At 39.4% G+C, this 72,089-nt stretch overlaps 4 protein-coding genes across 4 annotated transcripts; 1 reads left to right on the plus strand and 3 right to left on the minus strand.

The window, feature by feature from the left end:
- Positions 1 to 17,337: 17,337 nt before the first annotated feature.
- Positions 17,338 to 24,887, plus strand: siae (sialic acid acetylesterase). Its single transcript, XM_085370732.1, has 10 exons — positions 17,338 to 17,479; positions 17,760 to 17,921; positions 18,182 to 18,336; positions 18,534 to 18,672; positions 18,933 to 19,101; positions 19,236 to 19,318; positions 19,397 to 19,530; positions 19,724 to 19,878; positions 22,057 to 22,243; positions 23,467 to 24,887. The coding sequence occupies exons 1-10, from the start codon at positions 17,425 to 17,427 to the stop codon at positions 23,728 to 23,730; spliced, it is 1,503 nt and encodes a 500-aa protein (XP_085226858.1). The 5' UTR covers positions 17,338 to 17,424; the 3' UTR covers positions 23,731 to 24,887.
- Positions 24,888 to 33,740: 8,853 nt separating this feature from the next.
- Positions 33,741 to 41,486, minus strand: tbrg1 (transforming growth factor beta regulator 1). The gene is made up of 15 exons (XM_085370276.1): positions 41,187 to 41,486; positions 40,907 to 41,044; positions 40,177 to 40,234; positions 39,988 to 40,070; positions 39,720 to 39,756; positions 39,302 to 39,364; positions 37,936 to 38,172; positions 36,851 to 36,921; positions 36,521 to 36,762; positions 36,293 to 36,429; positions 36,012 to 36,158; positions 35,779 to 35,876; positions 35,524 to 35,634; positions 34,251 to 34,393; positions 33,741 to 33,958 (listed from the first exon to the last, which is right to left on the minus strand). Exons 2-15 carry the CDS (start codon positions 41,023 to 41,025, stop codon positions 33,870 to 33,872), a joined length of 1,635 nt encoding a protein of 544 aa, XP_085226402.1. The 5' UTR covers positions 41,026 to 41,044; positions 41,187 to 41,486; the 3' UTR covers positions 33,741 to 33,869.
- Positions 41,487 to 49,940: 8,454 nt separating this feature from the next.
- mmp20a (matrix metallopeptidase 20a (enamelysin)) lies at positions 49,941 to 54,179 on the minus strand. Its single transcript, XM_085370278.1, is given in 10 exon segments — positions 49,941 to 50,041; positions 50,503 to 50,606; positions 51,018 to 51,196; positions 51,398 to 51,521; positions 51,603 to 51,720; positions 51,841 to 52,002; positions 52,150 to 52,275; positions 52,360 to 52,508; positions 53,238 to 53,488; positions 54,069 to 54,179. Coding segments are annotated over 10 exon segments (1,425 nt in total).
- A 559-nt stretch (positions 54,180 to 54,738) lies between these two features.
- Positions 54,739 to 60,878, minus strand: mmp20b (matrix metallopeptidase 20b (enamelysin)). Its single transcript, XM_085370277.1, has 10 exons — positions 60,744 to 60,878; positions 59,719 to 59,957; positions 58,737 to 58,885; positions 58,312 to 58,437; positions 58,058 to 58,216; positions 57,794 to 57,956; positions 57,514 to 57,647; positions 55,997 to 56,153; positions 55,333 to 55,436; positions 54,739 to 54,839 (listed from the first exon to the last, which is right to left on the minus strand). The coding sequence occupies exons 1-10, from the start codon at positions 60,876 to 60,878 to the stop codon at positions 54,739 to 54,741; spliced, it is 1,467 nt and encodes a 488-aa protein (XP_085226403.1).
- Positions 60,879 to 72,089: the final 11,211 nt, after the last annotated feature.

The following is a 72,089-nucleotide window of genomic DNA, read 5'->3' on the forward strand; positions in this document are numbered from 1 at the left end:
ATGATTGTAGTGAATGTACGTTCTAGACACGTTAATAGAGATGGATGAAACTTACTATATAAACTGCCCAGGGTACCAGGATTATCAGCATCTATATAGCTTTTGGGGATTATTTCTATAACACTCCAGTCCTTACAAATTCTATCCATTATGTTGGATAATTGATCTCTGAACAATATGCAACATTACATTTATGTTATGTTATGTACCTTATAGGTATGTTGTTGAGATTACATGTACGTTGCCTGCATGCGGTTGTTTGTACTGTAAATACATTTCCTGAACAGTTTTTTAGTGCAGAGGCACTTTGGGCTCACTGGAACATGTTCAAACACTGAAGCTCACAATTCCTTCAAATATATGTACCTTACAAAGAAGATAAAGTATAAGTATATGTGGCTATTTTTAATGTCTTTAATATTTTTAACAGCCAGAATAACATCATAAATGAACATACACATTCCTGTCTTCATACATGAGCAAAGCAAAGACATCCTGCTGGCCTGGCATTATCCATTTGTACTTTTTAAGATTTAAGCTCTGCCGCCAGAAGTCGAGAACTGTCGTTACGCAATCAAGTTTGGATTAAAATGCAACTCCTTGAGTCGCTCTTCTCTTCCCTAAAGCTGTGATATTTAATCTGTGAACACAGGGTCGATGGAAATGGTGTCTGTTAAAGTCAGTTGATGAAAATCTTTATTATTGGCCCAGACACAAACATTACTGTGATTCTGAGTTAGGTTTTCACACTTTTGGAAGCAATTTGCCTCAGTCATTTTCCCGAAGACATCTAAACACAAGCACACAGGGTGCTTGTTACTTATCTGTGTTATTTTTTGTGGCCAAGTTACACATGAAACTCTTTTTAAAATATCTGATTAAAAATACAGTTTTAAGAACGACACTTGATTCATTTTTCTTTCTTCTACTCCAAACTGCACTTGGCCTTCCTCTGTTTTGGATCCAGTAACTGACAAACCAGTCCAGGCCTTTTGGACTCCTGTGATCAAGTCCCTGTGAGAATGTGCCAAGTTGGGTATGAAGGAAGGGGAGTTTTGGCAGATATTTGGAGGATGTGTTAATTTTAACAGCACTGATTACCTAATTTAGTACTTAATTGTTATTTAACTGCTATTTCCTGCAGCTCCTCCTTCTGTTTGAGGTCATGGATATTAATAAGCCACAGTGGCTACACTGCCAGGAGCCCCTAATATTATGATTATAGCCTGGTACAGGATTTGAATTGTCATTTTTAAGGTTGCAGATTCTAATTACTTGTCTGTACTTTGCTTTTCTTCAGTTTGGCCAATTTATTCTGTCCTATGCATGTTGTGAAGGAAAGATAAAAAGAAACTGAAATGTCGAACTGTTTTGTTGCTCTTTTATTTCCACTTCCACTCCTAAACCATCCCTCATAATCATTACTTCAATATCTTTAAAAAAGTTGATTTATTCTTGTTTTGTTACTGCCTTTAAACTGTTCCTCTTTTGTTGAGACATTGCTGGTCAGTTAAAAGTAGATGATGCAACACAGTGTCATAATTAAATGTTTGGACCCTAAAGAACAAACCCAGACACCTACGGCAGGTTTAAGAAGTTATTTACAGGAATTATTGCACAGACAAACAGCAGGACTTGTAAACAGGCAATTGTGCAGTGAAGTGTCTCTTTACAAGCGTGAGGCAAGGAGCTTTGCTGGAGAGGAAACGGGTTAGTTTCAGCAAGACATGAGTGTTTTTAGGACGATCTTGAACGTGGATCTTTGGTCTCAGTTAATTATATCTTACATTAAGCAGCGGAGGGACACTGGTGAGCTGGAAGAAGGAGAGTGGGTATGCAGGTGTTTTTTTTACCCAGAGGAAGTAACTGTGAGCAGACAAGAAGGCAGGGTTAAACAAAGCACAGCACTAACACAAGGTAAGCACAGAAAGCACCAGTGACCACCACAGAGTCCAAAACTATCTGAGCAGGATTGGGAGCACATGGCGTTCTCTAACTACTCCTCAGGTGTGACAGCCCGGGACAAAAAGTTAGCCCACAACTCCACCTGAAAGAAAAGAGATAGTGAGAGACAAGAAAACACCCTCCAAACTGACCATGACACACAGTTAATGAGCACAGAGTAGTGCTGCAACACAGGAGGCCTTACAAATAAAACGAAGCTAAATCTCACTGTAATTATTTAAATGTATAGATGAAACTTACTATATAAACTGCCTAAGGTACCACGATTATCAACATCTATATAGCTTTTTGAAATAGTTTTTATAACACCCAAATCCTTACAAAATATATTGACTATGTTGGATAGCTGACCTCAGAACAATATGTGATATTACATTTATATTTCATGTACAGTTATGTACCTTATGGGTATGTTGTTGAGATTATATGTACGTTACCTGCATGCAGTTGTTTGTACTGTGAATACATTTCCTGAACAGTTTTTAGCGCAGAGGCACTTTGGGCTCACTGGAACATAATATTTGTTTGAAAACAAATATGTACCTTGCAAAGGAGAAAAGGTGTAAATAAATGTGCTTATTATTAATGTCTTTAATATTTATAACAGCCAGAATAACATTATAAATGAACATTCATGTTTGTGTCTTCATACATGAAGCCACATCACAAGTTAGCCAACTTCACCTGAGAGAAAAGAGATAGCAAGAGGAAAGAGGGAGAGAGGAAAACACCTCGCAGACTGACCATGACACACAGTTAATAAGAAAAAAAAACAACTTTCTCTACGTTGGACTGTTCATTAGGTCAAAGTCAGCAATGCTGAAAGGCCAATTTAATGTTGGCCATAGTGTTGAGGGTTGGGGGCAGCAGGTCCACACATACTTATAAAACTACTAAGTGGAGGTTTTTGCAGAATTTTGTCTGTGACCATTATTCACACACTGACACATTTTAACAGCACAGCAGCTCCTCTAAACTGTACTTAAAAGCTAAATCGATATCCTCAAAAGAGACTTCCTCATTGTGTGTCTCTATATGACAGCCAGGTCTGCATTAACCTAATATAATCCTGTACCGCCCCCAATATAAGGAATGATCTTACTTCATGTTGTTCCTGTATAACAACTGTATAACTCCCATCACCAGCTAACTTATGCAAAAGTCCAAGTAAGAAAATAAGAAATCTGATGCATATAGGAGTATCTGGCCATTATTATGAAAATGGCCTTTAATAGCCTTCAATTTCACACACTTAAAGGAGTTCCTGTAGCGATAGCAAGATCTCAGGAGGTTAACTGAACAAGAAAAACATGATGCTCTCTACAGAATAAATAAATGCAAGATTATTTTTAAAACATTAGAGCACATTCTCTTCCACTGATTGTTAAAAATCACATTTACAGTATAGGTGTAACATCCATTCTCCAGCAGAGTTCGTTTTGACATAAATGGGGCAAGCCAGTGTCCGATGTATTCTTATTTAGGTGTTGGCAAGTGTGAAAATGTAAAAATACAATACAGTGCAGGCTGGAGAGATGATCCTCGGGCTCCTCTCATGCACCTAATAGCAGCTGAGTGACTTAAAGGGAGGCTGTAATTTCAGGGATTTATCACATGATGGATGAGAGCTGATGTGTTAAGAGACCTATGAGGGTCCTAGACAGCAGTCATAAATCTTGGTTCATGCATGAAACCCCAAACATATTTGCATCTCTCATTTCACCACATGAAATTAGCTGTAAAATGTGATGGAACAGAGCAGAGACCATTCCACGGCTCACTAGAGGACGGATAGCCATTTTCAACCCAATTTATGCTATCTAATTTGAGTACCGGCTTGGTGAAGTGAAGTGGTAATATTGAAGCATTACTCATACGGAAATGCACTGTCACATCACTTTGATGCCGTGTGCCTCTGCTTGTACATGGGCATGATAAGTAGGCTAAATTACATACCTGGAGGTGCAGATGATGACACATTATTTAAATATGTCTTATGTGCTGTTGTGTACATCTGCACTGATATGTGTTATGTGTTGCACTTAGTTAATTGGTATCTGGGGAAAAGCGTGTGGGCTATAATTAGTAAAGTGGATGGTAACATGTGTTCTTCTGAATATAGGTAGCAACCATAATGGGGATTTTTTTCCCCTTGTCTATCTCATGCTGATTGCCTAACTGACATATAATATTACTTAGCAACTGCAGCACAGATGCTTTCTATACGTGCTGACATGCCATCTCTAAGTTATTGTGAAATAAGATTTGTTGGGACATGATGCAAAGCTCTAAAATGTCTGTGTTTTCAGGACTCTTAAATCCTTTGTAGATAATATGATAGTGGCTTTTGAGAAAGACCCTATTTCTGTTGAAAGGATATTGGGAAAATTGTTGTTTTGTTAATTGCTACCAAAAACAAGCAATTAATCTCCAGATCTCAGTGAGTCAGACAGCGATTCATTACTGAAGCATTAAAAATCGCTTTGCATTTTAAAAACTTAGCTTAAAAGTGTTCTACACAGAAAAAGTGATAATAAAAAAGCTGCATAGAGGAACAATGACAAGAATGTGTTTTCTAAAGAAGAGGTGATGTAACACAGTGGGGAACATGAATTTGTCACAGTTCTTGGAAATGCTTTCCTGTGATTAAATTCAACATGAGTCCATAGTTTTTTTCAAAGATATTAATCAAATAAATGAAGCTGTCAGATCTTATTTGCAACATATGATTTATCCCAGTGTAGGAAGATTGTGTTGTGTGTAACTGTCAGGGTTTTGCCTGCTTTCACAATTTTACTGAACTGAGCTCAAGAAGCAGGAATAACAAAGGATGTATGGGGGCAAATATTCAGGCTGGGATAACACTCAGAAGAAAAGAAAATTATTTTTGGAACTGTTTTGTAGAGTTCTTGTTACTTAGGGCTCCACTGCAGGCTTGTTTCCAATGGCACGCTGATGGTGGGTCAGGCAGGTATTCAGGTAAGTATTTGGCATGATTTCCAATGGGTTACTAAAGGCAGACAGAAACTCAAAAAAGCAGGTGAGTAAATGAAGCAGTGCAAGAGGTCTGGGCTTAACTCTGTCTGTGACCCAGCATTTTGAGTTCATTGTGTGTTTTTTGGAGTTCTTCTTATTTATGTTGTTGCCATTATTAGTTGTGATTTAGTTGAGTTTTATTCTAGTTCAGGTTCTATTTCTCCTTCTGTGAGTCCGTTCTTGTCTTCTGTGTTAGTCTACATCTCGTCATGTTTACTGTTTATTTTGAAAGTCTTGTTTCCAAGTTCCGTGTGTTTTGCTTTACTTCCCCTGTGTTGTCATGCTGTTCATTTGTGTCAGCTGTTTCCTCATGTGTTTCCACTTCCCCTGATCACCTCCTGTGAATATTTAGTCTGTCTGTTTTCATTCAGTAGTTGTCAGGTTGCCTCTGTATTTTCCTTCCACGCTACGTCAGGTTAATGGATTTTCACAATTCTGTTCAGTTCATGTTCATGTTTTCACTTCATAGTTCCCTGCATGTACCTGTTCAGAATTAGCCACAGACATCACAGTTATCCTAGTTAGTTTACTCTCCCATGTTCACTTTGCTTTATTTTTACATTCTTGTTATCAGCCCTAATAAAGGCTTGTTCTTGGTTTAAAGCTCAGGACTTCTCCCGTGGTTTGCATTTGGGTCGGTTCGATTAATACACTGGCGTACCCTGCCAGGACAGCCACATGGGTAAAAGAGCAGGTTTGGGAACTGTCAGTGACTCTTGATGGAGAACAGGTGTGCCTGCAGGAGACTTTTCACCACTGGACGAGAGCCACGCCTACATTCACACAAAAGGGGGAGAAAAAGAGAAAGGAGGACACGGGGAACCATGGGAATAACAAAATTGCTTAAATAAAGTAGAATTTTTTTAGAAATACAACATGACAAACGATAAAATTTACACAAAACAGAGAAGTTTAGTTAAACAGAAATACCCCAATAAGTACTACAAATAAAGAAAGTAACAACAAAAAGCCATGTGAAATCTGAAGATGTCTCTATAGCATAAAATAGCTCAATAAATTGAACAAAGGGCAATAATCTTGTCTTGTTTTCAGTTATGATTTAAATATTTTGCATATCATTGCATTTTTTCTACTTTTTTTGGAAATTGGCTTATAAATATTTTTATATATTGTTGGATTTTATGTGTTAGACAAATGTGCTTTTAGAAACTGAAGCACTTTTCTCTCTCAGACGACTCCAAATCTGCATGGTCTACATTATAAATACCAATTTTGCTGAAAAAGTAACGTCGGTTTCCACTTTGAACTCAAATAAAACCAGACAAGTGACGGGAAGAGTTTATTTTCATATCAATGTTTATGACAGCAGACGAGGCGTGTGAATACAAAAATGTGACTGCTAACGGAACAACAGGATTATGCGGCATAGTTTACATATTTTAGGTACAACATGCCGTCAGCTACACCCTGAGTCAGTTCAGAAATTTAATTCTCTTTCTGCTTCCTTTGCAGCACATCCAAAGTGTCATATCTTCTGTTGCACAGCTGCTCTCAGACGGCTGTGGAATTTGACAGTTGTGACAATTTGACAGTTGCAAGCCTGTGAAACTTAAATTGATAAAATGATAAAAAAACAAAACAAAATAAGAACCAAAAAAAATGCTGTGCAGTATTCATCTCACAGTTTGAATTACGGGAAATGCCCGTACAGATTGAATGGTCGCCACATCATAACAACCTCGTGTAGCCAGCGTGACCTGAACATTTCACATCTTTGCTTTATGCCCCAACCAACAGCGTTCCCATTCTCCTGCCTATAACCATCACCTATCTCTGGCTAGTACTGACTTTTTGTTTTAAATAACATGCCAACAGGACGCGGTGTGTTCATCTGTCTTTGCTGAAGCCAAAGGTGTAAACTCCTTCAGTAAATAAACACCTGGCTGGTAAGCTGTTGGGTAATTAATGTCACACCTGCTTTCATTTTTCATGCTGTTGTTTTATTGTGTAGATGTTAATTACCATGGCATTCATGAGGATTCACCTCACAGCACCGCACTGTGTATCTGAGGAGGAAACTTTTTAATTACCTGACAAAATGTTTTTTATTTGTTTTTACATTTTTTAAACAGGAAATAACTGTATAAAGTGAGATCTTTGGTTTGGGATTGTTTTGTTTTGTTCGTGTTATTTTTAATGGTTATTATGCAACTGACAGCATTATGTGGGCTCGGAAGTGATCCAGTTTCCATGTTTGGACAGTTTGTCTGTGTTTGAGGAGATGAGTCACTCTGAGAAATTATGCAAGCGTGGTTAATTGTTTTGTTGTTTATTTTTGATTTGTGGGTTTTTAAGCTCCAGGCATCCTTTACAATACATTTTTCACTGGTTCAAGTTCATTAAAAATAACTTGATAGACCATTTCTTCATTCACCATGTGTATGTTTGAATTTATTAAGTTTGATTCATAGATTTTGTCCTGTAAAAAGTTTTCCCAGGTGCTCCCATTTATTTTGGTATTAACAAAAGTGAAAGTGGACAGTATATCCTTATTGGCTCCGTCACTAGTCAGTTAACATAAAACTAATGTAGGACTATTAGTGGAAATCAACCAGAAAATCTAGTAACATCATGTTCTGAAATCGGACAAGATGGCACTACGTACGCACTTAAAAACTGTACTTTAAAACACTTATTTTGAACATCCAGCTTCGCAGACAATGTTAGATCTGTGACATTTAAAGTGTGTAACTATTAGCAGAATAACATACTTGAAAATAAATATAAAACAAAAGGAAAACTCGTGTCAGTATCCTTTTTTCAGTCCTGTGAGATGTGTGGCATTTTTGGATGACTATTTCTGCTACATTTGTGTCCATTTGCGTATTATTGCTGCAGACTGTTCTCGCATGCCAGTTTTTTGCAGTTTTTCAACACACTTAATATAACAGGAATGAAAGGACAGGACTATCTTAGGCCATTAGCACCCTCAAGTACCCTGCCCAGGGAGTTCAAGAAGGCTGGGTGCTCTGAACCATCAATCAGTGCAGACGACAGTCAGGACCTGTTCCCCAACACGAATGTGCACTGAACAAGCCCTCTCATCCACCAGGAGAAACCCGAGCATACAGGCAACAAGCTGAGGAGGATGCCAGAGACCAAGCCATGCATTGAGGTGAGCCTGACTATATCTAGCCAGTACCTCTCAAACTCACACACTAACTCTGGCTCCTTCCCCACTAGAGAGGTTAGCATTTCATGTCCCAGTTGCTAGGCCCCGGTAACCCTATCCTGGGCAGGGTGAACTGTCTCCCTGATCTTATATTCATAGGGGTCTTTTGAAGCACTCTTTGTCTGTTCCCTCACCCAGGACCTATTTGCCATGGGAGACCCTATCAGGAGGCAAAAGCCCCCCAGACAACATAGCCTCTGCGATCCCTGGGACACACAAGCTCCACCACCATGACCATTAAATAACCAGGAAGTGAAACTGCTGAGAATAACAATCACTTTTGCAAGAGTGTCCTGGGCAAACATAAGCAACATTAACATATGTTTTTCAGTGTAACAAAACAGTAAAACTTGTTGGTGTGTGTAGCTGGGAACTTGGACTTTGCCTCCTACTGTGGAGACCACATGGTGCTGCAGAGAGAGCTGTGCTGTGGGGATATCGAGGGTGCACAGGTTACCATCTCTTTGTCAGGATTATAAAAACAGCAAGCCTCACTGGTCATTGTGACAAATGGTGAGAACAGCACGTTGTTGTCAAAGACGGGATTTATCCTGACATCTGTACTGAATTCAAACTAAGTGAACCTGGCAGCAGCAGATATAGCGGGTACCTCACTTTTTTTAGGGCTTCTGTTATGTAAATGTAGTCGCCGACCTAGTAGCAGTAACAGCATGTTGTGCCTCAGATTCAGTCTCTGAATTTGTCTTGATCATGTTTCATAAATGCTACAATGTTACACACATAGCTAAAGGTTTTTGTGTACTGGTACGGTCTATTTTCTATAGTTCACGTGTCATGACTCTTTTTAAAGGCATTTGATGAGTGACCCTTGACCCCATTGCTGCCAATGGCCCATACAGTGTGACAGCAAAAGTTCAAAACAGTAGAGCTACTTTTACAGATGTGCTGTTTGGAGACATCTGGCTGTGTGGAAGGCAGAGCAACATGTGCTTTAAGGTAAGCCAAGTGAACAACACACCATATCGATAAAGGTTTATTTTAGGCAAGCAGCATCGTGATGCAGTGGTCGATGCTGTCGCCTCAGTGGAGGTGCTAGCCCTTTCTGTGTGTCATTTGTATTTGCTCTCTGTGCCAGTTTGGGTTTCCTCTCAGTGCTTTGCTTTCTTTCCACAGTAAAGACATTCTTGTTAGGTTGACCGGTCATTCTACATTGGTCATAAGTGTGGGTGTGGGAGTGCATTGTTGTCTGTTCTCTGTGCTGGCATTCGGGTTGTGCCTCTTACCTGCTGTCCGCTTCCTCTTTGCCAAAGTGCAAAACCAAAATATTTCATGCTTAAAAGGTATTTATTCATGTGATGAAACATATTTATTTATTAATTTACTCACTTTGCACCCAATTTTTAATGCATCAGAGGAGCTGGCTCTTCTCACTGAGTACTCTCATGTGAGCTATGTTACAGCAGTCTTGACAGCGAGTTAATGCATCTGGCTGAAGTGGAGATTCCCTGGTCTGCGCCCACCACCTGTAAGATGAGGATTTTTTTTTTAATGTGTCTTTTGTCCTCTTGATATCAGTTCTAGATTAGGCACTGGAATAGACATCTGTGCTGTTTCTCAGATACAATGGCAGAATTAGATCTGCACATTGGTGGAAAAGAGGTGAGTGATGCTTAAAACCTGATTCGAGGAAATTACCTTCCTTTTTTTAAAACCTGATATGTACTTTATGATGAAATTATTAGAAGAACAACCAGCGCAGATTACCGCTTTTAACTAAGGACATCATGACCACTTTTGGGGAAAACGTTGTGTATGTGATAATGAGGTTGGTAACTTTTAAATGTTAAATCCAGTGGATCAAAAAGCCTGCAACCCTCAGATTTAAGGCACTTGATGGCTGATCATCTGTACTCACTCACTCACTAGTAACAGACAAAAGTGTTTCTAAGGTGGTGGATGGAAATTGGGATAAAAAAAAATCCAAATCATGATGTACAACAATCGGGTTCTTTATATTGCTGCAAGAGTATATTTGGAGAAATGGGCTCCAGTTCTACTTGTTGAAAAGCATCTATTCTTGCATTCAAGCTTCTTCAGAGTAAAGTGTTTCTGCTTTTGTTCTCATATAGTGCCAAAACACAAGCTGTCCCTGGCATAACTCTAGCATCAACAGATTTCTTAATGTACCAGAACTGAAAAGATCAACAGAGAAACCGATTTCTGGAGGCTTTTCTTCAATAAAAAGTATGCACATGTTGTGACCTGCTTTTGCTGTTAGACTTTTTTATTTTCTTCTGTTATCTTACCAACTGGGACATCACAATGAATTAATAATTAAATAAAATAACAACAGTTAGATTACATGGTTTTTTCTGTTTCAGGATCCATCCCTGAGACAAACAGAGTGTAGCCTATAGACTGACACTGGATGCCTGAGCTGGTGGCTTATAAGAAAAAGGACATGGTCTTTCTTGAAACTTACCCTAAAGAAACTGTTTCATTGTACATCAACATTACCTATGGCTAGGCGGTCTCTGTTACTCCCTCTAAAGACATTTTAGGGCCAGCACCGATATAGTGTTGATGTTAGCATTTACACTAACTGCTGGGTTGACAGTGCAGCAAGACACTGAACCTTAAATTGGCACCCTGCAATACCAGGCCTGCCCCCAAGGGTGTGCAGATTATCTGCATGTTAATGAGATACACTTTGCAGAGCAAAGTTAAATCACTTATTTTATTATTTGCTATTATTTTTGTGGGTTGTCCAAGTTTTACGTGTAACAATCTTTAGAATCTTTAACTCCTAAGACAAAGTCATACCTTTTCTCTTCTCTTGTGTTTTTAATGAGGGCTTTTGATTAGAAATTTGGGCTCTGTGTAGCTTAAGTCTCTCTAGCACTAGTCAGATTTTACCGGCACTTCCTTTTATCATCAATCACTCTTCATCGAAAAGAGGCGTCTGGAAAATCTACTAACCCTGAAAATGTCAGAAGACATTTGTCTCTACGGTCAGTTGGGATAATTGGACATGATGTTGACTGGCGACCTCTCCAGGGTTTGTAATAGGCTCAGAGCAGCTTGTCTGTTCATTTTGTAATTCCATTTGGTGAAAACACCATGAATAAAATAATAATAAACATTTATTTATTGTTTATTACATTGAATCTGACCTTTTACTTTAAAAATAGTTTGGGTAAGTTACTTTATATTAGTAACTTAGTTACATTACTAGTTACTTCCATCAAAAGTAACTCAGTTACTTCAAGTTACTCGTTACTTTCAAAGTAACTAGTTACCAGGGAAAGTAACTTTGGTTTTACTCAGAATTCTCTTGTTAATGTGTTTCTTCCATAACTTTGCCAGTCTTCTAGCTTGCTTACTTGCCACAAGTGCACTGTGCCACCTACCAAAGGAAAAAATAATGTGCATATTTCCACGAGAGAAATCCTACGCCTGGACCGTCATTGACCGCCGCATGATTCTAGCCTACGTCACAGCGTCATGTGCGCTTTTTACATCCAACACAAAAATTGCAGTCGTGGTGCTTTCGATTGTACTCAGAACTCAGAAATTCTGCCTTCCGAATAGGAAGATGTAGGTAACACCAGACTGCAGATGAGCTGCATACAGGGCTGGACTGGGGCAAAAAATCGTCCCGGGCATTTTGACTAGAGACCGGCCCACCATTATAGCAAAAATCATAAAGCCTTTGAATGAAAACAAACACTGTTGTGACAGTGATGTACACTGTCTTGATGGTATATATGCATCAATCTATCAATCGTTTGTTGTAAGACTCAGATAATTATTTATTAAAAGCTAGACATTTGAAATGAGAATAAGAAAGTATTTCCTTGTGCCCCCCTCTCCCTGTTAATGCCCTACATGCCCCCCTGGCAACACTTTGCTAGATCCGCCCCTGCACAGTTACCAGCTGTCAGCGTAAAAAAGGATCCTGGTGTTATTTGTCTCTCAGAAACAGTTCATAACTTCCCTTCAACTCATTTATGTCAGCTAAAAGGTAAACCTGTTTCTCCATCACCTGTTCAGCTCTGATGATTCAGTAAGGACATCTCCTAGTTTCATCTTCATGTTTCCCTCTCACCAGATATACAAACTGATATCATGACCAGCAGCTTTACAGCTGTGGCTCCAGCAAACATCAGCTGATACTAGAAATTAATATTAAATAAATTCTAACAACAGCTGATCAAACGTGCTGCTGTTGTTTAACGCGACATCCGGTGGTTTCCTCTTTCTGGCGCAAAGTGGACGATAAATAAACAAGAGGGAAAAGCTGATCAGCTGATCATTGATCAGTTTCATGATTAAAGTAGCAACAGGAGAGGGAGGGGGAGAGAATGAGGGAAGAAGAGGCAGCTGACAGTGTAAAGACGCAGAATAACTCCAGCTTTGTGTCTTTTTCATTGTAGCTGAAGTCTGGGACTGTGTTTCTTTTCACCTCAATACCAAACGCGTAATATTTTCTCTGAATACGAGACGATTCCGTTTTTTAGGGAACGGTTGGCAACTCTAATAATTAACCGTATGAACAAAATAAAGTTCAACATCATTAACATCATAGAACCCACCCAGATGTATAGAAACTCCATCATGCTAGCTAGCACGCAGTACGAAAAAGTCAGCACAACGAAAATAAACTCCACCTAAACTTGGGTTATATCTGACCCAGATAGACTGCAGGTCATAACTTCTTACCTGAAGTTCAGTTCACCTGACTCGGACCAGCGGCCGCTACGGGTCTCTCCTCCTCCTGCGTCCCCTTTCTCTCATCCACCTGCTGGCCTCCACCACTTGCTAATGTTACTGAATCTGTGGAAGCTCCGCGATAGCCACCACACGAAGTAACGAATAACGTGCCTATCTAAATCCCAGTAACGAGTAACGCGTTCCTGGTTTTGGCATAATAACTAGTTACCGTGCTCGTTACCACAATAATAACGTAGTTACTGTAACGCATTACTTAATAACGCGTTAGTCCTAACACTGGTAATATGAGATCAGTTTTTTTGAGCAATGAAATACAAAGAAATAACCCCTTCAAGGTTTGACAGTTTGCATAAAGAAGGTATATCAGCAACAGAATGCTTTGAAATTTAATTTTGCTTTCTGTGTGAAACCAAAGAAACCCAAAGTAATCATAGTGATTACTCATGATTACACTTCATGAGTATTTATGACAGCAGAGGAGAATGGGCAAACTGAAACTGCTAATGAAGCAAAGGGATTCTGCGCAATATAGTGTATTTCACCTAGTCAATTCAGAAATGTAATTCCCTCTCCATTTCCTTTTAATCAGATCCAAAGGGCCGTATATTTCACAGCCTTTTTATTAGACGCAGTTTCACAGCTGTTCCAACAAGGTTGTCATTCAATTTGACAATTACACTGATTAACAATGGAGCTGGAATGTGATATGCAGGCCTGTTAAACTTAGAGTAAATCAATGAAAACAACATAAAAGTATATGTCTCACTGTTTGGATTAAGAAAAAAGCCCAACTGTGAGACGTACAGCTGCTGCTGAAGTTTTACATTGTGGTAATTTCAGTTTTATGTACTGACACAGATCTTTAAAGCAGTTTGCAATGATTGGACATTAATGGTGGCCTCATCATGTACAGGACGTGGACATTTCACAGTTCTTCCATTACTTTATGCCCCAACCAACAGCTTTCCTATTCTCCTGCCTATAACCATCAGCTATCTTTGGTTATTACTGACATTCAGTTTTAAATAACATGCCAACAGAACGCAGTGTGTTCATTTGTCTTTGCTGAAGCCAAACAGGTAAACTCCTTTGGTAAATAAGCACCTGGCTGGTAAGCTGTTGGATAATTAATGTTGCATCTGCTTTCATTTTTCATGCTGTTGTTTTAGTGTATAGATATTAATTACTGTGGCATTCATAAGGATTCACCTCACAGCAACACACCGTTCTGTGTATCTGAGGAGGATGTTTGAGAAACTTGTGGCACAATAACTGATGATATCTGTTTGTGGTGTGGCATACTATATGACATGACTTTCATGGCATATAGCACACCTTGTGATGGGCTTGTTTCAAGTCATTTTTTGTGCTTTCTTTGCAGAACAGCAATCACTGTGATTTTAGGAGATTCAACCCAATTTCTCTGACTACTGTGTTTCCTTTTTTTAAAAGCATTAATGAGCCAAGGCCCTATTCCTGAAAGCAGATTTAGTGAACAACTCTGACGTGAGGTTTTCTGTTCCAGAAACATGTAGTCAATCTTTCTATGTCCATATATATATATATATATATATATATATATATATATATATATATATATATATATATATGAGTCAGTCTGGTAACTGACTTCCAGGGCAAAGTGTATTACTTTTACTGTTTACTGTCTTGATAACTGATCAGGGATTCAAACCAAAGTAATAAATAAATATGTTTCATCACATGAATAAATACCTTTTAAGCATGAAATATTTTGGTTTTGCACTTTGGCAAAGAGGAAGCGGACAGCAGGTAAGAGGCACAACCCGAATGCCAGCACAGAGAACAGACAACAATGCACTCCCATACCCACACTTATGACCAATGTAGAATGACCGGTCAACCTAACAAGAATGTCTTTACTGTGGAAAGAAAGCAAAGCACTGAGAGGAAACCCAAACTGGCACAGAGAGCAAATACAAATGACACACAGAAAGGGCTAGCACCTCCACTGAGGCGACAGCATCGACCACTGCATCACGATGCTGCTTGCCTAAAATAAACCTTTATCGATATGGTGTGTTGTTCACTTGGCTTACCGTACCTGACTCACCTTAAAGCACATGTTGCTCTGCCTTCCACACAGCCAGATGTCTCCAAACAGCACATCTGTAAAAGTAGCTCTACTGTTTTGAACTTTTGCTGTCACACTGTATGGACCATCGGCAGCAATGGGGTCAAGGGTCACTCATCAAATGCCTTTAAAAAGAGTCATGACACGTGAACTATAGAAAATAGACCGTACCAGTACACAAAAACCTTTAGCTATGTGTGTAACATTGTAGCATTTATGAAACATGATCAAGACAAATTCAGAGACTGAATCTGAGGCACAACATGCTGTTACTGCTACTAGGTCGGCGACTACATTTACATAACAGAAGCCCTAAAAAAAGTGAGGTACCCGCTATATCTGCTGCTGCCAGGTTCACTTAGTTTGAATTCAGTACAGATGTCAGGATAAATCCCGTCTTTGACAACAACGTGCTGTTCTCACCATTTGTCACAATGACCAGTGAGGCTTGCTGTTTTTATAATCCTGACAAAGAGATGGTAACCTGTGCACCCTCGATATCCCCACAGCACAGCTCTCTCTGCAGCACCATGTGGTCTCCACAGTAGGAGGCAAAGTCCAAGTTCCCAGCTACACACACCAACAAGTTTTACTGTTTTGTTACACTGAAAAACATATGTTAATGTTGCTTATGTTTGCCCAGGACACTCTTGCAAAAGTGATTGTTATTCTCAGCAGTTTCACTTCCTGGTTATTTTATGGTCATGGTGGTGGAGCTTGTGTGTCCCAGGGATCGCAGAGGCTATGTTGTCTGGGGGGCTTTTGCCTCCTGATAGGGTCTCCCATGGCAAATAGGTCCTGGGTGAGGGAACAGACAAAGAGTGCTTGTCAGGTCAAATGTGTGATATTTGAATTTGATATTGAATTTCACAGCGGCCTCTACTGTTGTGGTAACAAAGCAATATGGCAGTAGCCCGCACGCTATGCTTTCATATTAAAATATGAAGGTTTTGTGAGTGATTTTGTAAATAGGGGTATTTTTACCCACTCCATGGCATGCTGGTCAGTCACAGGAGCACGTTCAGTGAGAGACTGCACCACTGAACGACACAGGAAATCTTTCCTGCCTGTGGCCATCTCCCTGTACAATGCATCCACTTAACACACTGGTTACTGCTACAACTACACATGTTTCTTTTCCAGCTATTTATTAATGAGTGACTTATGTATATATATATATATATATATATATATATATATATATATATATATATATATATATATATATATGTATATATTGTACTATTCTTAGTTAGCGTATTGTCTGTCTTGTTAATGTTGGTTTATGTTGGTTTATAATGGAGCACTGTAACAAAAAAATAATTTCCCCCAGGGATCAATAAAGTATTCTGATTCTGATTTTAGTCTAGCATGATGAAAATTTCCCTGTCAAGAGGAAATTATTTAAATGCATAATGTAAATGTTTATACTAAAGTTTGCAGCAACTAATTTACTGCAGATTGCACTAAATCTAATGCTTAAAGGAAAAAAGACATATTATGCCCATTGTGGTTGTCACAGTTACTCCTAGTAGTGTTTTATTTATTTTAAATCAGAGGAGACATTAATGGTTTCTGTAAATTTATGTTCAATTTATGACTCCAAAGGGACACAAGTGTGTTTGAAAGAGTTCTACTAGATCAGTGGTTCTTAACCTGGGTTCGATCGAACCCTAGGGGTTCGGTGAGTCGGTCTCAGGGGTTCGGCAGAGCCTTCGCCATGACATGCATGGCTCATTTTGTGCACCAGTAAAAAAATCACATTTTATTTTTCACTAAAGAGGGGTTCATATGAAGCTGGTGGGGTTCGGTACCTCCAACAAGGTTAAGAACCACTGTACTAGATGGAAAATTTTTCAGGGTCATATATCTGGTATTGTCTCTTAGAGCAGGGGTCCCCAATCCCAGTCCACAAGGGCTGGTGTCCTTGCAGGTTTTAGATCTCAGCCTGGGTCAACACACCTGAATCACACGATTAGTTCATTACCAGGCCTCTGGAGAACTTCAAGACATGTTGAGAAGGTAATTTATCCATTTAAATCAGCTGTGATGGATGTCTTAGTATCCGATAAATGTAAAAAAAAAAAAAAAACAACAACAACAACAACAAAAAAAAAACACAAGAAGAGATTAAATAATGTGAATTATTTATCATCATAATTGTTTATCAAATTTGGACAAAATGTTTCGTGGAATAGAGCTCCGGACGTTTCGGAATTACTAAAAACGCGGTTGATTTCTTTGGCTTTTATTTTGAAGGATCACGAGATTTGCGCGTCAGCTGCTGGATGACGTCACGACATCGACGCACAAATACCGAGTCCCGAAACGCAAGTGACGTTTGTATCTGTTACATGGACTTTCGCCAACAAGCGCGTGACTTTTCCCCACAGCTTTCTATTAATCATGTGATCGTGTGATCATGGCTGCTACACTTTGTGTTGTTTTTGCACTTTTAGCTTCTCTTCACACTTGTGGTGAGTGCATTATCTTTACGCTGCATATTGTGGCAGTTTTCGAGTTTCCAGCAAGCCTTGACCTACTTAATGTAAATCTAAACGGACTCAATTTTTTATGTTGTGTTTTTTATTCATCTGCACAAGTTTTATGATTCCTTGAAACTTTAAATAACCAGGAAGTGAAATTGCTGAGACGAACACTATCTTTTGCAAGTGTCCTGGGCTGACATAGGCAGCATTAATCTTGCTTGTTTTTTTTTCAGTGTAATAAAACAATAAAACTTGTTGGTGTGTGTAGATGGGAAGCTGCGTTTTGCCTCCTACTATGGAGACCACATGGTGCTGCAGAAGTCTCCAGAGAGAGCTGTGCTGTGGGGATATGGCCCCGAGGGTGCACAGGTTACCGTCTCCTTGTTAGGTTTATTTAAACGGCAAGCCTCACTGGTCACTGTGACAAACGGTAAGTACAGCACGTTGTTGTCAAAGACGGGATTTATCCTGATGTCTGTACTATATTCAAACTAAGTGAAATTGACGGCAGCAGATATAGCGGGTACCTCACTTTTGTTTTGGGGCTTGTATTCTGTAACTGTGGTCACTGACCTAGTAAAAGTAACAGCATGTTGTGCCTCAGATTCAGTCTATGAATTTGTCTTGATCATGTTTCATAGATGCTACAATGTTACACATAGCTAAAAGTTTTGTTTCTTTTTCTTAAAGGCATTTGGCAAGTGACCCTTGACCCTGTTGCTGCTGGTGGTCCATATAATGTGACAGCAAAAGTTCAGAACGATTCAGCTACTCTTACAGATGTGCTGTTTGGAGACATTTGGATGTGTGGAGGGCAGAGCAACATGTGGTTTAACATGACTCAGGTAAGGTTGTCTGTCTCTGTGCTGACATTCAGGTTTTGCCTTATACCTGGTGTCAGCTGGGACATGCCAAAACCCTCTGCATCTTTGCCCAATTACAAAAGAGCCATCAAACATATAAGGCAAAAAGCAGTTTCTTCTTAAAATGTATTTAATCATTTGTTAAAGCATATCTATTTTGTTTACTCACTCTTCACCAGATTTTCAATGCAACAGAGGAGCTGTCTGTTGTTGCTAAGTATCCTTATGTCAGGCCTTTTATGGTAGCGTTGAACACAAGTGGCATCGAGTTAATGGATCTGATAGAAGTAGAGATTCCCTGGTCTGTGCCCACTGCCAGTAAGATAAGATTTTATTTTCATTTTAAGTATTTATTGAGATATTGGAAAATGTGTTTATACTTAAAGGTTTTGTTTTGGATCATTGAACATTCATATAGTACTTTGCATCTCTCCCTAAATTCAAGCTATGGTTTTATTGTGGTTTCAACATATGACATTAGAATATGGTCTCAGGTCAAATAAATATCAACCATGATGCATATATACCGCTCTTAGCTTGCGTTATACTGGTTGATTAATGAACAGCTGTGTTTCCAGGTGTGGTGGAAGAGTTTTCTGCTGTGTGCTGGCTCTTTGGACGTTACATGTATGAGACCTTGAAGTACCCCATAGGACTGGTGGAGTCCTGTTGGGGTGGCACACCGGTCGAAGTGTGGTCATCTTCAAGAGCCCTGAAACAGTGTCAAGAAGTGCCAGTTGTAGACGGGTAAGGACATAAAGACACATTCTCCAGCTGTCTGACTGAAGTTAAGACAGCAGTTGTTTCTGTGTGTTTAATACCCATCAAACATGGTCTGTACTAACTGCACTGTGCATGTTTTCTCCATGTTGTGATCTCAGACCTAAAAAAAATTCTATTTTGTGGAATTCAATGATCCACCCATTGCTCAATATGACCATCAAAGGGGCCCTCTGGTACCAAGGTAAGACTCCTTATATCACAGGTAGGTTTGGCGTATTCAGTGACTCACATAAACTTCTGGGGTTTATCACATTTTCAGGTGAGGCCAATGCAGAGTATAACCAGGACAAGTACAACTGTTCCTTCCCGGCTATGATTGATGACTGGAGGATGGCATTTCATCAGGGCTCAGGGGGGCAAACAGCTCCTGACTTCCCCTTTGGGTTTGTCCAGGTCTGTTAGGCATTGGTTTAACACTAACAAAGAGTAAACTTGAAACATTTTTGGTGTAGGTGCACCATTACTGTAGCACTGTAGCATCCAACAACACATGGGCTTCTCTTTTCAGTATAAGTGTAACATAGGCCGATTTATAACATTGTTTATTGTGTTGCAATGGTGATGAGTGATTCCTCTACATGTGCAGCTGTCCACTTACATAAAGACCTCCAAAGATGATGGCTTTCCAAACATCCGCTGGCACCAAACAGCAGACTTTGGTTTTGTTCCTAACCTCAGGATGAAGAAAACCTTCATGGCTGTGGCTTTGGATTTACCAGATGCAACTTCGCCATATGGCACGTAAGAACAAGTGAAAGCATAGAATTTTTGTTATATCTAGTGTGTACAGTGGGGGAAATAATTACTGGATCCCATGCAGAATTATTTGGTTTGTTCACTTACAAAGAAATTAAGTCTCCAATTTTTTTGGTAGCTTCATTTTTGTGTAGAGAGACAGAATATCAACCAAAAATCCAGAAAAGGCAGTTTACATAAAAGTTATACATTTTTTGCATATTCTCAAGCTAAACATTAGTACTTTGTGGAAAAACCCTTGTTTCCAAACACACAAGTTTATTTAAATTCAGTCTTATTTATGTAGCGCAAAATCACAAAAGCAGTTGCCTCAAAGCACTTTGTATTGTAAGGTAAAGACAATAATATATAGAAAACCCCACCAATCAGATGATCTGCTATGACAAAGCTCTTGGCGACAGTGGAAAGCAAAAACTCCCGTTTAAATGGAAGAAACCACCGGCAGAACCAGGCTCAGGAAGGGACACAGTCATTGTGGGTAAGGGGAGGTGGACAGGAAAAAAGAGACACTGTGGAAGAGAGTCAGATATTAATAAGAATTGGACATATAATCAAATCAATCCTTATACAACAGTTGGAAGAGCTTGGTCTGCGTAGCCGGCAATAAGTCAGACTGGTCCCGGGTGGGCGTTGGACTCCGCCAGGGCTACCTTCTGTCACAGATTCTGTTCATAATTTTTATATAATTTCTAGGCCAAGGGGCGGAAGGCTTCTGCTTGGGCAGTTTCAGAATCTCGTCTCTGCTTTTTATGAATGATGTGGTTCTGCTGGCTTTATGAGATAGTGACCTCCAGCTCACACTGAAACGGTTTATAGACAAGTGTGAAGCGGCGGAAATGAGAATCAGTGCCTCCAAGTCTGGGGCCATGGTCCTCAGCCGAAAAAGGGTGGAGTGCTCACTCTGGGTTAGGGACCAGTTCCTGCCCCAAGTGGAGGAGTTTGAGTATCTCAGGGTCTTGTTCACGAGTGAGGGGAAAGGGGAGTGGGAGATCGACAGACGGTGCTGCAGTAATGCAGATACTCTACCGCTTTGTCATGTTGAAGAGAGAGCTGAGTGTAAAAGCGCTCTCGATTTACCAGTCGAGCTACATCCCCACCCTCACCTGTGGTCACAGACTTTGGTTAGTGACCGAAAGAACAAGATTGTGGATACAAGCAGCGGAAATGAGCTTTCTCCACTTCTTCATTATTTAACAGACATGTGATGCAGTTCTCTATCCAGTTGAGTATTAGTATGCAACCTAACCCAACAATGTAAACTGTATTTTCATACATAACCATCAACATTTCAGAGGCCGCCTTTAATAGGCAAATTTTTCTCAAAGGTATGTCAGTCACATTGTACTGTCTTAAGATGGACAGACTGTACAACTCTTTTTAGCTAATATTTTTAGCATTCTACCCAACATTCAATAGCCACAAGGAGCTCTCCTCTCGTCAGATGCCAAGTGGGTTTTGGTGTCTTGGCGAAGGACTCTTCTACATGTGGACAGGAGAAGGTGGGGATTAAACCTCAAAACTATAAATAGCCATTGGTCTATCCACTCTACAAGCTGAGGCACACCTGTCACATTTGGGGATGAAAATAGACTAGGTAAAAAAAAAAAAAAAAGGAACATACCCCTCTGATGTCACTGATTGTTTGTGGATGGTGAAAATACCAAAGTCAAGGCTAGCTGTAAATGTTGCAATTTTTGGAGCCAAAAGTGGCAATTTATGGAAAAGAGGATGGAGTTGGTAAGTGGTACTTGACCCTTACCTGATGAGAGGAACATGCCAATTTTACCTCTTGTCTATAAGGTAGGTGTCTAACCTGGTAGTATCAGTTCTAGATTAGGTACTGGAATTAACATGCAGGCTGTTTTTCACTTACAATGGCAGAATTGGTTCTGCATTGGTGGGAAAGAGATGAGTGATGCTTAAAACTCCATTTAAGAAACGTACAATCCAGTGCAGATTACTGAATTTATCTAATGTCATCATAATCACTTATGAGGGAAAGAATTATGTATTTGATGATGGCGTTGATTATTTTTCAGTGGTACGGCTAGTGTAAAGCTAACTCTAAACAGATACAAAGTATTGAGAGTACAAATATTGGATTCTAGTTTATATGACAATCGGATTGTTTATAAAAATACTGATGTGGTTTTTCCGTTTCAGGATCCATCCCAGAGACAAGCAGGATGTAGCCTATAGACTGACACTGGGTGCTAGGGCTGTGGCTTATGAGGAAGAGAACGTTCCCTTCCTCGGACCTTTCCCCAAAGAAATTGCATCCACTCAGATGTACGTCAACATTACCTATGACCAGGCAGTCTCTGTCACATCATCCAAAGACATCTTTGAGGTAAGGGTGGCAGGGATGTAAGCTTGAGTTAGCGCAAATCCTAAAACTTTAGGGTTGACATTTGTATCCCTAGACCCCTTTCAAAAGTGTCCTACAGCAAGATATCCATCCGTCCATCCATTTTGTTCTGCTTATCTGGGGCCAAGTCATGGGGAAAACAACCTAGACAGTTGGCCTCAAGCCACCACCTCCACCTCATCTGGGGGAACACCATTCCCTTCCCACCCCAGGATATGCCCAGCGTGTCCTGGACCTACCCCAGGATATCTGCCTGGTGGAATATATCCATAACACCTCGCCCAGGCAGCGTTCTAATCAGATGCCACCACCTCAGCTGGCTCAATGTGATGTGGAGGAGTCATGGCTTTACTTTGAGTGCTTTCTGAATGACTGAACTGTCTCTCAAACTAAGCCCAGCCACACTTCACTTATTTTTGCCACGTGTATCTGCGATCTTATTCTTTCAGTCATTACTTGGAGCTTGTCGCCATAAGTGAGTGTAGGAATGTAGATCAGCTGGTAAATCAAAAACTTTGCTTTTATACTCAGCTCTTGGTTCACCACAACAGATTAGTACATCCATCAATGCAGAAGCTGTACCAATCTGTCATTTTCCAGTTCCCCTCTCCCTTCAATTGTTAACCAGACCCCAGGATACTTAGACTACTCTACTTGGGGCAGCAACTCATCCTAACTTAATTACAACAAAGCACCTGATCTGGAGTGAGAACACCATCCCTTTTTTTGCTGAGAACCATGGTCTCAGACTTGGAGGTTCCAGTCCAATTTGGAGGCTGCCACCCTATAAAGCTTACGCCTTTTGAAGCCAACAAATTCAAAACCAACAAACTGGGTGAAGTCCAAGAGCCACTGAACTGAATGGCTCATAGCAGTGGGTCAGATACCCCATACTCCTGAACCCTCTCAAACAGGATCCTCTGAGGGACGCTTTCTCCAAATCCACAAAGCACATGTAGACTCGTTGGACCGTTGCACCCTGCATTCCAACACTGTCCCTACTGGTGTGCAGGTTGTGTGTGCATATCAATGAGAAACATTGTAGAATAGTCTGCACAGCCTGGTTAAGTTACTTCTTAGATTATTTACTATTGTAGTTGTACTCTTATAATCATGCACTTAAAGAATATTTAGCTGTAGTCAGTACTTGCTGTGATGACTTCTAAGTCAAAGTCACTTGTTGTTCTCTTGTCTTTTTAATCAAGGTCTGTTGCTCGGATATTTGGGCTCCATGTGGGCCTAAGTCCCTTTGGCTTCAAACTCCTATAGTGGGGTGGGATCTGACCACCATCCAGGTGTCAGCTGCTGTGTGTCAGTCGTCTGAAGTCGCTGCTGTTCGATACGCTTGGAGAGACTGGCCCTGTGAGTTTAAAGCCTGTCCCGTCTACAGCGCCAGTTGGATTTTACCAGCACCTCCTTTCATCATCAATCACTCTTCATGGAAAGGAGGCATTTGGAAAAGCTACTAACCCTGAAACTGTGACAAGACATTTGTCTCTATGGTCAGTTGGGATAACTGGGCACGGTGTTGATTGGCGACCTCTCCAGGGTTTGTAATAGGCTCAGAGCAGCTTGTCTGTTCATTTTGTAATTCCATTTGGTGAAAACACTTTGTCTTCATGAAATTTGATGAATAAAATAATAAAAATCTCCATACCATTTCTTTATTACTTTGAATATGACCTTTTACTTTAAAAATAGTTGTATTTCATTGATCAGACACATAGAACTAATAAAAATAATCCCTTTATAGGTTTCACAGTACAGTGTAATGTATCAGCAACAGAATGGTTTGAAACTGAATTTTACTTTCATTGTCAAACTAAGGAAACATTAAGCAATAATCAGTGATCACTCTCTTCATTTCCAAATGAGCCAATGAGCCGTATATTTCACAGCCTTGTTATTAGACACCCTTTCAAAGCTGCTCCAACAAGGTTGTTCTTCAATTTGACAACTGCATCACTTAACAGTGGAGCTGGAATGTGATATGCAAGCCTACGAAACTTGAATTAAAAACAAAATCCAAGTTCTACAGTATGTCTCACTGTTTGGATTAAGAAAAAAGCCCAACTGTGAGACGTACAGCTGCTACTGAAGTTTTACATTGTGGTAATTTCAGTTTTATGTACTGACACAGATCTTTAAAGCAGTTTGCAATGGTTGGACATTAATGGTGGCCTCTGTCTAACATCATGTACAGGACGTGGACATTTCACAGTTCTTCCATTACTTTATTCCCCAACCAACAGCTTTCCTATTCTCCTGCCTATAACCATCAGCTATCTTGGTTATTACTGACATTCAGTTTTAAATAACATGCCAACAGAACGCAGTGTGTTCATTTGTCTTTGCTGAAGCCAAACAGGTAATCTCCTTTGGTAAATAAGCACCTGGCTGGTAAGCTGTTGGATAATTAATGTTGCATCTGCTTTCATTTTTCATGCTGTTGTTTTAGTGTATAGATGTTAATTACTGTGGCATTCATAAGGATTCACCTCACAGCAACACACCGTTCTGTGTATCTGAGGAGGATGTTTGCAAAACCTTATCTAGCAGCTTGTTTGGTTTGGTGATCACTCGCTGTAGTGGTGTAATAACTGATGGTATCTGATTGTGGTGTGGCAGACATGTTGGAGTGATTGGGTTTCTAAAAAAAAATAAAAAGTGCTTTATAGTTTTGTTTTTCTTAGAGCTCTGGTGTTAATATGCGATCAGGCTTCCGTGTTTACCTTTGTTGGAATTTGAGAAAATGAGTCACTCAAAATAAAACTGCACAAACAATTTTAATTTGCGTGGGATTTTTTAAATTTTTTTTGGGAGGGGGGTGAAGAATCATGTTCTCATTGCTGTATTTGTATATTTCTTTCTTTGTTTCTGAAGTTCTTAACTAATTTTCTGTGCCGTCCTTGCAGAGCAGCAATCACTGTGATGATTTTTAGGTGATTCAGTCAAATTTTCCTGACTACTGTAGTTTTTTGTTGTTTATTTTTGTTACAAGCATTAATGAAAATGTATCAATCGTTATAAAATCAAAAATAAACATTGCACTCTTTTTGTTATCATTTATGCTTTCCCACTGAATCCTTATGTCATGTTTGAGTTTTACATTAACGAATAAAGCATCGTTTCCTGTTTCAGAACAGCTGATTAGGCCATAATTTACATGAATCAGGAAGGATGGAAAAGTGATTTCATCCCGGTCAATTCTGTCATCATCACTGTATAAAATAACATTTTAATTTAAAGTGTATAATTTTATAATAATTCATCTGTAACCTGACAGGGACAAATTCAGGAGACAGAAACTGAAGAAAAAATCTTGAGAAACAAATCAGAGACCGCAAAAGACGGATCTTCCCCCAGATTATGACCATTTCATTGTCTGAATAATTATTCCCTAAAAATTTAGTCTATTGATGTAAAGTAGTGACCTCATATTCTTGTTTTGTTTTGCTCTTTAACATTACTGAAAAAAATGCATCATAAGATTTAGAGAAAAAGTCTGCTTTAATGTTCCCCAGCTTAACCATTTATAATATCATCTAATATCAGCCTTCACTGACAAATAATGGCTTACTTAGGCAGAGATGTTTTACTGAGTTATAGTTTATAGTTCAGCAATAGTTCCAGATTTAACTAAAAAACTACAGGACAAGTTTTCTAAGTCTTTGATGAAAACCTGGAAAAGCTGTTCAGTCAGAAAAATAAATAAGTTAATTAATTGGTTAATACACATTTGTTTGATACATTAAAGTACATGCTGATGTGGCACTAAATCCTTATTTGTATATGTAAGAAATGAGAGGGAATGAGAGTTTATAGCAGTTAGTTTTGGAGCTGCTTCCTCTAAACCAGGGGTCTCAAACTTGTGGTCCGGGGGCCACTAGCGGCCCACGTCACCCCTACTTTCAGCCCATATATTGACGTGAGGAAATATAATGCGATTTGGCCCTTGAAGTTACTTTTTCTGTTAGGGAGGATTTGTTTGTTGTTGAGTGCAGTGTTAAATTAAGTTCTTTAAAAAGCAAAAAATGATTTAATATGAGCAGAGAGTACAAACATGTTGAGGGATTGGCTGTGTTAGTTCAGTGAGAGAGTTGTTTGTGAAAACAATTTTCACTAGCAGTCAAAAACTAATGTGTACACTTATGTCTGCATTTTTATTTTGTCAAATATAAACAAAATCATAGCAGCCAGAAAGAGAGTAACAACTTGTTTATTTGGTAGTTCAATGAAACGCTTCAGTTCAGTGAGAAAAAAAAAATTGCGTTCACATTTGCAGTTTTGTCTTGTTACACAATAATTGAAATTTATCCATCTTCTCCCGCTTTATCCGGGGCCGGGTTGCGGGGGCAGCAGCCTAAGCAGAGAAGCCCAGACCTCCCTCTCCCCAGCCACCTCCTCCAGCTTATCCGGGGGAACACCAAGGTGTTCCCAGGCCAGCCGAGAGACATAATCTCTCCAGCGTGTCCTGGGTCTGCCCCAGGGTAAATTGAAATTTAAAAAAACAAAACACTTCATTTTCGGAAATATTTGAGGGTGTTTTCTTGTTTGTTTGTTTGTTTTTTGTACTACTTAAACACTAAAGAGGCCCTCCAATGAGATGACAGTGCCAGCAGTGGCCCACAGCTCATTTAAGTTTGAGACCCCTGGTCATTACCTTCCTGTATTTCCCTGAGGATAGTAGCTCATACTCTGGAAAAATATATGGGATGGATCACTGGCAATTTTATAAATGTGATGAATCACATTTATTTCATATTTTGACTGGAGAGACTGATACTCTTTCCTAAAATTTAGGAAAGATGTTAGATTTTGTTTTTACTGCAAGTGAGTCAAGCCGGACTGCCATCCCAAATAGCAAACCTTTCAGTGCTGCATTGAAAATGAAGTCTGTTTGTTAATTTCTAACATAAAAATCAACATAAACTTCCCATTTAAAACATGTATCTATATAGATGCCCAAATACCTATATGAGCTAACCTGCTCTGTTGTACAGCCTTAAACACCACTGGGTCATGTACCCATATACCTTTAGGGTCAAATATAATTTCTTTCATTTTGTTCACTATGGAGACCACATGGTGTTGTAGAAGTCTCCAGAGAGAGCTGTGCTGTGAGGATATGGCCCTGAGGCTGCACAGGTTACCGTCTCCTTGTCAGGATTAATGAAACAAATGAAGCAAATCTCACCATTCACTGTGACAAACGGTAAGTACAGCACGTTGTTGACATCTCTACTGATTGGAAACAGAAGTCAAACTAAGTGGACCTGACAGCAGCAGGTATGGTGATACCTCACTTTTGCTTTAGAGCTTCTATTATGTAACTGCTGTGAGGGCATTCAGGCAGTGATTGTAAAGTTTTGAATCAATCAATTGCATTTGGGTAAAAATTTGTATCGCATTGATTTGGTAATTTTACTTGATCGCAGTTCGTGTATTGGTTTGTCTCTTTGTGTTAACCCTAAAACAGACTGGTGACCAGTCCAGGGTGGACCCTGTCTCTGGACCTATAGTAGCTGGCTCCAGCCCCTCCTTCCATGATGTGTTCACAAACATTGAACACTTACATTTTTACCAGTTGCAGCTTGCGATTTCTTAGTAATGTAGTTTGTAGATGCTAAATAAATGAAAACTAAAAGTTTCATGATGCTGCGGTGGGGCCAAAAGACAAGTTAAGCATGTTTGTTTGTCTGTAGCTCATTAGTAAGACGCATTCTGCTTTGCTCACCTGCTCTGCACACACACTAAACATACATTGCACTTTCAGTGTCGCCATAGGGTTGGTCTAAACATCCACAGCACTGTCTGAAAAACTGAAATCAATTTGAAGTTTTACTTCCTGTTCAAATACTGCCTGTCCCACACTCAGCCTGGAGCAATTTTCTCAATCTGGTGCCAAGTATCCTGTTCGATATCTTTTCAGAGGTCCCTTCACCATGTTTTCTTTAGCCTACCTCTTTTTCTTCTCCTCACTTGTGGGCTCCATGTCAGGGCTTGTCTGGTGATCTTGTTGCCCGGTTTCCTCAGTGTATGTCTAATGCATCTTCTACCTGTATAGCTACTTGCTTTGCTTTTCCCCCACAGGTCGTGATTACAGATCTTTGGCCAAAAGGTCTCCAAAATTTTGCTTGGGCAGCTGTTGATGAAGTTCTGCATCTTATTGGTGGCAGCTTTTGTCATCTTCCAATATTCTGTACCATAGAGCAACACTGATTTCATGTTGAGCTGTAGATTCTGGTCTTCAAGTATTCCTGACTTTACAGCATTTAACGGCACAAAAGTGTGAGAAAATCTTCATCTGCATCATGAGTAATTCGACTAATAAGACGTCTCATAATCATCATCTCATACATTTTAATATTTAAAAGTACAAAGTCTAAAATGTAGACATGCTTATTAAGGAAAATACAACTGGAAGAGGGATGAGCAGACTTTTCCATTTTGCAGTGTATGCATATTTTGCCTCACCTCCAAATAAGAGCACACTGTGTTTATGCATTAGAGACTAACATCCTGGCTTTACAGATGATAGCAAACACAATTTTGCACTCTATTGCACATTCAATAAGCACGCATCTTGTCTTATACTGGCCAGGTAAAATAATAACTGAAATCACTAAAATACAACACAACACAACAGATGTGTCTGCATGTGAAACCAACTCTACACTTGAAAAGTGTGGGGAAGAAGGTGTGCGCTATTTACTACAAGTACGACACACAGTTTGACTTGATTACTTTTAAGAAGCTCCTGCTCAAGCATTCAGTGGGTCATTAAAGCATTTCTCATGGTTGTGGCCTGATATGCTGCCAGGACACGGTATGTCTCTGGCATGACTTTAACATCTAAGGACATTTTTTCTCTGACAAAAAGCTAAACAGGGATTTTCCATTTTCCTCTGAACTCTGCTTTTGGTTACTGTTTGATGTGTTGACTTGTTCTTGTGATCTTAGCATGGCACTCTTTCAAAAACATTAAAAAATTTTAGTCCTGCACTGTATTTTTTTTTTCCACAATCCATCCCCGAGATGAGTAGGACGTAGCCTATAGACTGACTCTGTGTCCCAAATCCGAGGTTTATGATGCCCATCATCGGACGTTTCCCCAAAGAAACTGCTACCACTTAAGTATTCAGTATGTTCAGGCAGCCTCTGTCACGTGCTCCAAAAAGGTCTTTGAGGTAGGACTGGCAGCGATATAGGTGTGAGTTAGCATTTCCACTAATTGCAAGTTTAGCAGTTTGAATGAGAAACACATTGCAAAACACTTCAGAGCCTGGAAATCTCTGTGCATTTGTGCTAGTAATAAATAAATGTCACAGGGTGGACTCTGAATCCCTAAGCAATAGTCTCAGTTAGTGCTATCTGGATAATATATGTACCTTGACTGCATTTAACTTCCTTTTTACCGCTGTCACAGCCAGACAGTCACATTCATTTATTCACTTAAGTGTCCCATCATTAAGTGTCTCATCCCACTGGAATGTAAAGTAATGCTATTAGACTAACACTGCTAATGTAATAGATTTGTTTTGGCTAGCTTGGAGTCCAATTCAGATGTCCCCATGAAGAAAATAAAGTATGTGTGCATCTAGGAACGAAATGATTATATCTACTTCAAGGTTTTCTGGATAATTGCTTTTTTTTAATGTATAATTTGCAGATAATTACTGCACTGTGTGAATGTAGAAAAGGATGGCAAATGTTTATTTTAACACACTGTGAATTGAAATTTACAAGACAAGTCATTTTGACTCAAAATCTGCACAAATAAATGTCTGATGTGTTGCGTTCAAATCCAACACTTCTCCTGAAAACAAGAACAAAATACAGAAACATGTTTTGCTAAATGCGAGCATAAACTGGACAAAAAAACTTAACTGTAATGTACCAGTTAAATACCTGGGCAATATGTATCCCATACATGGAAAAGCATAGCAACTACAGGGAGTGCAGAATTATCAGGCAAGTTGTATTTTTGAGGAATAATTTTATTATTGAACAACAACCATGTTCTCAATGAACCCAAAAAACTCATTAATATCAAAGCTGAATGTTTTTGGAAGTAGTTTGTAGTTTGTTTTTAGTTTTAGCTATTTTAGAGGGATATCTGTGTGTGCAGGTGACTATTACTGTGCATAATTATTAGGCAACTTAACAAAAACAAATATATACCCATTTCAATTATTTATTTTTACCAGTGAAACCAATATAACATCTCCACATTCACAAATATACATTTCTGACATTCAAAAACAAAACAAAAACAAATCAGCGACCAATATAGCCACCTTTCTTTGCAAGGACACTCAAAAGCCTGCCATCCATGGATTCTGTCAGTGTTTTGATCTGTTCACCATCAACATTGCGTGCAGCAGCAACCACAGCCTCCCAGACACTGTTCAGAGAGGTGTACTGTTTTCCCTCCTTGTAAATCTCACATTTGATGATGGACCACAGGTTCTCAATGGGGTTCAGATCAGGTGAACAAGGAGGCCATGTCATTAGTTTTTCTTCTTTTATACCCTTTCTTGCCAGCCACGCTGTGGAGTACTTGGACGCGTGTGATGGAGCATTGTCCTGCATGAAAATCATGTTTTTCTTGAAGGATGCAGACTTCTTCCTGTACCACTGCTTGAAGAAGGTGTCTTCCAGAAACTGGCAGTAGGACTGGGAGTTGAGCTTGACTCCATCCTCAACCCAAAAAGGCCCCACAAGCTCATCTTTGATGATGCCAGCCCAAACCAGTACTCCACCTCCACCTTGCTGGCGTCTGAGTCGGACTGGAGCTCTCTGCCCTTTACCAATCCAGCCACGGGCCCATCCATCTGGCCCATCAAGACTCACTCTCATTTCATCAGTCCATAAAACCTTAGAAAAACCAGTCTTGAGATATTTCTTGGCCCAGTCTTGACGTTTCAGCTTGTGTGTCTTGTTCAGTGGTGGTCGTCTTTCAGCCTTTCTTACCTTGGCCATGTCTCTGAGTATTGCACACCTTTTGCTTTTGGGCACTCCAGTGATGTTGCAGCTCTGAAATATGGCCAAACTGGTGGCAAGTGGCATCTTGGCAGCTGCACGCTTGACTTTTCTCAGTTCATGGGCAGTTATTTTGCGCCTTGGTTTTTCCACACGCTTCTTGCGACCCTGTTGACTATTTTGAATGAAACGCTTGATTGTTCGATGATCACGCTTCAGAAGCTTTGCAATTTTGAGACTGCTGCATCCCTCTGCAAGATATCTCACTATTTTTGACTTTTCTGAGCCTGTCAAGTCCTTCTTTTGACCCATTTTGCCAAAGGAAAGGACGTTGCCTAATAATTATGCACACCTGATATAGGGTGTTGATGTCATTAGACCACACCCCTTCTCATTACAGAGATGCACATCACCTAATATGCTTAATTGGTAGTAGGCTTTCGAGCCTATACAGCTTGGAGTAAGAAAACATGCATGAAGAGGATGATGTGGACAAAATACTCATTTGCCTAATAATTCTGCAATCCCTGTATTTTCACATGGTTTTCTGTGCAACTCGCAATTAGTAAGTAACGTTATAGCAATAAAACTGAAACAACTGCTGGAGCTCAGGCTTCAAAATAAAGCACAGCTATTTTTCACATACAGTAGAAAGCCAAGAGGTGTACTTTGAAGGAAGATTAACTTGACCTGAGCTGCAAGTCAGATTTTTCAATGTCACAAAACAGGCTCTTATATTTTGGCTTGATCACCATGGTAACTTGTGTTGCACAGTAAACAAAATCAGTAAATACTTAGTCGTGATTTGGTGCCAATTCTATTTTATACATTTGTATTGCGGCTGACAGAACAGACTATAAAGGTGACAGGTTTTAGTGATAACCACAGACAATATATAAAAAAGTTAATTCAATGTGGCCAAAGTCTGCATGGATTTCACATTATTATGGCAGACCTGTCAGTCCCGAAAGCACTGATGATCACATTGAAAAGTACCAAGTTCAAAGCTTTTCTTGATTTTCTCTAATAATGTGAACCTTTCACTTTAATGCTTATTTACTTGTTGCTTTAATATTTTATTATATGTCACCAGCACACACTCAATTCTTTTTTGAGGGGATAACACTGGTGATTAAAGGTATAATTTCACTGTATTAAAACAAAATTTCAATGTATTTTTCAATTACAACAAAGTATATTTACCTACAAATAAATAAAGTCATAAAGTAACACATAAATAAAGGTATGCACACTACCTATAAAGGGGGGTTCTGAAAAAAAAGAAGAAAAAACAAAAAAATAATTACATTGTGAGTAATTTTCAGTATTGTGCATTTTCATGGTAATTTTACAGAAAAACAGGTCTCCATCTCATGTAAATATTCTGTATTTTTCAGGATGCAGGCTACATCACGGAAAATAAAACATCTTTATCTAATAATCATTATGCTGATGTGTATGATGTATTCATCTGTCCTTTTATTTTACCAATAGTAACGGTATAATAAAGTGTTCTCTCTTACCAACTTACAAGAAAAAATAAATGTCTTCAAATTTTGCAGTTCTATGAAACCTTGTAATGTTGGAGCCAACTCTCATTTTTCCCTTCACAATGACATTTCAAACATAACTTTGAAAAGGAAAAAAACACAGTGTCCTTTCCTGTAAAATATCTGGAATTTAGGTCCATGATATAACCTGCACCACAAAAAGTACAGTGTGTTTACAACGTAAGACGGTGAATTATTGCAAAACTAACAAGAAATTACACACTAATTAAACTACTTATGCAGTACTTCAATATTTACTGTATAATTTGTGTTGCTGTTCCTGTAAAACACCTGAAGTTATGCAATACTTAAAATTACTCATGTACTCATGTATTACCAAAAATTACTTTTATTACTTAAATTTACTTACTTATGTAAAAACCTGACTTGTTCCCACCTTACCTAACTTTACACTTTAACGTTGTAAATATAATGACATTGTAAGATCAAATAAAATACTTTGAAATTCTATTTAATTACTGGGGACTTGTGACTCATGTTGTAGTGTGCCTAATTATAAAATGTTACTTTTTTATTTGGGGGCTCAAGAGTTGGCAGTTCGTCTTGTAGGAAGGTTGCCGGTTCGAGCCCCGGCTCGGACAGTCTCGGTCGTTGTGTCCTTGGGCAAGACACTTCACCCGTTGCCTACTGGTGGTGGTCAGAGGGCCCGGTGGCGCCAGTGTTCGGCAGCCTCGCCTCTATCAGTGCGCCCCAGGGCAGCTGTGGCTACAATGTAGCTTGCCATCACCAGTGTGTGAATGTGTGTGTGAATGGGTGGATGACTGAATGTAGTGTAAAGCACTTTGGGGTCCTTAGGGACTAAGTAAAGCGCTACAAACACAGGCCATTTACCATTTGGCAAAACACAATCAATCAATTGAATCAACATGAAAACACCGACTTTTATTGAAGTTTAAACAGAGCCTAACTAACAAAAAGCCACATTGGAAAGAAAGCCCAGGCCCCCTGGTGGAGGGAAAAAAAAAAAGCTCCATCTTGTAATTTACAAGGAATATTTACAACAACTAAGCTCAGGTATGGCCTTGATTTCAGAGGTGCTCCGGCACAGAGCATCAGGAGCTGAAATATGAGGTCGAAGCCTTCATGGTGGGGGAGGTGAGGTGATGCTGATGAGATAAACTAGGAGACTGTGGTGTCTGTCCTGAGGGAAGATGGAGATAGAGAAGTCATCGTCATTGTCACGCTGAGTAATCATCATGTCAGCGCTGGCAAAACAAACAAAACTGCTTTAAAATCCAAGGTGTAACATCTGTGATGAATAACAAACACACTCCAGCAGAGCAAAGTACAGCTGAGTCATCTGCTTTGTTCAGACAGCAGCTGTTGACACAGTTTTTGATTTGTGTCCCAACCAATGACGACCCCCCCCCCCCAACCAACCTGTGACTCACTGTACAGTAAACCCATCTGTCACTTTAATGGAAAGTACATGCCTGTGATATGCTCTGTCTTGATGTTCTCAAAGCCGTGGTGCCTCTGGAACGCTTCAAAGTTGATTGAGGCGTCATCCTCTGATAGGCTGTGAGGGACCTGGCCATCGCCGGGGCGACACACCTCAAAACGGATCCATCTGTAGCTAAATAAACAATTTTAAAAAACAAAAACAAAACATAAATACTATAAAGACATTTTTAAGATGTCTATAATGCAAGTGAGCTAAACCTAGAAAAGCTGAATATATCAAGCTGAGAATCCATTGTTAGGGAGCAGATATCAGTGTTGGGAAGGTTACTTTTAAAATGTATTCCATTACAGAATACAGAATACATGCCCCAAAATGTATTCTGTAACGTATTCCGTTACGTTACTCAATGACAGTAACGTATTCTGAATACTTTGGATTACTTAATATATTATCAGGCTTTTTACAACAACGTGAATGTACTATTGCTGTGTGATTTATTACTATTACTGAAGGTCCGCGACTCCGAACTGTAGTAAAGGGACCTCTGACTAATACGGCGGGGTCCCTGTTGGCTCGTAGCCAAAAACTAGCTTTACTTTGTTGTGTGGGTCAACTTTGCTAGCAGAGACAGAGAGAGGCGTTGAAAGGCTGCTCCAACGGAACTTATTGTTTTCGGAGGAAAACACGAACACGGTGTACAGTCGAGTCTTAATAGCTTACTTACAACTGGGCTCGTCAGGCTCTCTTCTAGGCTGAAGTGGTTATTATTATATTTACATGCTTCCAGCTCCCGTTTTTCCTCGATGACAACTCGTACCTTTCCACTCCCCTTTTTCTCCCTCCTCGCGCTCACAGACCCATAAGGTGTATGGCAGTCCATTCTCCCTGCAGCACGGACTACACTGCCCATGATGCTACATTCTTTAGAGCTATGCTTGTAGCATTCTGCCTGTTAGCTTAGCACAACAACAACAACAACGAAAAGGCGCTCTCTCACCCAGGAAACACACAGTCACAGAGAGAGAGAGCGTCGCCCTGTAACCATGGCAACCGTAACGCTGCCGCCTGGAACAACAGAACATAGCTGTCAAACAAACCCAAACAGTCCTGACCCGCGACAATATGAAACAGGGAAGTACCGCAGTGTAATCCATTTATTTCAACAAAGTAACTGTATTCTGAATACCACCTTTTTAAACGGTAACTGTAACGGAATACAGTTACTCATATTTTGTATTTTAAATACGTAACGGCGGTACATGTATTCCGTTACTCCCCAACACTGGCAGATATGCACTTACTTGCTACACTTGCGAGCTCCGGGACAACTCTGGATGAGATTCTGGATGGTGGGATGAGAGAAGCCAAAGAAGTCTGCTCCTGATGGAACAATCGACACCATGGACTTGGAACTAAGAAGAATGTGCAGAAGGATTTATTTTAACTGAAGGTGACCAAAACTAATTCAAGTTGTACAAGCAGGTTAAGTGACTGGAAGACAAAAGCTTTGTCATGTTTGCTCATTTGTTCAGAATGTGGCGGTGAAGTTGTGCTACCTCACAGACGCGATGGCCTTCAGTAGATTGGCATGGCACGTCAGGGCGGAGGAGGCCACGATCGCATTCTGAGGGTCCTCTTCAGGCACGATCTCAAACTGGAGATGGAGGGTGTTTGGAAAAAATAATTGTTTAAAGTAACAAATCTTAATCTTAGTGTCGTGTGTTCACCTAAAAGTAAACCGAATTTATATAAACATGTATCAAAACTTGCATGCGAGATGAGAACTGACCTGTGGGCCTGTTCCCCCGTCCTTGATTTGGCAGGTGTAGAGGCACTGCTGCTCGGGGTTTTTCATGCTGGCAAAGATGCGCGTGCTGCAGAAGCCCACTGGGTAGATGGCACACTCGTCATGAAACAGCATTCTGTCTGTGATGATCTGGAGAGCAGACAAGAAGGATTCAGTCATCAGTATTTTGAGAGGCTTGACTGTGTCCTCTAAAGCTCACTTTATGCTAAAGATTGGAACTTTAAAACCTCAGCTCAGAGGTGTACTGTCACTGAGACACTGACCTCGCCCAGACTGTAGACTGTCAAACCTCCCAGTACTATGGGAAAGACAGGACGGCCAGAAGAGTCAAGAGGGATGGGTTGCACCACCTTCCGTGAGCCATCTGCGAGTTTTCTCTTCTTGGACATCTTCTTTGGAACTAAAAGCCCAATTTCAACACAATTTAGTTGTATACAGCAACACAAGGATGTCATTTTCTGTCTTAATAAATATTTGATCGTAACACTCACGTTCATCCTTTCCATTCTCCCTCCCCCGCTCCTTCCTTTCCTTTTTGGGTTTTTTAAGTGCTCCTTCTTCGCCTGTTGGCACTGTTGATGACACACTGTGAGTAGTGGACAGACCTGAAGCCCCAGAAGGACCTGAGGACAATGCCACTGGTGGTAAAGGTAGATGAGCGCTTGAGCTGGGTGTGGGCAGTAGCTCCCCCTCTGACAGAGACTGGTATTGCAACAAGGATTTTAGTAAGAACCTGAAAATAAAAAAATGAATGAATACCATGTGCCATTAGAGCAAAAGCACATCATTCCGCATGTCACACAGCAGTCACCTGTACTCACCTCCGCTCCTCCTTTGCTCTCAGAAACTTTTCTTCTATGTGAGCAACTTCATCACAGAGAGCTGCATTTTCCTGTTGGCAAAATTACACCTCGGTGTGGTCAGATTGGATAACATACTTTTCATGTCCTAGTCTACACTTAGACACTTTTGGGGTATCTAATAAATTTGGACCCCCTTTATCTTTCAGAGCAGCATTAATTCTCCATAACAGAATCAACAAGGTACAGGAAACATTAGAGATTTTGGTTCATATTGACAAGACAGCATTACACAGTTATCCATGACGTGAATATCCTGTTCTACCACACTGAGGACTGAGGTGACTGAGAAGGTCATCGTCTCATGACTCACCATCATGTTCAAGAAACCAGTTTGAGACAATCTATGCTTTCTTTTGACATGAAACACCATATTGCTGGAAGAAGCCATCAGAAGATGGACACACTGATCACGAGCGCCCAAAAGTGTGCCAGAAAAAAGCCCTCATCCCACATACCGCACACCTCTTACACCACCAGAAGCCCGAACTGTTGAGACAAGGCAGGATGGATCCATGATTTCATGTCGTTTATGTGAAATTCTGACCGTACCATCCATAGAAAGACATCAAGACTCATCAGACTACGCAATGTTTTTCCAAACTGTAGTGCCAATTTGTTTTTCTTATTCACAGTAGAGGAATGCTCTTCTGGAGACCTTGGTTGTAACAAGGAATGCAGATTTCTTTTTTTTGTTCTAACTGAGTTAGTGCCTTCCTTTCTGCTTGAAGCAGTTTGCTCATTCTCCTCTGACCTCAACAAAGCACTTTCATGTTGAGAACTGCTGCTCATTGGACATTTTACTTTTTTGCACCATTCTTTGTAAAACTCAGCAGTTTCTAAAAGACTCCAACACCAACAACTAAATCAGATTCAATTAAAAATGGATGTCTCGATCATATCTACATGCCTAAATGCACTCAGTTGTTGCCATGTGATTGGCTGATTTGCATTATTAGGTAATCAGGTGTACCTACTAAAGTGGCTGGTGAGTTTATATGCATGATGTAAGACTGTTTATTTTTATGGAAACATCATTTACTTACAAATATCATGGCACGAGCAGCTTTGCGCAGCCGGAGGTACTTGAGCCTATACTTTTCATTCTGGTTCTTTCGTGGACCCCTCTTCCCCTTGGCCTTATGCTCAGAGGAGGTAGTGGGAGATGGGAAGGTGGGTGCTGAGACTCCTGACCCAGAACCAGAGATGGTATTCTGCTGCGGCGAGCTGAGGAAAGACTGGGCGGTGAAAGCCTGCAGGGCCTGTTGCCGCTCCTCATCAGTCTGCAAGGGGTCAGAGATGTAGGGGAGACAAAGACAGAGGATTGTTCATTTGTAGCACGAGTTCCTGAGTGTTAAGTCTAATTGTTGAATGTTTGTCATTATGCTTCTTAAATTTGTAAGATCTTAGTTCAATCTATAGGGTCAAGACATTCCTTTGTCCCTGACCACCTCTCCAGCCACTCTATGCTGGGGGAGAATTTTTACACATCCCTTGTGAAGATTGTTTGATGTTTGGTAAGCTTCCTGCCCTTTGTATGGCTTCACTGTGTTATGCATGGTGAACCATACATTGGGTGTGGGGGGGTTACTCTCTATATGACCAGGATGTTGTTAGAAACAGCAGGAGGAAACACACACACACACACACTCACTCACTCAAACACACACACACACACACACATTCTCACATGCATACAGATGTTTACACATACACACACATAGTGCCTTGTCTTAGAACCATTTGGGGGGTTTTATGGTGCGCGTTGCTTTGCTGTGATGTGTATTGTGTGAACTGTTTTCCCAATAAAAGGCAGCAAGCGGAGGCCGTCGTTGGGGTCATTGTGGTAGGATTCAGAGTGCTTTCTGAGACACCGGCTGGGGCCTCCCTTGCTAGCAAATCAAAGATGTTCATCTTGTTTTGGTCGTTAACGAGAAAACGTTTCTGAACCAGCGGGGCTTGTGGAAACACAGAGCCAACACTGAGCCTAATGCTTGTGCTTTCCTCAGAATGATGAAATGTACACAAAAAACAAAACAAAACACAGATGCAGCTTCCACTAAAAGTGCTTTTTGACAAATAACAAAAGTTCAACCAAACAAAAGATGCACAAGAAATTAAAACAAAACTGAACTCCCTGTCTCAGCTTATTTCACTCAGACACAGGCTTAATGCAAAAATGCTAGTTGTAATAATGTGAACTTTTAATTCTGTATATATGATTTTTTTCAATTACTTAGAACAGTTTTGTGTATCCCTCTACACTTCTGGGTCCGGCTCTTTTGTGAAAAGAAAGGCTTCCATATTTATCCATAACCAACAGCAGGGCATACAAAGCAATGCAAATTTGCAGCACCTTATAATATATTTAGGTTTGGTATAACAGTGCCATTAGTATCTCAGATGACTCACCAGCAGAGCAAAGACTCCGTTTCTGTTTTCAATCCTCTTGAATCTCCTGCTGCCTTTTTGTGTCTGAAACATAATGCGAGACTGAGGCCAAATGCACGGGGCAGGAAAGGCTGGGTTTGATTCACACAAGCTGGGGGTCAATTTAGATGAATTCAATCATTATAAGATCACAGTTTAAAGGCCCGCACATCAGAGCGCACAGAGAACTGTCTGTTCCGATTACAGCCCAGAAATGTCTGCCTCGTTAAAAAAATGATGCAAAACAAATAAAAGTCAAAGAAGCGGGATGGGAAAACAAAGGATGCTGACAGAAATGCAAATGGTGTTTGCACCAAATCCACTCAACAGGTGATGGTGTAATTTACTGCACTCAACAGCAGAGGCTGCTGTGAGGCTGAGTCTCAAACATTTCCCTTACCTCGCGGTACATGACGGCTTCCAAGCTTGATTTTGCACTGCCAAGGAGAGAACAACGAGATGAGCAAAGTCTAAAGGATCATAGTGAATTACAGAAAACCATATCTCCCTCCTCCCTTGTACCCACTGAAAGACAGCAATCTTGCACACTCTTGGTTTTCATGAATTTGTTCTGATGCTGTCCAACTAAAGCTCATGAAAACTTATGAAACTTGACTTTCAGATATGCTCTAATAACCTAGACAGTTAAAGTGAAGAGAACACTGTACTTGGATTGAACAAGTCCCCTGTCGATGATTCTCTGTTTAATTTCCTTTATGTGCATGGGACCTCCCGCTTCCTCCAAAACAATCTATGTAAGAGAAAGAAAGAAGAAAAAAAACTTGCTACAAAACCAAACGCAAAAGACCCTCACTGCTGTGAATGTTACTGAAATGTCACAAATATATGGCCCATACCTGCGCAGCATCGAGCCACGTCAGGTTCGGTTTCTCTGCTATTTCGCTGGGTGGTTCACTGCAAACAGGAAATAAAACATCAGTGTCCTCTGGTGTAAGTTATCTCCTTGATTTATTTGTACTTTAAAATTTTGGCATAATTTCCTGCAAGCACACCCACTTTATCTGGATACATGTTCATATTGCTTATGCAGAGGAATGACAAAAGGAAAAGTCTATTGCCCTTTAACCTTACAGTGCTGGGAAGTGATGACTTCTTAGAAGCATTTCAATAAATTCCCATAATAGTACATTTCTATGCTGACGGTGCCTCCGCTCATAGGACTCATGGGGTCACTGAGTATAATGATTATTATTATGTGAATCACATCAACTATGGTGTATGGACGAACACTAAAGGATGAAATATATTTTAGAAACATGACACACTAAAGCTGTTCTGGCAGTATATGATGCCATAAGACCTTACTAAGACACATTTTCTCTTTCCTTGAATTTGTCAGTGATCTGAGGATTCTTCTGCTCTTAGCTGTACCCTAACTGAACATGGTGGTAAATAGACTGGTTTCGTATATAGAGGGTTTCTACTCTGCTTGAGTATTCAAAACACTTGAAATTCTATAATCTATGTCAATACTAGCATTATATTTCTTAATCCAAAATAAATGAAGTTACAGTAGACAGTAACGTTTTAAAATGACGTATTATAAATCTGATTATTTTGAATCACCTCTCTAGAGTTTCAGTGGTGCCAGACAGAGTTGCAATGCTGTCCAGAGCAGGAAACAGAGAGTAGTTCCCCTGTCCATCAGCCTCCATCTCAGATTCAAACGTGTTGAGGGATTCCATGGAGGGCAGGTATGAGCATCTGCGAAGAAACGTCAATGAGAAAATATCTAGCTGCGTTTCAGTCTACAGGCGTGCCTCACTGCAGACCTTAAGCAAGGCAAACACTGACTTCTGCACAATAACATCAGGTACAGTAAGGACCAGCTACAAGCAAAACCTACCCAAATGAAACTGCAGCAAACACTTATTTGACTTCGTGCTCCTCACTATTAGTTTCCGTGTCAACCGGAACCTTCGTCCGTCCTCATTGCATTGTTTACAGTCAGAGCGGCTAAATGCTAACATCAACTAGCTAGGAGTCATTGGCTAGGAGCAGTTTCCGTGTTTAAATCCAGACTTGAAAGAATACATATTTCACTAGTGTGGTCCAACTCGTGAACATATTTGACGTTGGGTTAAAAAAAAGCGAATATCTATCACAGTTTTACTGTAGCATAGTAAAGGTATATGAGAATCAAGAAGTCTTGTATCGGAACCAAAGACGGATGAGCACTTTACCGGATATCCGGTGTACATGTACGGCTCGTCAAAATAAAATCCGAAAGTTACACTTAGAAAAAAAAAACCTTTTCCATTATTTTATTTACATTTTTACTTATCTGTTACTACTGTACTGCACCTCTTAAGTGTTTCACAGTATGAGTGATGATATTCTGCTTTTAATCTTTTTTTAAGGAAAATACTAATAAAATAAAAAATAAAATAAAATAAATGTTTATTAAGCAATTTTGATAGGAAATTGCTTAATTTTAGAAATTTTTTTGCTCTTTTTTGCTGTTTAGTTGTTTTCTTTTAGAATCATTCATCTTAGCAGTAGGATTTACATGAAAAGAGAAACAAATTAAGTTTGAGTGAAAATGTACATTTTTTGCACTCTCTGGTCGACTGACTCAGTGAATCAAATGACTCAAAAAACTCGATTCACTTTGGTGAGTGTCCCAAGAAGACAGCTGTGGCCAGCCCAAATGACTACAGGCCTGTTGCACTTACGCCTGTAGTGATGAAGTGCTTTGAGAGACTGGTCTGTCAGCACATCAGGGCCGGTCTGCCTCCCACTCTGGACCCCCACCAATTTGCCTACAGGACAAATCGTTCCACCGAGGACGCTATCACCATAGCGCTCCACACTGCGCTGAGTCACCTGGAGCACCGAGGAAGCTATGTGAGAATGCTCTTTCTGGACTTCAGCTCAGCATTCAATCATATCATCCCGGAGATCCTGGTCCAGAAACTGTCTCACCTGGGACTCTCCACCCCCATCTGCCTCTGGATCAAGGACTTCCTGACAAATAGACCACAGTCTGTCAGACTCGGCCCCCACCGGTCCAGCACCATCACACTCAGCACCGGGTCTCCACAAGGATGTGTTTTGAGTCCCCTCCTGTTTACGCTCTACACATCCGACTGCTCCCCTACCCATCTCTCAAACACCATCATAAAGTTCGCGGATGACACCACAGTGGTTGGACTCATCTCAAGGGGGGATGAGTCGGACTACAGAGATGAGGTCAACAGACTGACTGAGTGGTGTTTAGTTAACAACCTCCAACTGAACACCACGAAAACTAAAGAACTTATCTTGGACTTCAGGAAGGGCAGAGCAGACCCGGCCCCACTTTACATTCACGGGAGCTGTGTGGAGAGGGTACACTCCATGAGGTTTCTGGGCGTGCAGATATCTGATGACCTCTCCTGGACTGCAAATACTACAGCGGTGGTTAAAAAGGCCCAGCAGCGTCTCCACTTTCTGAGAGTGCTCAGGAAGAACAACCTGGAGGAGAGGCTGCTGGTGACATTTTACAGAGCCACCATAGAGAGCATCCTAACGTACGGCATAACAACATGGTATGCAGGGTGCTCAGCTGCAGACAGGAAAGTACTGCAGAGGGTCATCAACACAGCCCAGAAGATCACTGGCTGCTCTCTGCCCAGCCTGGAGGTCACTGCAAACTCTCGGTACCTCAGCAGAGCTGGCAATATCATCAAGGACCACTCTCACCCCAGCAACCAACTGTTTGAACTATTACCGTCAGGCCGACGGTACAGGTCACATAAAACCAGGACAAACAGATTCAGGGATAGCTTCTTTCCCAGAGCTACCAACATAGTAAATAAGCACAAAAACAATTGAACCTATTCCATACCGTCACTGTCATTATATTATGCTGCTATTCATACTGTCATTATATTAATGCTGCTATCCTGTATATATTGTACATACTATTGTTTGAGTACTTACGATTGTTTTTTTTGTACTTTTTATATTTTACATTTATATTTATTATTGAAACTTGCACCAAGGGAGTGGCACTCCAATTTCGTTGTACTCTGTACAATGACAATAAAGGCTATTCTATTCTATTCTATTCTATTCTATTCTATTCTATTCTATTCATTGAAACTCGATTCAATAAAAAGAATCAAATTTTAAAAAAGAATGTTGTTGTTACGTTATGTTATGACATCATCATGTCATAACATGCCTTTGATCTGTGAATCCTTAAATCCGGGTAAGAAGCCCAAACTGTCAGTCCGTTTACTTGTAACACTCGAGATTGCAGCATTCAAAGGTACGCCTGAGAAAAATTTTAAAATAGTTGAATCTTTAAGACAGTCACTTCATCAACACTCTGACATGTCTCAGAGTAAACACGGCAAAAGCCAACAAGCTTACGCTGGCTTTACTACAATGGACCACCAAAATCCAGAGCCAAATTCTGATGAAACACATTTCCAGCTTCCACTCAAGAGGAAGCGAGGCCCGGATTATGTTGCACAGAATTGCAGAAGTGACGACAGCTGCTCTCCACCAAGGAAAAAAAGACGAATCTGTGAAGAAAAAAAACTGTGTTGAAAAGACAATACAGTCAGATTTCCAAAGGCAGCAAAAACAACTCTGAGAGCTACTCTCCAGAGAGAAAGAGGATGAGAATAGAGATAGAGAAGAAAGAAACAGCAGTGAGTCCGAGCATCCAAGAAAGTTCTTCGTCCAGCATGGTCCAATTCCAAGTTCAGGAAACAAACGCACTTGTCCAGCTTCCACTCAAGACAATGCAAGGCCCGGATTATGCTGCACAAAATTGCAGGACAAGTGCTGACAGCTGCTCACCACCAAGGAAAGAAAGACTTATCTGTGAAGAAAAAAATGTGTTGAAAAGACGATACAGTCAGATTTCAAAAGGCAGCTAAAAGAACTCTGAGAGCTACTCTCCAGAGAGAAAGAGGATGAGAGTAGACACTGAGAAAAAAGAAACAGCAGTGACTCGGAGCATCCAAAAAAGTTCTTCTTCAAGGACTATCCAACTCCAAGTTCAGAAAAAGAACAATATGAACTTGAGTGATACCAAAAACTCTCAAAACACACCAAAAGACAACAAGAGGCCAGAACAAGCAGCAGTGACACAGAACATCCAAAAAAGTTCTTTGTCAAGGTCTATCCAAGACCAAGTTGAGAAAATGGATGTTACGACCTCGAGCAATACCAAAAGCTCTGAAATCACACTGAAATACAACAAGAGGCCAGGACAAGCACCAGTGACACAGAGCAGCCAAAAAAGTTATGCGCCAAGGACTATTCAACACCTAGTTGAGAAAATGGACGTTACGACCTCGAGTGATACCAAAACCTTCGAAAACACTCCAAAATACAACAAGAGGCCAGGACAAGCACCAGTGACACAGAGCAGCCAAAAAAGTTGGACGCCAAGCACTATCCGACTGCTAGTTAAGAAAATGAACAATATGACCTTGAGTGAAACCTCTGAAAACACACCAAACACACCAAAAGACAACAAGAGGCCAGAAGCAGTAGTGACACAGGGCGTCCAAAAAAGTCCCTGAGCCAGGACTATCCAACTCCCAGGTCACAAACGATACGGCCTTCGGCTAAGGGAAAAAAACAAAAAAAAAAAACATCTCTTACTGTTCTGTTTATTTCTTTAAATGAACACTTGTACTTTTTTGTCATAGAAGAATAAGAATATTAATATGAATATGAACACCAAGGCGTTTCCAGGCCAGCCAAGAGATATAATCTCTCCAGCCTGACTTGGGTCCACCCCGGGGCCAAATGCCTGGTGGCACCCTTGCCTCCATGGGCACCTTAACTCATCACTTTTGACGCAGAGAATGTATTTTATTGACTAATATTAGTAGGCTGAAGCCTTTTACTTCTACTTACTTCTGATTGGCTTGTACTATATATTAATATGCTTTTTTAAGGATCAAGACATGGGTGTGTTTTTCCAGCTTCATTAACAGTTGTTTTTTCAGAGATAAGATGTCCTCACATCTTCAGCAGTAACGTTAATCCATATTGCATGTTTTGTATGATAAATTTTACCCATACCCTGCAGAATGAGAGACAGAGCAGCCGGGCTATGTAAAAAGTGTAAGGGGGCGTGTTCACGGTCACGTCCAGTGGGTGTGTGGGCAGAGACGCTCCGCCACGAGTTACTACTGAGCAGACTCTGGCTCCAAAAGTGGAACATGGCAGCTCCCACAAGCGGGATATTTTGGCTTCATTTTTGCACAATGGGAGGAAGTGCTGTCGTGTCGTTCATCTTTTATACAGTAATTGGTTAAGACCAATCAGCAATCTTCTCCTTAAGAAATTTCAAAAATATACAAAACAATATATATAACTTCATAAGTCGACAAAAATAAAATCCAGAAAAATCATGTAGCTTTTCAGATTCACGATTCTTTCGGTTGCATCATAAAGATGTTTCAAGTTCAAGTTTATACACTTAACCTTAAGTTGAGGTCTTTCATGTCTCTTTAACAAAAAACAGAAACAAAATCCCTATTCAGAAATCTCTCTTCTATATGATGGTTTGTGTGTGTAAACGTGTATGCGTGTCTGTGTGTCCACACACAGCAAGCATTTGTTTGGCCTGCTGATATGGCGCCTCGAGCAAAAATCCTGGCCACGCCCCATCCCTTAAGATCCCGCTCCAAAGTCCTATTAACCTACAGATTTAGAAAGAAGACGCTGCATTGTTAACTCTGAGGGAGATGGAGAGTTAACAATGCAGCAATTCTTTCTGGCTTCTGTGCTTTTTTTTTTTTAATGTAGTGTTTTAGGTCAAATGTGAGGCATTTAATATATGCTGATTTAAAACTACTACGCCGCTGCAAATAGTTACAAAATAGTTGTCAGGTGTGGAAATGGCCGTAGTACCTTTTCAAAATATATCCTGCTCCTTTTTTTCCCGGCATGTCAAGGAAGTAGATGAGAAAAAACTTTACCACTATGAAATATAATTAGTGGATTTTTTTGGGGGGCAGCAGCTTATTGTGATTAAAAAGTCAGAGGTGAGTGCTTTTTGACATAGATTACCAAGAAGGCTGTAACAATGATACACCTCATGTCTGACAAGGAAACATCTTGCTGTAACTCAAATTTATAGTAATTTAAATGGCATGACCTTCTATGTTAAGGTACTGTGTTTAGAGATGGCTACCATACTTGAACTCCTTACAAGATTCCGCTCCAGCAGCTGTTTTAGATTGAGATGTGCACAAACAGTATTTCTCTCTGCGTTTTCAGATAATGTCTTTACCCATTCTTCATGATGGCTTGTGTGGTTGAGACTTATTTGATGTTTGCGTGATTGTTTTTATGTGCTGAAAATGAATCACCAATTACAAGGACATCTTGCATGTTTAAATATTCCTGACTGTTGGAGATTAGAACATCTAACATGATCAGCATTTCCTGTCCAAATTACACCAGCACTACCACCTGTTTTTTATCAAAACGTAATTGCAATAAAATGGTCAACATTCTCTTAAATCTGTTTAGAAGCAGTTCTAATCTTTTTTTAAATAGTTTTTCTCTTTAAGACAACCAAATATTTTCTACAAATTAAAGGGTACATACACCAAGGATATCTAACCAAAGTGAAATATAGATATATTTTTTTCTTAGACGTGCCTGATTCAGTGGAAGTGAATGAAATTTCCCTTGTGGTGCGTCTGCATAATTTATAGATCGTACTGTAAATTGAACAACTTTTTGACAATTATCAGAGGACAAACTGAGAGTGGGGATTTGCTGTTGTGCATAAATGAAATCAACGGTACACACTTCCACTGCACTGGAGTGTCAGAAATTTTAGTAACAGATATTTTGACTTTTGGCAGTAAAGCTAAAACTCAGAGGAGAATTTTTGGTAACTAACCATTTGAAGGTCTCCTACTCTTGTGAGTTGTATCATTTGTACTGGATCACCTCATAGGCCTGTTCTTGCTCTGTGGCTCAACCATAACACATGAAACACTAAACTATAAAATCCTTAATTTATCCATATCCATGTTCAAAACGGTGACTCAGGCTTCTTCCGTTATTGGAGCTCGTCTTATGTGGCTTTACAAACTGTGTGGTCTTATTTCCGAAATTGCAGCATCTGAGCAAAGCATGTGAGCGTTTCACAACGTAACAGTTCAGACATGATCGAGAAAAAACACAGCAGCTTAAATTGTTTCCCAATGTTTTGCTGTGTCACTGCATGTTGATATATGCAACTCATATCAGTCCTGCTAGTTGCATGTTGTCATACCTAAAGAGGGCAGAGAAACTGTAGAAATTGTAGAATTGTACATCCTGTTTTTGCCTTATAGAATAGAATAAATAGAATAGCCCTTTATTCTCATTGTACACGTACAATGAAATTGTGCTTTTTTTTCTTTTTTGTTAAGAATAAAATATGTGAAATATATATGTTTTAATCAATCACTGTACCAGTTTCCTATTTACCCTAGCAAAATATAAAGAAAAGAGTGGGGACTCAAGACTGTTACAATACTATGTATCACATATTCTGAAACTTAGCGTCCTCTCCTGTTGTCAGAAGTTGTGTGAGCCTCCAGGTCCTATGAAAGGGTGTGTGTCACCAAAGATAATCCCATAAACCAGGGGATCATTTGGCATCAACACCCTTATAACCCACTAACACCATAACAAAGATACATTCCCAAATGAATTCCTAACATCCGCCCTTGAAGACGATTGCATGTTTGCTGTAACATTGTTTACCTGTTTCAAATTCAGTGGGGACATTTCTAGTTTGGGCAGCTCCTGTTTGTTTTCAAGTGTGCCACATCAATAAGAGTGATGTGAAGTAGAAGTTTACTTAGTGACTCTGAAGTCACTGTATTATCATTACAACGGCTTTGTCAGTTTTGCCAGTCCACGTCATATTTCTGTACAATATAAAATTCTAAGTAACTGAAATATTGATTAATGAGTGAAGATGTGAGATGAAAAAGGTGATGCGTCACATTTAAGACATCACAACAATGAGCTGAGACAATTTACACAGGAAGAAATGGAAGATGATTTTTTTTATATGATTACTATAATGTTGTCACAGTCCTCCTGTGTTTCTCCACCGTCTCTCTTTCTGTGCCTACAACAGCCCAGCGGAGTTCAGAGACAGTGTTTGTTACTTGGTGGAGTTTCTGCTGGGGAGACTCAGAGGATCGGGGACCTGGATTCACAGAACCTTCCTTCTATTGGATTTTGTACATATTGGGACTTTCGAACTGAGCACTTCAAAAAGACCATATAGCACTATCTGCACCAACACTGTAAATAAACTCACTGAACTTTCCTTCCCGAGTCCTCCGTTTGAGTCCGGCCAGACTGATCATGACAGATTTATTTTATAATAAATAAAACCCATTTTTACATCACATTACTTTGCTAATGTTTTTGCCTTCAAGGATAATCTTCAGGCACTATAGTAAACACTCCATGAGACAGGGATAAACAGCCCAGCAGTACTATTCAAAAACAGAGACATCTTCTTTTCTGTCTGCTATCCATTATCCTCTTAAAAGGGCAGCCGCGACAGTCTGAGGTGCATATTGTTCTGATAAAACATCAATAAGAACGCACAGTAAAAAAGGAAAAGCTACCACAGTGGAGAAAAAAGAGGAGTTGAGCTGATAACACAGCGGGAGGAGCTGTTATGATCCGTTTTATCTTCCTGCTAAAAAAGGTTGTTTAGATCATGTTTTTGTGCTGATGTTGTCATTTTGAGAGAGACGCTTAAATAGTTTTATCCCAAATTTCCTCATTATTTTGTCTATTTTTTGGGAGGGGGTATAGGTACAGTGTGCTAAAGCTGCTGCAGGCGGGAGCATCCAATTAAATGAGGCTTATGTTTCCAAAACCATCGAATTAAAGCATAAACCACTCTATCAAGAAAAAATAATGCATTTGCCAACATTTTTGTGTTTTTATATTGAAAATTCAATCAATATTTTTGTGTTTTAATTAATACAATAATGTTTAATGTAGCGTGAGCGTCACTAGTGTGCATTGAGAGGCTGTCATTTGCAACAAATCTTAAGAGCAATTTAGAACAAAAGCCTTTCCCCTGCACTTTTTGGGGTATTTGCATATTGTTTTTGCTAATAAGAATATGTAAGATTCCAGCATTGCAAAGATAGTCGTGGGGCACTTCACAAATATTCTGTTTTATTGAGGTGAGTTTAATAACAAACATCCTGCTGAGTTCACTGGTAAGCTTTTTAGAGGTTTCCTGAAGGTGTAATTTAACTGGATGTACATTTTGAAAGAAGATTTGAGTACATGGGTTTGAATACGTGTAGAGTACTGACAAAAATGTACACCTTACATTTGACTCTCACAGTATAAGTACTTAGTATATTCATGCACAGATTAAGAAGTATTACTACCAATGTACAACAGCAACGAATGAGACACAGGATTAGTATAATCAGAGATAGGGTTAGTATAATTCACATACAAGTACACATATGCTTAAAAAATGTAGCACAACTACTATACCGCTACATGGTTATCTTAGCTTAACATATTCAGAGGGTTTTTTGTAATTTTATAACTGAGGAATTCTCGCTGTCTTTCTCACGTCTGTTTCAATTCAGCATCCCAGCCAAGACTTTCCTGGAATTACATTCACCACTTGTTTTTGTCTGAAGTCATACTGGTAGGATTTTGTTCCACAGAGGAGAAAGATGCTACCTGTGAAAAGAAAATCATACAAAAACAGTGAGTGGATGTATCTCAGCTCACACTATGATTTCCCCCCCTCTAAAGCATACAGAGCTTTGGTGCCAAAATCCACCCACATGTTAAGTGAGAATGAAACAGTAAGTAAAACAGAGCGTGAGACATGGCTCCTGTAGATCCTTTAAGTGTGAGTGAGTGGAGTGTGATTGCCTGGCATGTGCACAGCCATGTTTGCCTCTGAATAGTATTCTATTTCTACTTGTCAAATTTATATCGTTCCTGAAACTAGATGGTGTTTCAAAGTGTGTTTGGTGTGGTAAACTCCACCCGTCTACTGCCTAAACCTAAACTCGGTTTTAAAAAAATGAAAAAAGAAATTACAACTTCTATTTCAGTTGTACTCTATTTGCAGCTGGCTGCTAAGGTCCACATTTTGAACTTCCTGAGTCTTTTTTTCCTTTTTATTTTTTTACCTTGTAACTTAAATGCAGCATCAACCCTTCTGGGGACTCCAGACCAATCGTTTCGGATGAGTCTGGGGAAGCCAGGGTCCATTCTCCTATTGTGCTCATCATACCTGATCATTCAAATATATAAAGTTGAAATATATGAAAAACATTAGTACATTTTTTAGTGTGGCAATGTCAAAGACATTTAAAGCAAAAACATCATTTACTTAATGCCAGAATTAACCGTTGATTATTATATGCTGATTATATTTGTTGCTTCTTTTTGCTTATATTTTTGTAAACTGAATGTAGTTCAATTTAGACTAGACAGAAGCTTAGTGATTTAAGCTAGTGTGTGATATTTACAGACCAAACAACTTATCGATTAATGGCAGAAATAACAATGAGGTTGGGGTCAGTTTAGCTCCAGCTATAATCAGCCATATACAGGTCAGGTTGTCCTGTGACTTTCATCATGTTAAAGTATAAATCAGAACAGAGAACAATTCTAACTGTAAAGTGGCACTTTAAAAAGTTACCTGTAATAAAACTCTCCTACGAAGAACATTGTTTTCCCGTATTCGCTGACATGCACAGCAGCATCAACCCGCCTGACTCTGGAAGAGAAGCCGTACTCGTAAATGGAGCCAGCGCGACTTTTCATCTTAAGCTGTTCAACCACCCAGTACTTATGACCTGGAAAAACACAGCCATGTCACTGGATTTGGGGACACTATGAAAAACAGCAACGTACCACAATCCCTGCCAAACTCAATGAGCCTCTTGCATGAACTGCAACACTTATGTTGCACAAGGCTGTAATTTGCGTGTTCTGCTACTGGAAATCAAGCCTTGTCATGCTGACAACGTCTAAGTGATGCTTTGCAGGCTGCCCATTACTGTACCGGTGAATATGTACGCCATTGGCTGGGATGTCATAAGCGGCATCAATCTGAGAACTGATGCTCGGTAAATATGTGGTAATGTGGCCTTGTGTTAAACGATTCCAATAAGTTGTCCTTGTTGTTCTCATCCACATGTGTCTGCAATGAAACAAGAAAAGTGAGTTGCTGTTGAGAGGTTATTTAAGATGTTGTGCACCTTTAAGTGGCAATACATTGTACCTGTTTTTAAAGAAACAAATCTCATTTTCAATCAGTGTTACTGCATCAAAAAGTTGGGGAAATGTTGGGTCACATTTTTTTGAAGCCACCTGGGTTTCCATCTTTTTGTTGGGCCTACCTGTGAAATAGTCACATAGAAAACATTGTATATAATATATAATACGCTCTGAGAATTTTATTTCAGTGTTTAACGATTTATGAATTCAATATTTCAAATGTTTTATGTTTTGTTCTTTACCATACAGAGTTTGGATACCCCTCACATCATCGTTAGAGAGCGAGTACTTGGCATTGCTCTGATGTCTGTAATTGGGGTACATGATAGCAGAGGGGTCTCTAGAGTGAGTCAAACCAAGTGAGTGGCCAAGTTCATGAGCTGCAACACTCAACAGGCTGTAACCTGAAACACAGTTGCAAATAGTTGTTATTATTTCATTACAAACTGCTGGAATGCTTCTGTCTGGCTCAGAATATGTATTTAATTCCCAATTTTTGCCTAGTGTCATCTTTGGGCTTTCAAACTGCATTCATGTTTTGACTGACAAACCTTGAGTCCCTGCCGTCCATGTTTCATCCTCATCAAAGTGCACATCTCCACCCATCCCCATTCCTGGCATGAAGGCATGAACCAACACGCCCCCAGGTCCATCGAAGGGAAAGAAATCTCCATGAGCTACAGGAAAACACAGGATCTGATTTTTATTAATCATAATTAAAAGTCACGATTAAAAGTCCTTAGACACGTTTTCACAGTTACTTCTGCGAGAAAAAGAGAAGACAATATCAGCTTTTCGATGGTTGATTTTGATGAACTTCAGCGGGGTTGCATCGCTCCACATCTTCAAGGCTGAACGAACAGACTTTTCCACATCCTCTTTCTTCATGTCTGGAGTGTATCTGGCAATCCTGCATGCCAGCAATTGAGAAAAACATGAGGCATCAGGAACAACATGTTTCAACATATGTTGCTACAAATACTAGCATATCCTCTGGTGGTCAAAAGAAATTTTAAGCAATTTACGAGATTATTTTCTAATTGCAAAAGTGGAATATAAACTCTACAGTATAATATTGTTAATCGTTGCTATTATAGCATTATTTAGCGTTCCTACTATATTTCATGCTATTGCCATCAACAGTTTATTTGCTTTAGATTTATATCTATAAAAAGAAGATTCCTCGTGCTATTCAGGGCCTTCGATCTGCATATTCAAACCTTCATATCCAGAATTCACATTCTTATTCATTCTTATTACATACATATCAATTTTACCTCTTATTACACCACACAGTTGCTGGAATTATGCTGTAAACCACATCATACATTCACAACAAGGAAGTCTAAACCCAGCAAAATGAAAAATAACCAATAAGAAAACTTCATGTTCCAATGAGTCTTTGCAGTACAGAACTATTCATTCAAACTCCCTTTCTATACATGCTTCAACAAACGAAATGTGGAAGTCAAGTAACTAATAAACTTAACTTAAAATAATAGTACAATATTGTAAGATTGTACACTACACTTGTTAATATTTTCTCTCAGAGTTTTTAATCTTTTACGCCATTTGACTACATTCACAAATAACGGCAGATTGCTGTGAAATCTGGGAAACATGGAAAATGCAATCTCACGTGTATGTGATGATGTGGTTCTTCCATTTAGGCCTATTAGGGTAAAAGGCGAAGTTGTCCACATCCAGAACTCCACACCTTGCTTCCTTCATCACATTCAGGGTGTGAGGGTCCATATTTCCTGTTTCCTTCAGACCAAAGAAGTTTTGCATTTCTTGGATCTTCTCCTCCATGGTGGATGCAGACCTCACACTTCTTACTGGAGGCCTGTGGTCTCCCAGATTCAGACTGTAAAACCTCTTGAGGTAATCCTGTTGAGATGAAGAGTTGAGATCTGGACGCTTAGGACGAGGTGTGTAAAATGTAAAGCTGGATTTTATTAATAATTTTTTACATGTAATCTAAAACATATTTAATTATTTCTCTTCCTTAAACACCTAATAAAATATGTTAAATATGTCAGTCTAGCAAAGATGAGGAAGATTCCCTCCTGCTTATTATTGTAACAGCTGAAAAGAGAGAGCAAGCGAGTTTAAAAAGGAAAAGAAACTGTATCACAGATGTTGGTTCAATTCAGTTTTTTTTAGATGCTTACACATAAACTTCAAAACAAGTGAAAGGAAAAAAAATGCAGGACGCTTCAAATAGAAATTTTGTGAATGTATCATATGTTTAATAGCAAGAAAACACACACACTGAACTGTAGCACTACTAGTTTAAATAAACGAAATACACTCATAATTCTACCATTTTAATTGAAGCCATTGCAGTCTTCACAGTCTTACATTAAAGGTTCTACAAACATTATCTCCAACATTTCTAACTGAAACAACAATTCTAATTTATATGGTTTTTACACAAAGTTCGTAAGCCTTTCATCCATTCACAAACCTCAGCCAGCTCCACATCCTCAAGCCTCTGCTGATCTTTGTCAATGGGTAGAGTCCACAAGATTTCCACCAACATCAGAGAGCCCAAAACGGGTATCCACAACAAATCCATGTTTTAAATGCACATTTCAACCACGCTTCACATTTTTTATATGGGAGTATTCCTGAGCTTGTTTTGCAATCACATGGCCCCAAAGTGCTCCATGATGGCTGTTAAAGCTGGGTATATTTGCCCCGAGAGGTTTTGTGGTTATAACCTCACAATGAAATGTCTACATATGTCTGGCTTTTCTGTCTATAATGGCGATAATCATATGTACGGTTTGTTCCATAGCATAGAAAACTGCATTTTTTCCTGCTCAGTCAGGTAGGAGAAAAACTTAATGTACACTGTCTCATGTTTATATGCGTCTATACCTCATGTGGATTTCTTTACATCTATAAATCAAACAAACTTCATATGCTGATCAGCAAAGGCATGATTAGAAAATATGATTGGCATAGAAAAACTACAAAAATCTAATAGCAAGTTTTCAATTGTAATTCTTTATTTTGACATGACATGACTACTGATAAATAGAATACCGCTAAAAACTGAGAAGTACAATGTGTTTCCATTTGCCCTCTTTAATTTAGCTAATATCATTGTTGCATGGATTTCAGACAGTACTTTAACAACCAAGCCAGGAATTTGCTTTCTCAACTCCTACAACAAGTTTCTGCGTGTAGTCGTATTTGTAGACTTGTGGTCCCACAAAGAAGTAGATGAAGCCTAAGATGAGAAAAGAAAAAAACAAAAACAACAAAATAAGATTTTTAATATGCAAATGAAATAATTTACATACTGCATTTCTACTTTTTCATGTTAGATTTTCTAGATTTCCTTCCTCCAGTTTGTTGATGTTGATGTCAATGATTTACACAATGAGTGTCTCATATATATCATACAGAAAAATTTTAGTATATCATACCAAGCATTTTAAGTGGTAAATTATACCATTTAAATCTAAGTGGGGAACCACATGCTCTGCTCAGACTGAACTCCACAGAGCTGGTATTGAATTTAAATGAGCATTCCTTTGCTACCAATGATAATGAAACTTGCAAAAGCCATTAAAACACAGCCAAACCTACATCCTAAACAATCAGACAGGATTATCACCTAGTTTGAGTACTGTTGATATGTATGTTAAGTAGTTACTGCATAAAGAAAGATTTAATCAAACAAAAAGCATGCACTTGGTAGGGTGTAATATTTTCCTCACCATCTTTATGAAGAGCTGCATTTATTGTGCTGTTGAGTCCAGGAAAGCCCTCGCTGATGAACCTTGGGTAACCAAAATCCATAACCTTTCGGTTTTCGTTGTAACTGCAAGTAATGTAACCCTGTTAGAACTCGTGACTCACAATCATCTGTTTGTCGTTCAAAGATTGGACTAAACATGTAACTTGTGTACAGTGAACCTTTTCCTCTCTCTCCGTGAGGTCCAAATGACAGAGGGAATCCTTTAGTCATATCTGAGCCCAACTTTTTAAAAGTCCATATTGACATCTGCTTTGTCATTTGTCCCTGCTATGGCATTATACCTCCATTAATACCACACAGTCTTTAAACAACACTTTACTGTGGCTAAAATAGGAGAAGAAGAGTATAATTTGATTTAATTCAATTTGCTGTTCCCGCATACATGCATTCATCAAGTCTCTTCTTCCCCGAACTCATAAAAGAAAAACAAAGAAATGGCCCAAGGCATGATAATATAATCCTGTGGAGCAAAAGCAGTTGAGTTAAATCACATCAAATAATCAAGCTCAGCAAAGTAAAATGCCCTAATGTGTGAACCTGCCTGCAAATAAAAGTTTTAATTGCACTGGGGGAAACATTTACTTGATCTTTATCAGATACATGCCATCCATTTATTGTCTTACCTCCAGTAAATATCATGCATAAAGAAGAGAGTTCGTCCTGTTTTGGCGATGTGCACTGCTGCATCTACATCCTGAACCCAGACTGGAAACCCAAAGTGACTTAGTGCTCTGGGCTTTCCCTTCACAAGAGAGCCTTTCACTGTCCAGAACATGGAGTCTGTCCAAGAAAAGAGTATCCTTATAAATATGCATTATTTGTTTATTAATATACATATGCTTTACACATAAAGATGCAAATAAAAACCTGAACTTTTTTTGTTTGACAATAATAAAATTATTGTCAAAATGATTCAATCATCAGAATTTTTTCGTGGCTTTTGCTTTTTTAAATGTTATTATAACACAGTTTAAGTGTGCATAACAATATTATTATTATTATTATTATTATTATTATTATTATTATTATTATTATTCTAGTGCAATAATCCTTTCTGTCATCGTTGTATTTTTACTCAGTTGTATATAGTATTTGTATTTGTATTCTATTTTTATCTTATTGTATATTTATTTTATTTTATTCTACTGTATATAGTATTTTATTTTATTCTATTCTGTACAGTTGTGTACTGTATTTATTCTTATTGTATTCTAATTTTTGCCTCATAACTTTTGCACTGTCCACTTCCTGCTGTGACAAAACAAATTTCCCACGTGTGGGACTAATAAAGGTTATCTTATCTTAACTTATCTTATCTTATCTTATCTTATCTTATCTTATCTTATCTTATTATTATTATTATTATTATTATTATTATTATTATTATTATTATTATTATCATCATCATCATCATCATCATTATTATTATTATTATTGTTATTATTATTATTATTAATAATAATAATAATAATAATAATAATAACTTTAAATCACATTTAAAAAGTACTTTGTGCACAAAATCATACATAAAGAAAGTGCACATATCCCACCATCCAAGCACACAGTCAAGCTTACATTCTTACATTTGTTCATACATGCACAGACTGTGAGAAAGGTTATGGAAACACTAATCTAGAAAAACGAGTTTCTAACAGTTTAAGAAAACCACAGATTCAGTCAAACTGAAAAGGCACTACAACCTCAAAAGTGTGGTCACTTCTGGATTTAAAGTAAGAATGTCAAAATGCCCAGATCAGATAAGGTCTCTGCTGCATAAGCAGGAGCTGCAATGTAGGGCTTTTTAGGTAATTATTCAAATTTCTGAAATGTATTCAGAAATTCCCATAAAAGCAATCGAAGTTTAGCAAGCATGTTAGGCTTAACAGAGATTTACAGATTTGCACTCAGGAAAGCAATAGTAGGAGCCAGAGGTAACATATATATAATGAATTCAGAAGTGGCTCAAGGATTGAACCTTGAGGGACTCCACATAGGAAGGAGCATATAAAGGTGTATAGTTATTACTATCAATTCTAAGGTTTCTGCAGTAGGAAAGCTATTTGGGAGCACTACATAGAATTATGGGGTAGGGCACAACAGAGCCCAAGATTTATTGAAAACTGTGACACTGTGTGGTTACCATGAATAAGGTAAGCAGTGGATCTGCGAGGTACCCAGAAGGCAGCATCAATGCTGGTTTCAATCTTGGGCATAAAGTTTGAGATGGGACCCTCCTTGATGTCATCCTCATGATTATGCTTAATCCAGAGATACCTGGCATGAGGAAATATTGTTAGTTAATTTATTTTAAAAAATACAATGTTTCATGTTTTAAATAGTATTTTTAAATCTTCTAATGGTGCTGTGATGATTTGACTAAAGGGTACGGACAGCTTCAAGCAAATTAGTCATCAACATGCCTTTCTCTAAAGAAGAAGGTGGAATCCCCGAGAGTGGAAACTGCATCAAAGGTCAAGTCTGCTGCACATTTGTCCCGCATGAGTCGAGGGAATAGTACGCTAGACAACCAGTTGTTACGATGAAAGTTTGTCAGAAGATTATTTAGATGACCTCTGATAGGACCTAACACAGGCAAATATAGATATGTTAATTGGGAAAATTATTTCACACAAAAACTGCATTTGAATTTGAGGATTACTCAGGAATACATCCAAAGTGTTTACTGTAAAGTGCTTTGATGCTGGCTACATCTTCACTGGATAACAGGTTTGCTGAACGGAAGGGTTTGTAGTTTGGAAACATCAGTGACTCTCGGTTTCTGGAATGCTTCAGACCCAAAGCATGGCCAAACTCGTGAGCTGCCACTACAAACAGATTGAAACCTGAAACAGCAAAAAGAGAAGTGCGTTCGTAAAGATGTGATTGATTTCCAGCGTTCTTTTTTCCAATTTTATTTCTAGTTTGGTTGGTTCAGCACCTGTTTCTCCTGCTGTCCAGCGCTCAGCATCATCAAAGTGTGTGTCCCCGCCGATTCCTGACCCCGGACCGAAAGCATGAGCCAGTGTCCTTCCAGGCCCGTCAAATGGAAACAAGTCACCGTGTGCTAAATGATACAATCCAGGCCAAACACGAAACAGAAACCAAAGAGAAAACCATTTTCTTTCATGCCAAAAGAAAATTATAGGCTTCTCTTCACCTCATTTGAATGAGTCAGTTGAGTTTAGCAGCCAGTGCATGATGACGCTACCTTGGTTAACAATGAAATTACTACTGCAGTTTCCTATGTGTACAATTGCTGCTCTGTTATATTTGCATAAGATAATAGGCTGAGAGCTGCTGAGAATTTCTTTTCTTTCTGTTATATTCCATGACTGTACCGTGTAGAACAAAATACAAACCCACCATAGCTCGCAAACTCCACCATGATGTCAGCATTGCGAGTGTTTGACCTGACAAACGTCAGACTGCTGGCTCTGGCCCAGACGCTGAAAGCTGACTCTATCAAAGAGTCCACAGTGCTGCGAGGCAAATCTCTGGTGTATCTGCCAATGCTACAAGAGCAACACACGCTGATGAATATCAAACTGCACACGCAATACAAATGTATTGTAGAGAGCACCATCTTTCTAGGCCAATTCTCTATTTCATAACTTTTGAATGTGATCCAGATCTGCAGCAAAAATGAATGGTCTCCCTTTTTCTCCATCCAACTCCTCACCAAGTTTCATACATTGTGTAGTTATTGTGTAAACTTCCTGTTAAAGAGTCAAGAGAAGGGCACTCAGGGGGTGCAGTCATCCACTAAAGCCAATGCCCTGTCTCACTGTTTTAAAGAGAGAGATCTGGAGCTGTGCCACGGTTAGGTTATTCCTGCAAGGTTTTGTGAAATAAAAATTTCCGTGATACCAAAACATTACACTAACTTGAATAAAGTCTCTTTTTTAATAACAACAAAAACAATTGTCTTTCTTTGTTACTCTTTAATTATACATTTACTCAGTATGTAATCCAGCAGGCATGCCTCAAAATGAATCTGCACAGGAATGTATAAGGATGTCTCAGACAGTGTTACATAAGTTAAAGCATGTATGGTCAGCTTGGCACTCTAACAAGCCCACAGTGACCCTCAAAGCCAGAAGTCCCAAACCAAAAGCCATAAGGATTTGTGACAGTGGCTATTCTCCATTTCTGCCAAAGGGTTTATTGTCTTCTTAAAATGATCCTCACATATTTCTGAGGTTTGGTGAAGACAGCCAGACAGTTTGTTTTTTTATTTCCCCCCTGAGTTCATTCAAGGTTAGACATGCCCACTATATAACATTCATTTCCAGATAGTTTTCATTACGCATGATCATTAAGCATCAGTGAAGACCACAGTAAATACCTGTAGGTGATGACATTCTTATTCCAGCGCGTCGTCTGGGCGTGGCTGTACTCCTCCACGTCTGGAACGCCACATCGAGGACTCCTCATCACCTCCAGGGTATCCGAGTCCAGTCTTCCCGACACATTCAGCCCAAAGAAAATTTGCATGTCTTTCACCTTGGAGGTAAAAGAGAGGCCGCTTCGTTTCATGCGCCCCAGAGGATCATTTTGTAGGTGGTAATAGTGCTGGAGATAGTCCTTAAAGTAGATTTAAGATCAGATCACATCAGATAGCATTTTGCACAAAAGAGGGTTTGATTCACTCAACAACAAAAAAACAATTCTGCACCTTTAATAAACAGAAAGCAATCATTTTAAATAAAATGCAACAGAAATATATAAATCAAATGTTTATTAATTCCAATAATTAATCATTAAGAAAAATGTGGTTGGCGTAAACTGACTGAATAGTGGAGTAATTTAATTAGCTAAAGTCAGAATTTTGGATTCTTAATTTTAACCTAGTTACTGCAAAACTTTATTCTTGTATCACAACATGCATTACAGATTATGAACTGCTATAAAACGTCTGACTGAGCTATCATGGCTTCAACATAAATGCCCTTATTTTCAGCATCAACTATCAATTACACTTGCATAAAAAGTCGGCACAAGATGGAACAAAGACAAGCAACTTGCTTCAAAGGAAAAGACAAAAAAAATAGATGTAAGGAATTAAATTGGGATGAAGAATGTGAAAATGGGAATGCCAAGCAAATCTTTTAAAGGATATAATATAACAGCATCAAGGGCTGAGAGGGCAGTGCAGTTGTGTACCTCCACCCTCCACCCACATAAAAACAAATGTAATAAAAGGAAATATCTTAAAATACGCACAGGAAATAATGCATCCTTCCAAATTCTTTAACCCTGCAGTAAAATCACTGACAATTTAGCATGACTTTGCATCGTACAAGACATCAATTCACATGCAGTCCACTCTGAAAACATTTGTAAAAGGAGCTCGTGCAATTATACACTTACTGTGGCCAGCTTCAAGTCAGCCTGTGGTTCTGGTGTAGGAGTGCTTTCTTCCTTCGGTGTAAATGTGGGTGCCGTAAAACCTGGACCGGGCACAAGCAAGACCAGAACACAGCAGGAGAGCAGCATGACATGCATTTCACAGAATTAACGCTGCAGTGAATTGCAGTGGCCTAGTTTAAGCATGTGGAGATGGAAGTTCTGGTTAATGAGAAAGCCTTTTAAATGGTCATTGTGACTCATACCACATGCAAATCCCAGGGAAGCCTCTGACAGCACTACAAAATTAGGGAGGAGTTTGGAAAGGGCCAAGGACAAAAAAAAAAGAAGAAGAAGAAGAAGAAAAAAAAAAGAAAAAATGACATTTGAACATTTTTGTCACATGACATGTTTGCACCAATGATGGTTTAAATCAAATAAAGAGCAGTGCACAGTTCCAATTTCAAAATCTTGTTTCAATTCAGCAGATATGTGAAACCAGAGCGAGACACGGCGCAGTCGGAGTTTTTAACTTGCAACACGCTGGTTCACAGATAATCCTGAATCAGTGGTGAAACTACAACATGAGGCAACATAGAGTAAAACATTCCTCACTATGTGCTCATTGCCATCGCTATGAATGGGCATGGCGCAAACATGTTTATTTTTAATTTACAGCATTAATAACTAAGCAGTGATAGAGTAATAGTGATGGAGCTTCTGTGGAGGAATCTCAGCTTAAACTCCTTCCAGACTGATGCAACACGTCCCACGCGTTTTAGGTCTCCTAAAATAACCCCATCGAGGCCAGCTCTCGTCCCCATTTTAGCAAATGCATGTCACAACTCTGAATGAGAGAGTTCACAGAACAGGAGCCTAAATTGAGAGGGAGGGGATTAAAGCCTCATTGGGCATCACCCGGGGTGCTTAAACTGGCAATGGTGGTGCTGTGGTACTTTCAGGCTACAATTAAGGTTGATTGGTCATTGTGGAGCGTTATGGGGCCAACTTCAGCAGACCTTTACAGCGTAGCCTACACTGTTTTGTGGAAAGAAAGGAAGATTTTTGTTTTAAAACATTTATTTTGGGGCTTTTCTGTCTATATTTGACAGTTCAACAGTCAAGAGTAGACAAGAAAGAGAGGAGGAGGAGACACACAGCAAAGAGCCCCAAATTGAATTCAAAACCAGGCTGCTGCACGTCATCAATATGCACACCTAACCCCAATCCCAACCAGTGAGATAAACTGGAATCTAAAAGAAAGGAAGATTTTGTGTTCCAAGCAGAAAAGAGGAGGCACTAACATCATTTTAAAGCAGCCATGATGAAAGAGGTCACAGGCAGCAGCTGCAAGGTTACAAGCTGATTGGGATCACAAGTAGGATCAATCCAGTTTGTTACGGGTTTAAGAATTATCTTCTCCTTCCCCTCTACCCCCAAATGGTCGCTTCAGATCCCTGAGAGGGGTTCTGCTGAGTTTTCTTCCTGTTAAAAGGCAGTTTTTCCTTCCCACTCTCACAAAGTGCTTGCTCTCAAGGATACAGCAGGGTTTTTACCTTGAGGTGACTTGATGTGATTTGGTGGTATTTAAATAAACCTGATCCTGGGTTTTGGACCCAGAGGTTTCAATTTAATTTATTATTGTATTTAATATCACCTTAATGTCTTGAGCCTTAATTTCTTGTTTCAGTTAGAGCATGTTTTGCTATTAGTATTTTATTGTTTATTCTATTTAGCCTCCTGTTACTGTCAAGTCTCCCCATTGTGTTAAGTTTGTATGGTAGTCTGTTGTTTTTGTTTACTTAATTACTGCTTTGTATTTGGTGACATGTTTTACTTAAAAAAAAAAGAATTTAATTTTATTTCCCCTCTGTCTTGTTATTTTGCATTGAGTTCAGCATTGAAGCTGATTTTCTTTAGATGTTTGGGTCCACATCCTGCTTGCTACACAGCCAGATGTGACAAAACCTGAAAACTGAGTTAAAAAGTATAAACCTGAAAGTTACAAAACTTTGAACACCTGACAGATGAGTTTACAGCAAGGCACTGTCAATAACAAAGGTTGTTACAGTATCAGAGATTATCAATACAAAACTTCAATGACCAAATGAATTCCAAATAATATTTTTACCATAATTTAAAGGAAAATATTTATTGTGTTGCTTGTCAATCACAAACTTCAAAAGAATGATTAAAATTGTTATTGTAACTGAATCATGTCCGTATTTATTATGATTTTTTTCCAAGAAAAAGGCTTCAGTGTTTCAGTTTTAAAAATGAGAAAATACAGAATTGAGACCACACTGCAACAAACTGCCCCTTTGAAGTCAGTCAATGTAAAATTGGAGGGATAGAGCTCCTACTTTGGCTCCCCCTAGTGGTGGTATAACAATGTAATAGAATGCGCTGCATCCTTCCACACATAAGATGTCAGATGAGAGAGATGAAGATAGCAAATGTTGTCAATAAATGTCTGTTTTCAACGAAGATAACATTGTAGAAAGATCAGATGACTTCAAATTTTAACAAACAAAGCGTTCAAGCTCCTGATTATAGTTTCTGCTGCCACCCTGTGGTGTCCCGCAGTACATTCATCCATGTTTTCAGTCAGTCACAGAGTTCAGGTTGAGCAGAGCACCATGATTTATGAAGTGTCATCATTAATATGAATACATGTTCATGGCAGCTAAATGACTGACACTTCTGCAGTTAACTGCATTAGCAAAACAAATCACACTTTTCCCAGTTTTGCACACACTTTAAAACAGTCTTTATTTTAATTTATTTTACTTTTATTTATTTATCCATCCGTCTGTTCTCGTCTCATATCAGGGTTATCTTTGCTGATCCGGAACGTAAACGCCTTTATCTAGAAAGATCTTTGGTTTGGACTCTTCTGTTGTTGTTCGAGAGTATGTGTAAACAAGAATGACTTGACAGTTAACACAAAAGGGTTATTGTTATATTTAGCCACCTTCGTACTTCATGTTTGAGGTACTTTTTTTTTCATTTCCACTCCAACAATTCACTGAACACATTTCAGTGGGCTGTCATATATTTATAGATTTCACTGTCTGAATATAATCTGTAGGTAATCAAAGTGCTAAAGTAACAACGATGACTAACAATTTAATTTAATTTAATTTAATTTATTTAATGGTGATTAACACAGCCAGATGCATGAGTCATATATGAGCTACCCGGATATCCTTAGGACAGAATTGGGTCTGTCACTTCTCACTTAGTTTGTTTTGTTGCTTGGTGTGTGTGTGTGTGTGTGTGTGTGTGTGTGTGTGTGTGTGTGTGTGTGTGTGTGTGTGTGTGTGTGTGTGTGTGTGTGTGTGTGGACGGGTATTACCGTCATTGTGATGAGTTTGAAGGCATCTTTGAGACTTGAAATGTGGTTTAGGGTCAGGGTTAGGCATTCATTTTTGATGGTTAGGGTAAGCTAAGCATTGTGTCAACAAGATGTCCCCACAAGGATATAAAAACACATATATGTATGGGTGGGGTGTTTTTCCTTGTATCATTTTATGTGTTTATATGTTTACATAAACTTTCCTGCCACACAAATTATTTTTTGCTTGATTTCCATTTCCACAGGATGCAGCCTCTCACGCCAGCCTACGTTTAATTTTGTCTCAAAGGGTTACAAATAAGTGTGACATGATGCACAACTATAAACTAACATCTACGCATGTGTGCAACGATTTCTGCTATTGAGTACTCACGACTGCGTACTCACTTTGAACACATGTAAAGCTAAAAAAAAACTATTTTATAAGTACTTCTTGTTCACCTGCAGAACATTAAACACACGTGTCAGATAGAGCGCATCACAGGGTTTTGTGACTGTTCATGCTGCCGGCTTCGCATAGATCCACACATGCAAGATGCAAGCGCTAATAGAAAAGCGGAACTAGACCTTTTTCTGTGTTCATGTTCTTTGTTTGTTAGGGGGTTAGGTTCGTTTGTTTTTTTAAACTTTTTTTTTGCCTAAATTCACACGTCTTCTTACACAACTCTGTGGCTCATCATCTGAAGGGAGTGTGTGCTAACTAACCTCTTGTATATTTTGTAAATGGATGTAATGTGTGATGAAAGCATCTCACACTTGAACACTGATGTTCAATTTGCTATTCTCTGATAATATCAGATTAACATTACTGTGAATCTGGAACTATTTTGCCTTCTGAAAACAGATTTTTTTTTCACTAACAGCTAACATAAGGCCAGATAATTAGCTCATATTAGCTTTCAGTGACTGGTCCTAACAACACAGCAGTTACCATCTGAGTACAGATAGAATAACACAGAGGTGCTCTTCAGCCTTGGGTTGCAACATCCCCTCTCGCTGCGAGTATGCATACTTGTTGGTTTATCCTTTCCTTGAAATTCCACCAAAACACATAAAACCCACACTGGTTAGCCTAGAAACAGCCAAAAAAAAAGATCAAGAAAATCTGTAGGCATCAACAATTGGGTAAATATTTCCTCATTCCACATGCCAATGACCTGTTTGTGTTTTTTCTTTTGTTACAAACTCGCATATGTAACATTTATTTGTTACTATTTTTATTATCATTTCTACCTCACACTTAGCCCTGTGTCAGACAGTTTAATTTTGTAATGCTCGAAGTTTATAACATTAAGTTAAAAATTAGGGTTTTGAATTGTGGTCTAAAAGAAGGCCATCACTAAACCCTCCACAGGAATGAACTGTTTTTCAGACCACGTAAAGCTCCACTCCTATAAAAGAGACACCTTCAAATCAGACTGAAGTATGATAAAGACAACCTGGAGAAAGATTATGCATACATTGTAGTATGCATGAGATAAAACTAGATGTCTTTGGCCACAGAAACACTGATTACATTTGAAGAAAGAAAGGGTGAGGTGTGCAACCCAAAGAACAGCGTCCCCACAGTGAAGCACGGCGGTGGGAGTATTACGCTGCCGGATACTTTAGAGTGTCTGGAACTGACAATCTTGTCAAAGAATCATGAGGAAAGAACAATATATGAAGGTTTTTGAAAGAAACCCTCCAGCAGACAGCAGAAAAACTGGGTCTGGGTCATTGCTTTTTCTTCCAACACAGCGATCCAAAACATACACCACTCCTGGTGAGTTCTAGAAACTAAAGCAAATGTGAATGACTGTCCTGCACAAAGCATTGACTTGAATCAAAGATTTGTGGGGTGAATTGATGCCTAAGGTCCTTGGCAGAAGACCATCAAATCTGGAAGACCTTAAGAGATTCAAGAAGAAGAATAGCTGGGATTGCTCAGAAGACATTGCAACAAATAACTGCAGGGTGTTGTCCTTCCAATGGGTCTACAAGGTAGAAGGCCTTCATCAAGAAAATGCAGACATTCTTCAGGCTGGAGGTGACTACATAAAGTAAATAATTATGGATATGTTTGCTTTAAAATATTACAAGTAATTCACAAGCGAAAATACGTATTAATTAAATAAAGCATCACAAACTCCAATAGCATCACAGAATTTGGCTTCTTCCAGCTAACTTTGACAGTACATGGAAATTCTTGCCTCTTTTGTTGTCCACTGGAGTCTGGGCCTGTTTGAGGGATTACTCTCCTCCTCAGTTTGGTTTGCTGCTCATAGGAGGAAGCAAATAAAACAAATTTGCATCAGTAGAGCATTTCCATCCCACACAATTAATTATTTCTGTACTGTTTTTATTTTTAATGTAGTCTTTCTGACTCCAGACTACACTGAACTCAAAACGGTGATGTGACTCACAAGTTCTACCTATGTGGTTTCTGAGTAGTAATCTACACACAAATACAGAGCAGTTTGAAAACATGTAAAACTATTTTATAAAGGCCTGTCCAAAAGTATTTGTGACATCTATCACGCTCACATACAGAATGTGTGATACATAGATTATGTCATATTTCGACCTGGGGTTTAACAGGTTTACAGATCCACAAATGCAGGCTGCGTTCAAGCGCAACTGGAAAAGTGGGACATCAGACCTTCCTCTTGTTCCACGTTGTTGACCCCTTTTTTTCCCTAAACAGAACGCACATTTTTAGATTACAGATGTTACAGAGCAGCCTATGGAAATTAATAGATGATTTTAAAAAGCTTCTGCTGGGAAAACAGTTAGCCAGTGTGCAGCTGTCATCCTCCTTAATTAGTATGTGCTAACTAATCTCTTGTATATTTTTGAATGTGGATGAAAACTATGTAATATTGTGTGATGAATATATGACACAATATGATGTTCATTTTGCAATTCTCTTATAACAGCAGACTAACATTAATGTGAATCCTGAACTGTAAGCATTTCCCCTACTACTATCTTACTTTTAAGTTGTGAACAACCTTGCATTCAATAACGACTCAAGCACACACATATAAACATAAAAAGTTTAATAAAATAGTTAGATTACTTTCTTTGCACTGAATTGGACTGCATGTGATCTTGTTGTGCTTTTGGCATAATGACAACAAAGTTTCTGACTCTAACCTCAGGCTGGATAAATCCTGGAGGATCCTGGTGATCAAATGGCACTATGGTACTAATAAGGCATACAGTATATCTATGGCTGTTCTCTCTTCTAATAAGTGAGTTCGACTGCTTCCCATATCATTATTATCTGCTGACAGTGTGACCTCACATACAAGTTGGTTAAAATCGTTGAGTAACAGATCATGCCATGCACAAGTTTATAACACTAATTAAAACGTGTTTAGTGGCTCATGTAGTACACTGGCAACAATAGTTCTATGGTTTTTACCACTGTAAACCAGCGGTCCCCAACCCCTGGGCCTCGGACCGGTAACGGTCCGTGAGTCGTTTGGTACCGGGCCACGAGAGTTGAGGCTCAGGTGTGAAATGTATGGTTTTCAGGGTTTTTATCGGTTTTCAGCGTTATTTTGTTATCGTTTTTATGGTTAACTCGGTTTTCCTGGGTCTTTTCAGGTGTGTTATGAATAAATCTTCTTTTTTTTGGTACCGGTACTAGTTTTATTTTGTTGTATTTATCCGTGACACCTTAAGACCGGTCCGTGAAAATAATGTCGGGCATAAACCGGTCAATGGCGCAAAAAAGGTTGGGGGCCGCTGCTGTAAACCATTAAAAGTCCTCCCTTAATACTTCTGACTCCATCAAAACACACACAAAAAAGTTCACACATTTCATTGTGAACTACTGTACTGTTTATATGCTGGGATTTATTTCACATGAAGTTTCATCACACTTCTCCTTTCTTCACAGGTTTTGTAGAAATACATCATGGAGACACGGCTGCTTGTCAGCACGCATGCCACTGGGTATTTGCCATCTTGAGTTTGTATGTCGTAACAAATGTTTTTGAGCTCCTTCACACTTCAAATGTCACATTGCTCACAGGGTGTTGCAAGGAGGAGGTTCTGAAATACAGTGGGGCAAAAAAGTATTTAGTCAGCCACCGATTGTGCAAGTTCCCCCACTTAAAATGATGACAGAGGTCAGTAATTTGCACCAGAGGTACACTTCAACTGTGAGAGACAGAATGTGAAAAACAAATCCATGAATCCACATGGTAGGATTTGTAAAGAATTTATTCGTAAATCAGGGTGGAAAATAAGTATTTGGTCAATAACAAAAATACAACTCAATACTTTGTAACATAACCTTTGTTGGCAATAACAGAGGTCAAACGTTTACTATAGGTCTTTACCAGGTTTGCACACACAGTAGCTGGTATTTTGGCCCATTCCTCCATGCAGATCTTCTCGAGAGCAGTGATGTTTTGGGGCTGTCGCCGAGCAACACGGACTTTCAACTCCCGCCACAGATTTTCTATGGGGTTGAGGTCTGGAGACTGGCTAGGCCACTCCAGGACTTTCAAATGCTTCTTACGGAGCCACTCCTTTGTTGCCCGGGCGGTGTGTTTTGGATCATTGTCATGTTGGAAGACCCAGCCTCGTTTCATCTTCAAAGTTCTCACTGATGGAAGGAGGTTTTGGCTCAAAATCTCACGATACATGGCCCCATTCATTCTGTCCTTAACACGGATCAGTCGTCCTGTCCCCTTGGCAGAAAAACAGCCCCATAGCATGATGTTTCCACCCCCATGCTTCACAGTAGGTATGGTGTTCTTGGGATGCAACTCAGTATTCTTCTTCCTCCAAACACGACGAGTTGAGTTTATACCAAAAAGTTCTACTTTGGTTTCATCTGACCACATGACATTCTCCCAATCCTCTGCTGTATCATCCATGTGCTCTCTGGCAAACTTCAGACGGGCCTGGACATGCACTGGCTTCAGCAGCGGAACACGTCTGGCACTGCTGGATTTGATTCCCTGCCGTTGTAGTGTGTTACTGATGGTGACCTTTGTTACTTTGGTCCCAGCTCTCTGCAGGTCATTCACCAGGTCCCCCCGTGTGGTTCTGGGATCTTTGCTCACCGTTCTCATGATCATTTTGACCCCACAGGATGAGATCTTGTGTGGAGCCCCAGATCGAGGGAGATTATCAGTGGTCTTGTATGTCTTCCATTTTCTGCTGATTGCTCCCACAGTTGATTTTTTCACACCAAGCTGCTTGCCTATTGTAGATTCACTCTTCCCAGTCTGGTGCAGGTCTACAATACTTTTCCTGGTGTCCTTCGAAAGCTCTTTGGTCTTGGCCATGGCGGAGTTTGGAGTCTGACTGTTTGAGGCTGTGGACAGGTGTCTTTTATACAGATGATGAGTTCAAACAGGTGCCATTCATACAGGTAATGAGTGGGGGACAGAAAAGCTTCTTAAAGAAGACGTTACAGGTCTGTGAGAGCCAGAGATTTTCCATGTTTGAGGTGACCAAATATTTATTTTCCACCCTAATTTACGAATAAATTCTTTACAAATCCTACCATGTGGATTCATGGATTTGTTTTTCACATTCTGTCTCTCACAGTTGAAGTGTACCTCTGGTGCAAATTACTGACCTCTGTCATCATTTTAAGTGGGGGAACTTGCACAATCGGTGGCTGACTAAATACTTTTTTGCCCCACTGTATTCACAAGTAGGGCTTGAGACATATTCTGCAATTCTCTGGAAACAAGTCAGACAACATTTCTGACGTTCAGCTGAAGTGAGAAGCACGTTTACAGCATATGAACAATGTATTAGTTAATAAATCTTAAGCCATTTCAGGCAGTTAGACATTTTTACACTGCATCTTTTAGACACAAAGGTAATGGACTTCACACAAAAAAATGAAAGACATGATTAAACAGTTCTTCCTTGACCTTTCGCAGAGTTTCACTGTAAGTTTAAACACACTGGATGATCCCATATTTAATATTAATACTGGAGTTTCTGCCCCAGATTGTTTTCTGTCACTTCGCACTGGCTCCCAGAGCATTTTACAATCACTTTAATTGATTTTTGTATTTTCTTTGCGTGAGTCAACCTAATAAAAATCATGTTTTGAGTTTACCCGTTTTGACTGAAGTGTCTGGCCTTGTGTTCTCAACATTCCTCCACTACACAGCTCATGACGCTTCTGTCATGGACCCATGTGAGGAAGGCAGAGTGTGGATCCAGATCCAGGACTCAGGAGACAGAAATAAATTCATTAGCTGAGTTTTATTGGGTTTGAGCTCACAGATTAACAAACACCATAACAGCAGGTCAGGAGCTAAAAAGAATGAAAACTAGGACTAAAGGACAACAGGCCAACAAACAAGCACACAGCATAAAGCATGAAGGAGACTCAGATATAATCCAGGTAATTAGTGAGGTGGGAAACACCAAAGAACAGAGCTGAACTCAATCTATCCATCCATCCATCCATCCATCCATCTTCATCCGCTTCATCCAAGGCCGGGTCGCGGGGGCAGCAGCCTAAGCAGAGAAGCCCAGACCTCCCTCTCCCCAGCCACCTCCACCAGCTTATCTGGGGGAACACCAAGGCGTTCTCAGGCCAGCCGAGAAATATAATCTCCCCAGCGTGTCAGGGAGGAGGCCCCGGGGCAGACCCTGAACTCAATCTAATTAATCAAATTAATGAGATAAGGGGACACAAAAGTGAATATACTGCACATGAGCTGAGAGACTAAATAAAACAGGAAGTAAAACTGGAACTTTCATTGTTCACAATTTTCATTGCACATGTAAAATGACAATAAAGGGTCGTCCTATTGTATTCCATTCATTTCTGTCTTATTGTAACTATCACTGAGACCTGGACTAAAACAAACAAAAGTAATTAAACAGAGTCCTGGGAGAACCTGACAGACAGGCATAGAACAGGACATAGGAAAGGATCACAAACGTAACTAGAATTTAAACATAATACAAAACAGGGCATAATATGGGGCGACCGTGGCTCAGGGGGTTGGGAAGCGTATCTGTAACTGGAAGGTCGCCGGTTCGATTCCCGGGCTCTCTGTCCTGTCCTGTCCAAGACACTTCACCTACCGCCTACTGGTGTTGGCCAGAGGGGCCGATGGCGTGATATGGCAGCCTCACTTCTGTCAGTCTGCCCCAGGGCAGCTGTGGCTACAACTGTAACTTGCCTCCACCAGTGTGTGAAAGCGCTTTGGGTGCCTTGAAAAGTGCTATATAAATCCAATCCATTCTTATTATAATAGTGACAAAATCTCACTAATACTACAAAAGAACCAAACTGAAACACAAACTCAAAACACTCGAAGCTTCTTTTAGACTTGATGGTTTTCTGATTTTGATTTGCTGCTCTTGTGAAAAACTTTCTGGTAGATTTTGAAAAGTGGTTTATTATATTAATATTTTTTATTAATACAAATCATCTTGATTTCAATATTTGTCAAATCTTTTTTTTAATACCACAATTTATGGCTCATTCACAATTAGTTACATTTTCTATTTTTTACTGTATAAGTACAAACAGCCCATCTCTCCAAAACAGATGACTATCTCCACTCTTGTTGCTTAAGATAAAACAGAGGCGCTACTCGGGTAGCAACATCCCCTCTCTCTGCCAATATACATACTTGGTGGTTTATCCTTACTATAACTTCCACCATAACACATGAAACCCACACTGGTTATCTTAGCAACTGCCAAGAAAAGCATCCTAAACAACTAGAAATGGAAGCAGTTGTTATGCATCAGTCCCTGGGTAAATCTTTCCCCAGAACACATGGGAATGACTAAAATGACTGTTTTTGACAAAAACTCGGGAAGTCTAGACGTACTTATCACTCTTAAAGTGAATAATGAGGCAAAAGGGTAATTTCTCCTTTCTTTCTGAAGTGCTTTCTCTTTTTTCTCCTTTTCTCTAATATTTCCTCAATGTTTTTGCTCACTCTCATATGTAACATTTGCTTTTATTATTACTAATAATACCACACTGCAAATAAAAAGTAGGCTATATAAAAGTGTAA

This window comes from Diplotaxodon limnothrissa, linkage group LG14 (genome assembly GCF_057381915.1).
Source record: "Diplotaxodon limnothrissa isolate DT_005_m linkage group LG14, D_limnothrissa_male_GT1.1, whole genome shotgun sequence".
NCBI lineage: Eukaryota > Metazoa > Chordata > Actinopteri > Cichliformes > Cichlidae > Diplotaxodon > Diplotaxodon limnothrissa.

Bases quoted from the DNA above. Each gene is read 5' to 3' on its own strand.
- siae (XM_085370732.1), top strand. From the start codon at position 17,425: ATGGCTGCTACACTTTGTGTTGTTTTTGCACTTTTAGCTTCTCTTCAC. The intron at 19,102-19,235 runs GTAAGGACATAA...TTGTGATCTCAG, and splicing joins GAAGTGCCAGTTGTAGACGG to ACCTAAAAAAAATTCTATTT. The intron at 19,319-19,396 runs GTAAGACTCCTT...TCACATTTTCAG, and splicing joins AGGGGCCCTCTGGTACCAAG to GTGAGGCCAATGCAGAGTAT.
- mmp20b (XM_085370277.1), bottom strand. From the start codon at position 60,878: ATGCATGTCATGCTGCTCTCCTGCTGTGTTCTGGTCTTGCTTGTGCCC. The intron at 58,217-58,311 runs GTGCTGAACCAA...TTGCTGTTTCAG, and splicing joins CTGGACAGCAGGAGAAACAG to GTTTCAATCTGTTTGTAGTG. The intron at 57,957-58,057 runs GTAAACACTTTG...TGCCTGTGTTAG, and splicing joins CAGCATCAAAGCACTTTACA to GTCCTATCAGAGGTCATCTA.
- tbrg1 (XM_085370276.1), bottom strand. From the start codon at position 41,025: ATGGAATCCCTCAACACGTTTGAATCTGAGATGGAGGCTGATGGACAG. The intron at 40,071-40,176 runs GTATGGGCCATA...TCTCTTACATAG, and splicing joins CGTGGCTCGATGCTGCGCAG to ATTGTTTTGGAGGAAGCGGG. The intron at 33,959-34,250 runs GCATGTACTTTC...ATCTTCCCTCAG, and splicing joins CAAGACAGAGCATATCACAG to GACAGACACCACAGTCTCCT.